This window comes from Raphanus sativus, chromosome 3 (assembly GCF_000801105.2).
Source record: "Raphanus sativus cultivar WK10039 chromosome 3, ASM80110v3, whole genome shotgun sequence".
Classification (NCBI taxonomy): domain Eukaryota; kingdom Viridiplantae; phylum Streptophyta; class Magnoliopsida; order Brassicales; family Brassicaceae; genus Raphanus; species Raphanus sativus.
The window spans coordinates 13100656-13167158 of record NC_079513.1 but is presented as its reverse complement, the minus strand read 5'-3'; the positions used below and the strand labels follow the sequence as shown (position 1 = coordinate 13167158).

The window sequence follows — 66503 nt, the reverse complement described above, 5'->3', positions numbered from 1 at the left end:
ATATTTGTTTTATGTGCATGTGATAAAGTACATACAATTGCTTGATTGCTTTACGATTGAATATTTGCATCCGATGTCATCGTAAAAGTACAGGTAAAATTCACATTTATGTGTAATAATTTTTAGGTTCGAGATGTGGAATCTTGTGATTGTGTGCATTGGCTGTAAGAATGCACGCAAAAATGGAAAAGGCCAACCATTCATGTATAGAATAAGAAATGGTACAGGCCGGATCCAGTGCTTAATATATTAATTGGTAGTTTCCAGCTGTTTTAAATGCATATCAAAATGACATCTACTCATGTCGTAATGCCTTTTGTCTTTTTTTCTCTCTCTCTCTCCTCTTCTTATATACAATTAAGAGATTACAGATTATGATTAATCAGTGTTCTCAAGACAATTTTAGATTGACTGTATAACTTTTTCCAGACAGAAGACTAAAATATGTTAACTAATTTATTAACAAATTACAAGTAGGACCCAACATGAACATATATAGCAGACTGAAACATTTCTTTAGATTTGTTTAAAAACACTAATAGATTTGGTTTGGTTTCTAAATTTTAAAAATTAAATACACAAAATTACGATCTGCAGTTATAAAGAATATCAATGAAAAATTATATTAAAATATTAATAATTCTAAAATTTCATGACCGGCTTGAGTACACGAACTATTATTTGCTATTCATATACATATCACTAGATGAGACCCGCGCCTTGCGCGGTGTGAGAGTTTTGATTTAATTTTATTATATACTTAATATTTTGTATATATTCTACATCAGTTTTATTGATATAAACATGTTTAATATGTTGCATTATATATTTAAACACGATAAATCAAAGTAGTAAATCGTAGTTTTGCATGGTGTCTTTTTTCTTGTATATTTGTAATATAGTTTGAGTTATAATTAAATTGAAAAAATATATAATAAACAGAATTGAAAAAAATGCATAGAGACAGCAATATCAAATGCTTACAAATAAACTTTAAATAGTTATTGGGAAACCCTTTGAATATATATTTTAGTGGATTATATTTTAAATGTCATATCTTAGTGGATGTACATGTTAAACAAAAAACCAAAGATAAGTTAACCCCATTATTTCATATGTTTTAAAACCGAAACATACATTTTTCTTTTTCGGAACATCATTAAGTTTGTGTGAAAGGGGATTAGAGTTAGAAAATTATAATTTGTTCAATTCTATCAAAAATATTGGTGATTATGGTGTGATTGTAGTGGTTGTGGGTGCTCTCCACAGTCTTATTTATTTTTAAATCACCAAAATCAGAGCAATCAAATTTTAATTTATTTTTTAAAACCACAGCTCTTGAAATAACCTACAGCTGTAGAAGTGCTCTGCAGAGCCAAATATCCAAATCGATTTTATTGCTTTCCATAAAATTCTACAGCATTAAAAACAAAGCTATAGTAAAATGTCTACAGATTTTTCTACAGCAATAATTTTGAAGCTACAACCATTACCAATCGGAACCTATGTCCCAATCGTTTGTCAGATACATTTTCCCTCATCTTAAATTTTGTTTCTTTTGTTTATCTCATTAAATTTTTATCTGTTTGAATGTTTTTAAGAACTCAGCTCAATTCTACAATGTTGCAATATATGACTAACAACTACTTTGTATATATCTTTAAACGATTTGCTATACATACAACAACTATCAATCATAATCAATACATGTACGTTTAACTTAGTTTCAAAATAAAAATTTCCAACCTCTAAGTTAATAAAAACAAAGCATCTTCTAAATTGGGCAGACAATTAATTAATTGAATACCCAAAAGTCATTTACATGAAAAAGCCCATTAAATATTAATAATAAAAGTCCATTACAAACTAATTGTTTCCGGTCACAAAATAATGTAAACCATAAAAAAAAATAAAGGCTTTTTGTATTTTATTTCTTTCCCGGTGTGTCTTAGTTAAGTCTTCTTCCTTGATGTTCATCAGACCGAAATTTGTTTGGAAGATCCATATTTGAAAACCAGACCAAAAGAAGATTTTATGTTTATCAAAACAGTTCACTCTATTTTAGGGGCCAATCAACCTACTCAAATAAAGGTTTGGTTTTCAAAATTTGGGTTTAGAAATTTTTCATATTTAACGATTAGGGATTCGTTCGTTGATAAAATCATTTATTTATTTCTCATGATGATATATTTTCCTTCTCTAATTGTATATCTTCAGACACAGAATATTTCAATGGCTTCTTGGGAAAACTTAGTCTTTGTATTTGAGATTGGTAAACTATCAATCTGAACCTTTCAATTTTATGTTTATAAATATTATTCTCACAATACAGCAAGACAGAAGAATGATTGTATATTTTTAAACGTTGCATGCCTTTTCAAGTATGTGTGTCGTATCAACCTGCTCCGATACTTCTCCCAAAAAGGTTGAAAATCCCTTCAAATTCGGTCTGGTCGGCTGCTTCTTCAGGTGTCTCTGCAGAAGTCAACTGGTGTCTCTGCAGAAGTGTAAATAGCTTGCATGAGAGATGTCACGGACAAAAAAAACAGTCTTGATCCTAAACAGATTAATCTCATGGTTAGTGAATTTCAAGCAATTTACTGTCTTTTTTTATATTACTAACATAATTGGGGATCTGTTTTATTTTATGTATGTTAACTGATGATCTCTCTGTAATGGATCATCTTCAATACTCATGGATTCACCACTAAGGGAAAAAGCAAGAAATATATTTCTACCATCAAATGCAGTGAACAGAGGCTAGTATTCAACTCAGTCTAAATATAGAAGTCTGTCTAGCTAACTCGTAGTGAATGTGTCGTTCATGTTGCTTGCGTCTCTAGGATTAAACTGCTGGTTTATTATCATGCCAAAAAACCATTAAAATTAGACAATTTAGATTATTAATTGCAGGGCGGTGATTTGAAAACTTTTAAAGGCTGTATAAATGATTTCAACCTAAGCAAATAAACATAAGAACGAAAACTGAGTAAGCATAAGAAATAGAAATTCATAAAAAACAGAGGCTTGAAATTACCATGATTCAAACAAATTGGACAACAATTGTTTTTTAAAAAATGGTTAAAGAAACCACCAACAGAACTAAAATCGCAAACATTGAAAACCAAAACAGAAAACTCATAGCACTAATGAAAAAAAAGCCTCTGCTCAGAGGTGTCCTATAACGCCCAGTCTCAATGTAGCCACTTTTTAGAACTTGTCCTTCTCAACCTTTATAGTTAGCTCTGGCCTTGTAACATATTTCTGATAAAAATCCTCCTCCAAACCAGTGATTGGTGTCCTTGCTGGTGTCAGATCATTAGATTCAGAATGCTGAGATGAACCACACTATAACATCAGAGACCCCTATATTAAAAATGCAAAACAATCAGCTACAAAGCTTATACATAATCCATCAATATATGTATTATTATAATAGAAAATTATCAGACAACCTTAGGAGCATCAGACTGAGTTGAAAATATCCCTCCAAACGTGTTATCACTTCCCTACATATAGCAATAATATCACGTTAGAATTTCGGTATCAACAACACGAAAATATACATGACATGCTGTTCCATTAGTTTTACCGTAGCAGATTGAGTCGCATGGATGTTTGGTTGAGCGATAAGAACCACCTGAATGAGTAACCATGAAGTTGATGAGGATTTTTGTTTATCCGTGCTGCAACCCATGGAATAATTTTTCCATTTCATCCTTCGTCACAAATCCATGAATCTTGTCACCCTATTAAATATGAACACGAAATAGTAAGAAACCTTACATACTATGTATAGCAAGCATAACATATGAAATAAAACAACTCCAACGGCTCTTTAAACTTTAGTATGCAGAAAGACCATCTTAATAACTTTACCACCCGCAGCTGGATGATTTTGATCTTAACTTGTAAGGCTTCGGGTCTCCGATATGGTTCATCGCAGTCATGTTGATTTTTTTTTGGGTATGGATCAATGATTTTACTTTGGTTTGCAATGGGACGAAATGACTCACATCCCCTTGGCTTATATAGGAGGAAAAAAGAGTCATAAAGAGAAGATATTCGTATCATAATGCCTTTAAGACGTTCAATTTAGCTTGTCAATCACTCATATATCAACGCATAGAACAACAATGTTTACCATATATATGTCATTGATATATATTCTATATAAATGGAGTATTAATCAGTGGAATCACCTTAAATGTTTACCATATTAAAGAAATATAATGCATTTTGAGTTTATAAAATAGTCAAAACTATATATATACTAACCTAAAATAATTATGGCCACATCTGTCGTATTTAAATGACATATACCACCAGTAATTAGGCTATATACATTCTTATCTTATAGAGAATATACCATCATAAAATATTTTTAGCAAATTCAAAACGGTTCTCGTAAATTCAACCATTTCCTATAAAGATCTTTCAAGCATCGTTCCCTACATTAATATAAAAAATTTCGATATCAATATAAAAAATCGAATTACGATATTTGTGTTCACTTGTTATGATATTTGTTATGCTCCTCATTATTTTTTTAAAACTTACAATATCAATATAAAAAAATCGAATTACAATATTTGTGTTCACTTTTAATAAAATGGCTTCTGATACATCTTGCATTGAAAGAAAAAACAAATATTAGATTTTACAATGTTATACTACATAATTGCGTAATACATTATATGACAATGATCTATGGTAACCTTATATATGGCAATATATTTTGATAGAAAAAGGAAATCATGGAATGAGTTAATGGGAAATAGTATTAAAAGAAATAGTAATGATCTTTGACTTTCCTTAAACATGAAATGATGAAATGCACTGATCTTTGATTTTCCTTTTTACACGAAATCGTCCAATTATTCATTTTGAACTATAATGTATATGAGGAAATTCGAGTGATACCACAATGACATTTCTTTGTAATTTCTCTAGTGAATCAAGGGTAACTAGGTGATTTTCCGTGCTCATGCACGGATATAAATATTTATATAGTAAATACATTATAATATTTATTTACACTATGATAGTTTATTAATATTTTAATTTTTAATTATTCTGTTATTTATATTGTAATCAATATGCATTGTTTGTTTTAAATAACTTTGCGTTATTTTAATTAGATTATAATTTTAGATATATAATATCTCGACTGTTTGGTTATTATTTGAATATATTATATAACATTTACTTTTTACGATTCAACTAAGATATTTTGTTATACAGATTAAATTTTTGATTAATTTTGTTATTTTTATATAGTTGATTCTTGCCTTAAATTTATATATAATATATATATATATATATATATATATATATATATTTGGTCGGATTATGTATAATTAATATATGTTGTTTTGAAAATTAAATAGTAAAAGTAAACTAAAGTGTTGATCGGTTCAAAATTACATCTTAATTGTAATAGTTGGTTAATATATTGTAGTATAATTTGAGAATTTCATATTTATTTAGTAAAATGTTGAGAATAAATGATAATATATTACTTTTATTTATTGTTTGACTTTGTATAAAATAATTTGGATTGGTCTAGTTATTCATTTGTGGGTATATTGTGTTATATATTTTCGTTAAATTCAAGTATAACTATTTCTAATCTTATTCAACCAAATCATATTCATTGTATTCATTGCATTAGTTTGGTTTTCATATTAGATGTGTATATATATTTATGAATTGACTATTTGTAAATAGCCTATACCTATGTTAATTTTATAGTACTTGGTAATTTGGAATATGATAATTATCACAAATAAAATTATAAAAAATAATGATGATAGGTATGAAATTGCATGAAAATATAATTGATACATTCGAAAAAGGAATATTAGTTCTTTATATTAATATCAAGATTATTTTTCTAAAATTCCTATTTATGAAATCAAATTATATATAAAAATTATTTTCGGTTTAAGTTTATAAATATTTTCTTTATCATACATGTTATTTGAAAAATACAAAAGGGAACATAAAAATATTAAATTAAATTTTATACATTAAAGATATCTTAGTTTATGCTATTTAAATTATTTTGTAATAATATGAGAAATATATTAATTTAAATAAAATGCTTAATACTTTTAAAATATATATTATATTGTGAAGATTATTTTTAAAAGGGAAAGATTATATTTTTTTACTTTAAAATTAAGATTATTTTGTGAAATTTCCTTATTATGAATTACACTATATATAAAAGATATTTTCGTTTTTAAATTACTGTATTTTCTTTATATATAGGTTATTTGAAGAAAAAAAGGAAACCTAAATAGAAAAGAAAAAAAAAAATGTTTAATAATGATAATTAGATATATTTGATTCGTTAATGGTATCATCGTAATCAACCACCGTGAGAGTTAACGTGCGCGAGACACGTAGGAAACTGACTTTCAAATAATATTATAGAGATCAACTTATATATAATTAATAAAAACTGATATAAAACTGATAATTTTGAAATTATAGCTAAACAATATTTATAAAATTTTGTAAATATATAAGAAATTAATTATTTTACGTTTACTTTTTTATAAATTTTTAAAATTGTATAAAATTTCGAAAATTTAAAGTAATAAAATTTGTATAGTTATAAAAAATATAATTAAATAATATTTCGAAATTGGCAATGTTCATATTTGAATATTTTTATTTTAATGAGGATCTTTGAGTTATTACCATATTCTAAATTTTTTTACCAAAAATATAAATCAACATAAATGTAATATATGAGTTATTACTACATAATTAATAAAAATGATATAATAATGATAATTTTGAAAAAGTATAGCTAAACAATATTTATAAAATTTGTAAATATATAAGAAATTAATGATTTTAGGTTTATTTTTTTTATAAATTTTTAAAAATTCTATAAAATTTCGAAAATTTAAAGTAATAAAATTGTATAGTTATAAAAATATAATTAAATAAGATTTCGAAATTAGTAGTGTTCATATTTGAATATTTTATTTTAATGAGGATCTATGAATTATTACCATATTCTAAAAGTTTACCAAAAATATAAATCAATATAAATGTAATATATAAGTTATTATTATATTCTAAAAATTTACCAAAAATATAAATTTACATTAAATATAGTTGTCCATGTCATATTTTTCATATGCCATGTCATCAAATTTAGTAGACATGTCACATTTGTTTTTGCGAAACTGATTCTGAAGAGGACATGTGGCAAAATCACTTCGCAAATATAGTCTAGGGGATTCTATATATGGGCTGAGAGTGAATATGGTGTCGACACGTCAGCATGGCACTCATGTAAATAACTTACACATTTAAAGTTACTCTTTAAAAATGCTTCTTGATTAATAAGAAGGGGATGTTAACAAGGTTTTTATTAGGAATTTTTTAGTTGAAATATCTCATGAATAAAAGAATTAAAATAAAAAATGATGAGAAGTGCGAAAAAAGAGATAAGAAAAGTAGAAACTTTCCTCTAAATTTGAGAAATCCGTTTGACAAAATGCTACTTAATTACTGTTGCAAAACAATAAAAAAGAAATTCTGAGAGACTCTCTTTGCATTTCCAATAATAGTATTCTATTTTTCTCTAAACATCACATATTGAGTAAAGGTCATTTTGCGAGATCTTATAATTATATACATTGTTATGTTTAGATAACATACTCTAATATTTTAGTAAATTGTATACATAGTAGTATTTATCATATTATTTTAGTAAATTTTATCAATATATAATATTTTTGATGCTATTATATTAATTTTTATGATTTTATTATTAAATTAAGATTTCAAAATATCATATTACTTTTGATTTTTACAGCATAATTTGTTTTTGTGTTATATTTAAAAATTATATTTTACCATCTATGATTTTATCTTTATAAAATTTGGAATATGTTATAAATATTCATTGTGTGGATGGATCATAACCAAGTACTAGACAAGTCCAACATATACAAGAGGAAGTCCAAGGAGGTTTACATCCAGCCCATCTACATTCAAGCCCTTCGCATCAGTCTCCGGCCCATCTACATTGTCCAGATTCATCCAAGACCAATGTTCAACCGGAGCATTAAGAGCTTTGACCAAGACTGTATATTTGTAATGAATGTAGTCAAATGTATAATCAATGTGTAGATTTTCTCCTTGTGTAAACCCTTGTATCAAACCACTATATAAAGTGGTGTTGGCTAATGAGAAATAACACAACTTCCTCACAAATCACTCTCCACATTCTCTTTAGTTCATAATACGTTATCAGCACAATTGTGCTCTTCTCCTGAAAAGTCTCTCTCTACCTGAGCTCTCTTTTCCGGCCATATTTTCCAGCCAGAAAATCCTATATTCAGGTGCAACTTTAAACTTCCATATCTCTCAAACCCTGTGGAGCCAGACGACGATCCACCTATCAATCTGAAAGCCAAGACGAGAAGAATCCGTTGCTGAAGACGGCTTGTCATTCCGATCTCAGACGCGTCCACAATCGCTGATACAATACACGCCGCCAGACCACCTCTCTCTCCACCGGAAAACCAAGTTCGTTCTAAATTCCGGCCAGCTTCTCAGTTTGCCAACCCAAGTAGATTAGAAGTAAGCATAGCCAGTTACACAACAATTCCGTGTATTCTAGATGCTTCTTCTAGGTCGTCCAGTGCAGTTGTACAGTTTTTATATTGTCATCTAATTAGTATCTTACATTATAATATACAAACATTTTCAGTAATATAATTCTCAATAAAAGATGGAAAAGAACTTAAAAAGATTAGTTACAACAAATAGGGGAACATGCAAAGTCCTGCAAGATACATATCATAGCTGTAGATTATTGAGATTCCACGCTTGAAGAATCTTCAAAGTTAATTCGAATCTCGAAAGGAGAATCTAATCGGACGGTCGAAATTCTCCATATAATATAATCACCATTTAAATACATGAAAAAATATAAAAGAATATTACAATGTAAGAGGAGAGGAAGTAGGTCATTCGTGACATCAGTAGAACAATAAAATATAATTAGGCAAGGAGCATCATCAACGCAGACGCTTAAAGGAGTGCTTAATGATTTTTTGATTTAAAAAAAAGTAAAAATGATTAATTAGAAAGAATAATGCGGTGCTTATTGGACACGTGTTGTCCATTCGGCTTCCCTTTCTCTCTCTCCCTCGACGAAATCGATCTCTCCTCGCCTCCTTGACGGCTCTGTTATCAATCGACAATGATGTCCTCGTCTCTCTTGCTCTCCTCTCGGCCTCCTCCTCGTAATCAATCGACGATGATCTTTCCTCGTCTCTCCCGCTCTCCTCTCGGCCTCCTCATCGATTTTGATCCAACCTCGTCTCTCTCGTTCTCCTCTCGACCTCCTCGTCGATGATCAACGACTCGTCTCTCTCGCTCTCCTGGACGATGAATCTCTCGGCGTCTCGCGGTGTCGATCTCCTCGAGGATGAAAATCCTCCATCTCTCCTCTACGAAATCAAAAGAAAGGTAGAGCTATGAATCGTTCATTGATATTTTTATTAGTTTGTTGTGTTCGAAGAAACTCAATCTCGAATGGAATAGATAGTATTTTTTGGATCTGTCATTGTGTTTTATTTGTTGGTCGTTTATCAATTGAGTGTATCGTTGTGTTTTATTCACATAGATTAGTCTCTGCCTCTTGTGTTTGTTTTTTGATATTGACTGAATTATTCTTAAAAAGCTTTGTGTTTTATGGTTGGTTGTTTTTGAATTGAGTGTATGGTTGTGTGATTATTGTGTTAAATTTGAATCTTTGCTCTGTAACACATTTTCGATTTCCTTCTGTGGAGGAGTAGTGCATTCGATGGAGCAAAACAGGAAGGATCGTTTGCAAGCAGAGGAGTGCTTTCCATGTACGGATAAAAGCGTTATGGATACGTTAGGTAGGTAATGTGTTTGGTCTGTTTGCATTGATGGTCTGTTTGCAAAAAATAAGTTATGATCAACTGAGAAATTGCCAATAACGACAGATAAAAGAAACATAGGTCATTCGTTCGTTACTCGTCTCCCTGGCTACGCAACCTAGCAAGCTTGTTGGTAACGACGATGTCAAGCTGGGAAGCTCTCTCCACAATGGCTTTCCTCTTCTTTGTTGATACATTGTGAGCAATCTCCGCACAGTAAGTCCTGTTGTGCATCATGAGTAACTCAAGATCAGCAGAGTTGTGAACAACAAACTTCTTGAATCCGTTGGGGAGATAGTGACTTGCTTTTGTTTGAATTGTTGATAATAAATTACTTGTTCTTGTGTCATGGAGTTTATGTAAGTGTAATTTGTTCCATAAGTTTCTGTTTTATTTTTAAAAACTCCTAAATAAGATACTTGCATTGGAGGCCATTAATTAAAGGTTGCTTAAAAAATTGCTTATCACCTATTTATTATTAAAAAAATGATTAAACACCCCATTAGAGGTGCTACGGTTAATGATGCTCTCGTAACGTGCAATGATGGTTTAAGGCTAAACAAATTAATAGTGTAAAAGAGGGTCTCATGCACCTTTTGTTGATCTCCTAAACCGAAAATAAGATTAAGAAACCGATGTGAGTAGCATTTGACGATAATTGTATAATTGGACCCTAATCTGTACTTTCGGTCAATACAATGAAGAGAATTATTACATGTTTGCATATGTAAAACATAAAACCATTTCTTTGCAACACGCACAAATAATTTTAACATTAAAATAATATACAAGAAAAAATTGACAAATAACTTCCTAAAGAGAAATTCTACTGGATAACATTTTTTAGTTATTTTTACAAAAATATTTATTAAAAAAAAATATGACTAAAATATGTTTTATTAAAGGATAAAATATGTATTTTTACTTTTTGAGGTTAACTAATTTAAATTCAGGGTTTAAAGTTAATGGGTTGGTTTTGTGATATACTTTCAAATTTCAAAAAATAAAAAATAAATTTTAAAAGTTTCAAATTAGAAAAAACTATTTTAGTCTTTTTATTTTTTTGAGTGATATTTTTATGACAAAAATTTAAAAGGGATTATTCGAGAAAATTGGCCTAAAAAGTAGCAATTGTCGGTTTTGTAAAACATAGACACACACTCACATGTGAAGAAGATACCGTGTCCAAGGATTCCCAAATAAAATATTTATCTAATTCTGGATAAATAAATATATCAGTCCCAAGTTCCTTTCACGTCGTCACACGTGGATGACTCTTATCAAAACGCATTGTTCTGTTGCTTACGCAAGCACATAAGCTCTTACCAGATTCGATTCAACAAAGTCTCTTCCTTTGGTTGCAAAAGCTTACGAGTATTCCATTAAATGTAAGCGGCCGTATATCACTCACTGCTGATGTAGTAGTGTACCTTCCTCGACTGCTTAAAGTGTAAGTCTTTTCCCCACCCGCAATATCTGTTAATCGAAACAAAACAGAACCTTCTACTTTTGACCTTAAAGCTCTGTTTTTTAGTTCTTGCTTCGCTCTGTTTTCTCTCCAAGGAAGACCACTCGTTCTCCCTTTTGAGTTTCGATTCTCTAGGTCTAAAACTAATGTTCTGTTAATTGCGTTTTGGAATTTTGCAATTCGGTGAGAAGGAGCGTCTTGTTGTTTACTGTGAAATATGTTTTGCTGAGTTCCCATTTGCTTCGGTGACTTTTGTCTTCTTTGAAGTTTTCCCCTTTTTTATTGAAGTTTGAGTGTTTTTTTTCTGCACTTGTTGATTTCGTGACGTCTTCTCTGTTGTACTGTGCTGGTGGAACTTTGATTCGTCAAAGTTGAGTACGTGGGGGGGGCTTTTCAAGAATCTCTTTTGTTTTTAAGATTCCAAATTAAAGATCTTACCTTTGATTCGTCTCAAGCAGTTTGAGTCAAAAACAGTAATTGTTGTTGTTGTTGTAGAGTGTGTTGGTCAGCTAATCATCAACGAAATGGAACACCCTTTTGCTTCAAGAGACGAGGGGTTTGGATGTTATCAAGATATGTCAACAGAAGAGATGGATGGTTTAAGCTTTGGTTCTGGCGTTAGGAATTTGATGTCAGATCATATGCTTAACTCTTCCAACTCGAACTCGGAGCTTATGAACTTCGACTCTTTCTCCACGTGGTGCAACAGCCCTTCTTATGCTACTGATGTCTTGTTCGCTCAATATGGTCTATCGACCTCTCAGTCTATGCCCTTTGGAGCTATCACCTCATCTCCTACTTTATCAGGTCTTACTCGTTCGTTCCATGATTTGGAAAGCTCTTTCCATGGTGAAGAAACATCGTTAGTACCGGAAATGAGCTCTGGTAAACGACGCAGGATGACTAATCAGAAGAATGGTTTGCCTAACTTGATGAACTCTACTATTCCTAGGTCTTTGAGCCACTCATTAGATGAGAAGATGCTCAAGGCATTAAGCTTGTTCATAGAGTCCACAGGTTCAGGGGAGGGCATGTTAGCACAGGTCTGGACCCCTATTAAGATAGGAGACCAGCACATGCTCAGTACATGTGATCAGGCCTATTTGCTAGACCCGAGGCTTTCTCAGTACCGTGAAGTCTCAAGGAAATTCACTTTTGCTTCTGAAGCGAATCAGTGCTCTTTCCCTGGTCTTCCTGGCCGTGTCTTCATCTCCGGAGTACCTGAGTGGACATCAAACGTTTTGTATTACAAGACGGAGGAGTATCTGCGTATGCAGCATGCAGTAGATAACCAAGTCCGTGGTTCCATTGCAATACCTGTCCTTGAAGCTTCTGGGAAGACTTGTTGTGCTGTCATGGAGCTCGTCACTTCCAAGGAAAAAACCAATTTTGATAAGGAGATGGACTCTGTTTGCCGTGCCCTCCAGGTTCATTCACTTTCTCTCTCTATTTCTTTCTCTTTGCTTTCTTTATATGTATGTTACAATATGCAGTTACTGATTCCTTGTAGTGACAGAGAGATTCATGTTTTTCTCTTTTTACTTTTTAGGCTGTAAACTTACGGACATCAATGTGCCCTCGCCCTCAGGTAACATCTGAACCAAACAAAAAACTTAACTTATCTCATCATTTTATGCCTCAATCAAAATGGTATTTTCTGCTTTTTTCAGTACCTTTCAAGTAATCAAAAAGCTGCCTTAGCGGAAATACAAGATGTTCTCAGAGCAGTATGTCATGCACACAGGTTGCCTTTAGCTCTAGCCTGGATTCCTTGTAGTTACGGCAAGAAAAAGGGAAAGGATCAACCTGTAAACTCAGGTGAAAGTTGTGTTCTTTGCGTCGAGGAAACAGCTTGTTATGTGAATGATATAAAGATGGAAGGCTTTGTTCACGTTTGTTTGGAGCATTGTCTAAGAGCAAAAGAAGGAATCGTTGGCAAAGCTTTCGTATCAAACCAGCCCTTCTTTTCTTCTGATGTGAAGGCTTATGACATCAGCGAGTACCCTCTTGTTCAGCATGCTCGAAAGTACGGTCTAAACGCTGCTGTTGCTATAAAACTGAGAAGCACTTACACTGGTGAAGATGATTACATACTTGAACTATTCTTGCCTCTGAGTATGAAAGGAAGCTTGGAGCAGCAGCTTCTATTAGACAGCCTTTCGGGTACTATGCAGAGAATTTGTCGAACTCTTACTACTGTTTCAGATGTAGGGGAAGCTGGATTGTCTAAGTTCTCGCAGACCAAATGCTCAGGAAAATATCAGACGATGGCATCAGATTCTGAACTGAACTCTACTAGAAATATATTTTCGGATATATCCTCTGATAAAGATAACAGTAGTACTAATGAGCAGGTATGTGAGGAAACCTGGTTATTCTATAGATATTGTGAACCTAAACTTACTAGATTGAGCATTGAGTTTTTTTACGCTTTTTTCTTTCTTTCTCTCTTTGTAGGATATGAGGACACAAGAGAAGAAGAAAAGCACAACGGAGAAGAATGTGAGCTTAAGTGTTCTACAACAACATTTTTCTGGGAGTCTAAAGGATGCTGCAAAAAGTCTTGGTGGTGAGTTTTCAACATTTTCTTATGCACTGATGGTTTTTATTGTCGGACAAACTGACTTGTATCTAACTCTCTGTTTGCAGTTTGTCCCACTACACTAAAACGGATATGCAGACAACATGGGATCATGAGGTGGCCATCTCGTAAGATTAATAAAGTGAACAGGTCGTTAAGGAAAATACAGACGGTTCTTGACTCTGTCCAGGGTGTGGAAGGAGGACTCAAGTTTGACTCAGCGACAGGCGAGTTCGTTGCAGTTTGCCCTATTAGTAAAGAACTTGATACCCAGAAGGATCAGGAAGATGTGGCTCAAGATACTACGTTTGAGCTCTTGGAAGCTAAATCAGTCGACAATGCAATTAAGTTAGAGGAGGACATCATCACAAACGGTAAGAGAATCTCTATACCATAAGCCTTAGATGGAGAGTCTACAATCTGAAGCCACTTTCTGGTTGCGCAGGATCATTCTTGGAGGTTGATGACAGTGTTAAGCAATGGGCTTGGATGGCTAAACAATCTAGCTTCCATGGAAGTGAAGGAATAAAGAACAATGGCAACTTGAGCTCTCAGGCAATCAGATGCAGTGGCAATATCAACGAACCTGACCAGTCCATGTCATGCAGCATGTCAGGTTCATCAAATGGCTCAGGTGCAGCTATGCTCAGAAGCTCATCTACTTCAATGGACGATTGTAACCAAATGAGATCCCACAAAAGCAATAGCAGCGAGAGTGGACCAACAACGCTCACTGTAAAGGCTACTTATCTAGAAGATACAATACGTTTCAAGTTCGGACCGTCGCTTGGGTGTTCTCAGCTCTACAAAGAAATTGGGAAACGGTTTAAACTGCAAGAGGAGTCATTTCAACTCAAGTACTTAGACGACGAAGAAGAGTGGGTGATGCTGGTTACAGATTCTGATCTCCAAGAGTGTTTGGAGATATTATACGGTATGGGAAAACACACGGTGAAGTTTCTAGTTCGTGAGTTGTCTGCGCCTATAGGTAGTTCTGCTGGCAGCAACGGTTACCTAGGAACATGTTTATAACATCTACTGTTCAGTGATGTTTTTCCCTGTGAAAGAATGTTGTTTATTTCTCCATAAATTAGTTTGCTTATAAGAGAGGCATGATAGATAAAGACAGTTTTAGAATAGTGGAGTTAGGATACTGTATATGTTTATCCTTTTCTATAAAATCGGAGAATAAAAAGTTGAATGTCTAGCTATCTATTCTATTAAAACTGAAATACAAGATAATATTTGCCTAATTTAAATAGATACTTATAGATTTTAATTTTATTTTTCGACTAATTCTAACCAGTTCATTTATTGTTTTCATTTAAATGTTTTATTATTACATGTTTTATATTTTTTAATTCTTTCAAACTACTTCATTAATTATATTTTTACCATAATGATTTGGTGATGTTTATTTTACATATTAACCATAATAATTTCACTGTGTTTAAATGAAATTGCTCTTAGTGACAAAAACTCAGACCGATTAAACAAAATTATTTTATTTGTTTGCATAATCAGTTAGACATATGCATTCAAGTATATGTTACATATCGATTTTACGAGTATCAGGTTTTTGGATTTTAAAAGTTAAACTATGTTCGGATATTAAAAATTTTGGGACAGTATTTGCTTTGAATTTTTCCGGGTTTAGCTCCAACATCAGAATTGCTACTTTGTTTTATTTACATTTTATTTGTTTGATTATTTTAATTTATTTTAATTTAATAAATTAATTTTTCTTTTATATTTTTCCGAAATATTTTCAAAAACAAAATTTTTAAATATGATTAAAGGTAATAACATTTTAGTTTAAATATGAACAAGATATTCAAAACTAAAAATGGCAGATAATTGATTGTATAATTACTTTTCAATTTACATAAATAAATGAAAATTCAAATGCTAACAACCAATCAAGTTAAGATAATTAAATCTAAACTTCATCTATGAATGACGGATGATGAATTCTATAGGATGATTTAATTAAATAAATTCAAATTCTAACAACCAATCAAATTAAGAGAATTAAAACTAAATTTCACCTATGTGTGATACATAAGCAAAATTCACTATAGGAAAACCGAGCATTGATGACACAATTTCCTAAAATATTATTTGTTAAAACAAATTTTATTAAATATGATTTGTTTGGCTAATGATATAAGATTATTCTTGATTTAGTTTATTTTAGAACTGAATTAAATAAATAAAAAATAAAAAACATTCGACCAATCAAATTAAAACGATTAATTAGAGAGCTCTCCTATGAGTGACACATAAGCAAAATCACTAAAGTGTCCTCTCAATTAATATATAGGAGGATGAAGATGAGGATTTTAATATCCTTTAAATTAAACTATATGCCATATATATTGAAATTAATCATTTTTGTCATTTTAGTTTCATCCAATCATAAAAAGATATTTTTCATATAGTTGCTATTATTAAAAAAAATTCTAAAATCACATATTTATTTTATAATATTTTATAAAATCTCCCTATGTGCAAGGCGTACATTATTAAAGAATGTTAATATTTTAAAAATGGCATGACACCACACAAGGCACGGATCTTTACCTAATATATATATATATTAATATATATATTTGTATTACACTATAAATATGTTACTTATTGTTTTATAATCATATATTAAACATATGAATAAAATATATTTTTATACAAATTATATTTCAATATTTCAACATTTATTCTAAATTTAGTTATAATATGTATTATTGTTTGGAATGTTTTTTGATATAATCTTCTTATAACTTACCAAATTCTACAATGCTAATTAAATATAACTGAAAATATTAAATGTAGAAAAATCGAGCATTGATGACACAATTTCAAAATATTATTTGTTAAAGCCATTTTTAAGTATGATTTGTTTGGTTAATGATATAAGATTATTCTTGATTTAGTTTTTTTTAGAATTGAATTAAACAAATAAAAAATAAAAAAAATTGACCAATCAAATTAAATGATTAATTAGAGAACTTTCGTATGAGTGACACATAAGCAAAATCACTAAAATGTATTTTCAATTAATATAAAGGAGGATATAATATTTTAAAATTATTTTACCTAGAATCAATTTAGGTCCAACTTTGTGATTCTATTTTAATAGTATTGACTAGATTTTGACCCGCGCTTTTAAAGCGCGGGTTTATTTTCCTTTATCTTTTTCTAAATTGACAAATATTTAATAAATGTCATATTTTCATATATTTGTTTTTTATATAAAAGATTTAAGCTTTTTATCTTTCTTTATCGTGTTTCATTTTAAATGAGTATAGGCCTGATCACAATATCCGGACCCGAAGAACCAACCCAAAACCGACCCAAAAATCAGGGTCCCGAACCCGATCAGACCCGGGGTAAATATCCGCATGAATTCTAAATTGCTATATCCGAAGAACCAATCCGAACCCGATCCGAACCGAGAACAAAATGAGTACCCGAAGATACCCGAAATGTGAATATATATCTAAAAATATATGTTATAATTATATTTATAATTATTTTAATATTTTAAATTAATATCATAAGTTAACTATAGTAGTCATTTTTAGTATTTTTGAGTATTTTGGATAAAATATGATAGTTTGGATAAAAGTTTACCCAAAAAAATTGTATAGAATAGATATTTTTGGTTACTTTTGGTTACTTTTGAGTAATTTGGATACAAAAATTTGAACCGAATCGGATACTTTGGTTACTCTGAGTATAAATAACCGAACCCGTTTTAGATATTTTGGTTATTTGGTTATTTTTCAGGTTCTTATGCATGAGAACCGAACCCACCCGGACCCGGAAAGATATGATTCGAACCCAATCCGAAAAAAATAAAAATTGAATCTGATTTGTTGATCGGCCCAAATGGCCCAAAAGAGATGATGTGGGCAATGGGCTGGATTTAAAAAAAGTGACCCAATATAGATGTGTTATTAATATTACTTGATTGCGCTTAATGAAATATGCAATGTTATTAAAGAAAGGGATATTTTTAGTAAAAAATCCAATAGGATCCTGCTTTAATAGTATAGATTATATATCTTTCACAAAATATTAAGTTTGCTAAGATTTTAATTTTAAAAATACAGGTTCTGGCTCTATTATATCATTTAGAAAACCTACAATATTGTTAGGGTGATGATTTGGGTATTCCTAGATTTAGGATAATAGTTACTATTTAAAATAATATAGAAATATTTAATATCAACCATATTCATATATGCTGTTGTAAAAATATACCAAAAAAATTGTAACGGAGAGATATTATATATATAGCTAATATTTTATTGTTTCCAAACCGTAATATCATATCCCTCCCAAACCATAAAATTGAGTTTTCTTTAAAAATCGCAAAATTGTGTGTTTATCTGCCAAAATTGTAATATTATGTTTTCCTGTCAAAACAATAATATTATGTTTTCACGCCAAAACAATAATATTATGTCTTCACGCCAAAACTGTAATATCATATTTTTTCCATCAAAATTGTAAAATCGTATTTCCTATAAAAATTATAAAATTGTATTTTTCGCTAAAACCAAAGTCTTATTTTCCCGCCAAACTGTCAAAAAACAGTTTCTTCACTAAAATCAGAAAATTATTTTCCCTGCCAAATAAAAAATAAACAGGATAAAAAATGTCTTCACTTAACAATATTTTATTTTCAGCACCAGTTAGTAATATTTTTTCTTTTTGTAAACTAATTAGTAATATTTTTTACTTGTTAACCATTTAACTATAAATTTGTTATACATTTTTTTTTTGGTAAAATGTTAAATTATTATACCAATTTTAGAATTTTTGACAGAAGTTACACAATGAACAAGTAGCGGAATGGGAAAATGAAACTAAACAACAGATCCTAAACGGAATGAAAAAACCCGAAGATAGCGGGACAAAGTCTAGAGACCCCGATGAGATACGAGTCAAGCTCGAACCTTACAAACTGAAACCAGTCTAAAACCGAGAGCCGGGCACCGCGAGCTACTGAGAGAAAGGCGCCCTCAACCCTTGATGCTACGGCTCCTACAGCTTCCGACCACTCTGCCAAAACCAGACCCGGCTGAAGAATCCGAACACGAACAAACTCAATACACCCAACAGCTAAACCTTCGACGGCACGAGAGAGAGCCACCAAGCACGATGTCGTCGTTCGTCGAACCGTCCTGGAGATTGCCGCCTCCACTCCAATTCGCCGTGACCATTTACACCCATTAAACCGAAATCCCGTATAGAAATAGCGGACCGAAAGATGGCTAACTCTCCGAAAGCATAACCGCAGTAGAATAAGCCGTCCGATTGACCAACAACTACACAAGAGCAAGACAAAGGTCTAACCCACAAACGTGTTCATCCAAGAGCCGCAATACCTTATTCATACGGAGATGAATGCGTGGAGAACTCAGGTCACGGAACAGACCAAACCAGAACCGCCGGCAAGCTGCCCAAAGGGGCAGGAAAACAAAGACTCCAACTGAAAAAACGCGGAGGCTGCCACCACCACGCGCCACCGTGACCACCGCGCACGTTACCACACGAACTCACCGGAGCCAGGGATACCGACACCAAGAGAGCCCACGCACGCCTACCGGAGACCACCGGTAGAAGAAGAGAGAGCAAAACTCCAGATCTGCGCCATCTGAAACCTAACTGAACCCAAGCCGTAGAACACCACCACGCCACTGGCAGAACCTCGCCTAGCACGAGCCAGCCTCTCTGCAACTACCAGGCAACACCACCCAAACTCAACGCGCAACGAAGGCCAAACCTCCAACCGGACAGAGTCGAAAACTGAACAAAGCAATGGAAGAACAAGCACCGTCCTCTAGTGCTTTCACCCCCAAATTTGTTATACATGCGTTAACTATTAAAGCTATTAATTTATTAACTTAAATGCGTTATGAATTGATTCAATTCATTTAACAGATGGATTGGATTAATCCATGACAATATGAACTTAAAATCATTTGGATATGGTTTGGTTCTGGTTAGTTTATCTATTTTAACATCCATGCTGAAACACTGTGGCCGCAATGTCTGAATATTAGTTTGTTTTGTTCTTCCACGAGTTTTAGTCATGGTTTGTGTAATAATGCATGTGAAGTGGTGCCAAGTATATCGATAATAATAGTGTAATATGAAACACGTAATAATGAAACTACGACTTTGACTACGAGAAAAGAAAACCAGCTGCTATTATTTTTTGTGTTAAGATCATTCATGTGTCCTTGCCCTTCGTGTCAATGCCAGGTCGACTCAGCCTCCGAGTCACGCTTCTATTTGATTTTCACGATGACAGCTAAATAGCATAGCACCACGACAAGAGCAGGAATCCATTTATACTTGCGTTTTAACGCCAACATGAAACAAAGAGTGTAAAGAGAGAGAGAGAGAGAGATGGCCATGGCCACGAATTCAGTTTCTTCCTTCGCCATCTTTTTCATCCTCTTTCTAGTTATCATTGGTACTATATATTATCCAACCCCGTATTTCTCATTAATTGGTTGCAAAAGTTGATTCATAGGATTTAGCATGCAAGTTCCATTACATATGTATACTGTAACTAATATTTACTTAAAAGTTTATTGAATATGAACTGAGCAGAAGTGCCGGAGACAAAAGCGCAGGATAAAAAATGTCTTCAAGAATATGGCGGCAACGTGGGTTTCCGCTTCTGTGCGCCTCTGATATATCCGTCTTTCTGTTATCAGAGATGCCGTTCGAACAAGGGCGCGAAAGGTGGAAGATGCCGTTCAGGAGAGGCCGGACCTGGTAGTATGAAATGCTTATGCGATTTCTGCAGCGACAAGCCTTAGTCCTAGCAGACGCAGACACCTTGTTTTTGTTTGAATCTTGAATGTCACGGTTTGTGTAATAATATAAAAGCAAATGGTTCAAGTAGTAATGTAGTATAATTAATAAATAAGTGAACTAAAGAGATGTACGAACAATTTTGTTTTCTGGCTCTTGTTGGAAAATATGTATAACTGTGAGATCGCAGAAAACAGGATAAAATACAAAATGAAATAAATATTACAGAATAAAAAACTGCAGAATAGAATTATGAAAAAATTATGTCATTGGATAAACTTTACAGAATAAAATATAAAAAAATCTTTAAAATGCATTTCCATATTATTAAATAACTGTTATAGCAAAAAATTATAATTATCAATATTTGTAAATATATTAACAATTATGCCATATAAGATCTTGAAGTAGCCGAGGCTAGCATGGTTTGATCTATGGTTGGCATCGTCGTATAGGGGCCACGAAAGTAATTTTTAGCTTTCATACTTCAAAACTTTTCATAAGCCAAAAGAATCATCCGAGGCTCCGAGCCGAAGAAAATATCTACTTGTTTTAAGGTCTTTCATTTAACATCCACCTGTAGATATGCGACTGTGTCCGACTGCCGATTGATTTACAATTAAATCCAACGTGGTCAAAACGTACATGCATTGATTGTGACGTGTAAACAAGCGATCATATAGATTTTGTTCCGTCACTGGATCTATAAGCGAGTTTGACTCGGCTTGTGACTCGGCATAGGAGGTGTCTATCCCTCCCTCCTACACACCATGCTTTCACAAGCGGAGTCTAACTGGGTGGACCAGCTCTCCGTGTCACGCTTTGTTTTTCATGATGACAGCTAATGTGACTCGTGTTTTCTCATGCCATTTTTTTCATTACAACCAGGGCTCGTTACTACCTCACAACAATGATAAATAACATATCATCACCACAAGTGCATGAGTCCATTTATACATACGTTAAGTCCAAACTGAAACAAAGAGTGTAAAGAAAGAGAGAGAGAGAGAGATGAGCATGACAACGAAGTCAGTTTCTTACTTCGCCATAATTTTCATCCTCTTTCTGGTTGTGTTTGGTAAATTAACTAAATCTCTATTTCTTATTTTGGATTTTTTATTCGTAGGATTCAGAATGCCTCTTGGTGATTGCATGCAAGTTTCGTTATATATAACATATTTTTTAAAATCTTTATATGAATTGTGCAGAAGTGCCGAAGACAGAAGCGCAAGATAGAAGATGCCTTAAAGAATACGGCGGCGACGTGGGTTTCAGCTTCTGCGCGCCGCGGATATATCCATCGTTCTGTTATCGGAGATGCCGTCAGAACAAGGGCGCCAAAGGTGGAAAATGCCGTTCAGAGGCCGGCACTGGTAGTATGAAATGCTTATGCGATTTCTGCAGCGACACGCCTTAAATCAAATTATAAGCGATCGTTACATACTTTCCGTAGACGCGGGCGACGCCTTGTGTTTGAATCTTGTATGTATCCTGGTTTGTTTGTGTAATAATAAAGGCAAATGATCTAAGTAGTAACGGAACTAGTGAATCAAGTGAAAAAGGAAATAAAGAGATGTACGATTCTGTTTTCTGTAATTATACTTTGACATCAATTAACAGTAAAAGATCAAGAGTTGTTTGAATTAAGGTGGGTTGAAATGAAACCAATGATAATCGATCAATTACTTTGGTAATTTTGAAAACTTTTTTTTTTTGATAATCCAGGGATCTCCGCTTCGTGGGTCAATCCTTGGGCCCGATCAGGCAGCGGTCCACTTCACCCGGGAGAGCTTTACCTGGGCTAGATCGAACTCAGTACCGCTTTGGTGTCCAGAGCGAAGCAGGGTAGTTTCTGCATGGGGGGGGATCGAACCCAGATGGTGTTTGCCACCCAGATGGTGTTTGCCACCAAATTTTGAAAACTTGGAAACAATGATATTCAAAGTTTAGTACATTATGGGCCCTATCGTTGGATAATTTTTTTGAATAACTGAAATGATTTTAAGACGATGGTACGTATTGTATCTACTCTAGACCATTCGATATGATATTTCTTATTGGATTCATTTATTTGGGTTGTTGAAAAGAAATAAATGAGAAGCCAAGTGGGCTTAAAGGTCTTTAAAAGATGAATAGCACGGAATAACATGATATATACCTACTTGGATTAGCTGTGGACCTGTGGTTTTTATCCCATAGACTATATTTGAGAAGTGATTTTACCACATGTCTTTTTTACAATTAGTTTCACAAAATAAATATGGCATGGCTACTAAAATTGATGACATGGCTTCCGAAAAAATATGACATGGATTATTTCATTTAATGGTTATTTATATTTTTGGTAAAATTTTTAGAATATGGTAATAACTCATACATTACATTTAATATTGATATTTATTTTTGGTAAACCTTTTTAAATATGGTAATATCTCATACATTATCTATAAAATAAATACATTCATTTATAACATTACAAATTTCGAAATATTATTTTATTTTATTTTCTATAATTAAGCAATTTGTATTACTAAATCTTTCAAAAATTGCTACAATTTTCTTAAAAAACTAGATTTTTAATCGTAAAATCATTAGTTTCTTATATATTTACAATTTCTATAAATATTGTTTAGTTTAAAATTTTGATAATTATACAATTTTATATCATTTTATTAGTTTTATACAAATTGATTAATATATTTAAACAATATAAATAGATAGAAAATACTATCTAAGATTATAATTTAAATGTATAAATATATATTCTTCAATATAATTTTAAATTAACAAAATCATTTTATCTTACTTTAATATTTAACTAAATTAAATCTATATTTAAATATTGGTAAAAAAATCTATAATATTTAATATACCTTATTTTTAAATATAAATTAAATTTTGAAAAATTTCTTACTGCAAATAATGCAGGAAAACACCTAGTTGAATAAAAATTTCAATCCATTTTTCACTAAAATATCCAAAGTGGCACCCGAACCCGACCCGAAATAACTCTTCTTGGTTATCTCCAGTAAGTTCAATCCATTTTTCACTAAGATATTTATATTTATATACATTAGCTGTGGACCTGTGGTTTTTATTGAATAAAAAGTTCCTTCTGTTAATGGAAATTAGTTAAGTCCACTTCTGAATTTAGCAAGTATAGTCTTGATTGTTTGTTTGCGTTTAATTTTGAAACTAGATTTTGACCCGCCCAACTGGGCGGGTGTTTCCTTTAACTTGTAAAAGTATTATCAACATATACCAAATTGGACATTATTGGATTTTATAAAGTATGGTCCACGTTCTTTGCTATCAAATGATTGTTATTGTATTTAATGTATTTGTAACACGAAAAAATACTAATGTTAGTATATATGTTTTTTTGCATTGTTTATTTGATATTGTAACCATATAATTTTTAAATTAATAATGACATATCTTTCGTATTAATAAACAACAAATCTTGTTTGAAAAAAATATATTTTTACCTTTGTATTATAAAAAACTATAAATATCAATAATTATAATAAACAACCAAAAATTACAATGAATTAATAAATAATTTAGTTATCAAAATGGATCATAATAGCAAACTAAATCAAATGGCCCAATTCTATAGAAACAATTTAAGAAAAAATAATATAAGCCCAACCCAAGATAGATGTTATCTTTGTGTCCAAACAACATTTTAATTTTTTTAACTCTGCAATTCATGTTGCCAAACAAAATTAAAAGGTACTTCTACTTTAATAAGATAGATTTAATGAACCTATCGTCTTATATATTAAGCAAAATTCATTTGTTAATTTAAACGGAAACACACACAAAAGATCGTTATTTGTAGGTTAAATAGTTTATGAGAATTTCTTTTTTTAAAACGTAAATTCCTTTGTCGTTCCTTTGTCTCTTGTATGTAAAATTACATATGGAACAATCTAATTGATACGTAATATGGTATATGAGCAGGAGCAGCGGCGGAGATAGAAGTGGGGGTGACTGGGTGTCATGTAGACTCCAGCGGTGACATAATGAAACTATGTGTACAAGAACATCTGCTATGTAATTGTTATTGTCGTGTGGTCTTGGGTGCCCTTGCCGGAGGCTGTAGTGGACATATCTCCGAGAATCTTAAGTGCATATGTTACATGTGCTACGACAGGACGAACTCAAGCAATCCCTACACGCTTTAGCTGCAGTTCGATGTTTCTTCAGTTTTCTGAATGTGTTTGGATATATGAGTCTGTTGTCGTCGACATGTTCATGTGTGATATTATCATGGGTTCGCTTCAGTTTGCAACTCATTTATATGAATTAAATCATATGCATTACGTAAGCTCAATCTGATTCTGGTATTATTTTGATGTGTTTCAGTGTGTGTCTATATGTCGTCGACATGTTCATGTGTGATATTTACCTGAGTTCGCTTAAGTTTGAGACTCATTAATATGAATAAAAGCTTTTTTGTCTTTGTTTAATATGAACAAAAGCTTTTTTCGCATTAATAAAAAAGCTTATACTGTTATACATGAACATTAACATGCTCATTATATGAATCCGATTCTAGTAGACTTACAATAAAAATTTACAAAATAATCAATATATCATTAGTGAATGTCTAGTTTCCGGTTTTAAATATGTGATTTCATGCAAAACAATTTAGATTGGTTCCATTTTTCTTTTTTCGGTATATTAGATTATATATATATATTTCTATTAAATCATAATTTATTTTGTTTTTTAAATATAGTAAATCAGATCATTTCAATTATATTTGGTTCGATTCATCCTATTAATTTGTAAATATATAACAATATTTTTAATTTAATATATATGTTGTCTTAATAAGAAGTAAAAAATAAAAACTAAGTGTTAAATTAATTAGAGTTTCAGTACCCAATATGTTTTGTTTTCACTAGTTTATAAAATTTAAGAAGTTTATAATTTATATATATGAAAATTAAATAGATTTTTTATTATATTGTTAAATTAGTTTGACATATAATTTTATCCTTCTAGGTATAAAAATTCAGACCAAATTGATTATTCACATTAAAACATATTTAATTGCAAAAATTCAACTAAATTGAACTAACTATTTTTCTTGGTTCTAGTTACGCTAAAATATGATTAATTTGGTATTTCATTTAGTATTTTTATTTACATTACATTTGTAAATACTTGATAAAGTTCTATGTAATTTGAGATATGTTGTCTAAACTAACATCAGAAGAAGAAAATAAAGAAACTAAAAATATAGATTCTCCCAATTTATAATTGAATAACTAGTAATTTTAATTTTCGAAAGAAAATAGTAAATATTTAAAATCCATAAAAATGGTCCAGACTAGTCACGTGTTGCTACACGTCGGTTTTCTATCCCTAACGATGCCAAAATGTTAATTTCTCAGTTGTTGGTTTGAATTTGAGATCCATATTGTACTACTTTTATAATCATATTGTACTACTTTTATAATCATATATATTTAATTTTTCAATAATAGTATAGTTTATATTTTAAATAAAATATTTAAATTTATTACTCAAAAATTTTACAATTTTATTTACCAGTTTGATTTTAATAAGACTTAAACTATGATTTTAATAAAACTTAAACTAACAGTCAAAGTTTCAACAACCAAATTCTCTATAGCCATATTTTTAAAGCCAAAGTATAGAGCGACAGTCCTTACGAATGTGAACCCTATTCACTTAGAATCATGACACTAATTAATAACCAATCAATCGACATTTTAAAATATTCATCCGCTCTTTACTACAGGCGAGGAAGCACCTTTTCATTGAAAAAGTACTCATTTGGTATCTAGTGTTTATATTAGGGTTTTTAGTGATTTAAACCTGGAACTATTTATGTTTCGTAAGAAAAACCTCGAACTATAATTTTAGGTTTTTAAACCTCCAACTGTTGATTTCTTAATGTCGTTAACCCTCCGTCAACAGAATTATATTTTCTCAACAGAACCCCGTTAAATCAAAACGGGGCGTTTCATTAAATCTCGAAAACGACATGAGTTGTTTAAAATCTGTTTTACCAGTGAAGAGAAACACGATTCATCCCCAATTCTGAGGAAAAAATAGGTTTTCAAAATTAGGTGAGGTAAGTCGAAAATTAGGGTTCTTGTTGTTTATAAACCTAATTCTTATATCTCATTCGTTTATTTATCAAAAAAGTTTAATTTTGAAAGTTCAATAAACTGTTCCCAATTTGGGTTTGCAGTGGAAAGAAGTAAAATTTCATTGATACAGGTGTGAAGAGATAGATAATCACATTGAGGGAGGTGGAATTCCTAGGAAGTGTGAATGTGGAGCTCCCATAATCATATTGGAGTCAAAGACAGCTCAAAATCCAGGAAGAAGATTTTACAGATGTGGAGAAATATATGGTCCAAATCATGTGTTTAAGTGGCTTGATGAAGCACACAATGAAGAACTTGGAATATTGGGACGTCAACAAGCAATGATGACAAAAGATTTGGCTGAGATAAAAACAGAAATTGGTGAGCTGAAGAAAGATATTGGTGAGATCATTGAAGTGCTTGAGAGTCTGAGATCTACGTTTTAAATTTTAAGTTGCAGAACCCTTGTTGTTTCGTTGATCTAAGTTTTAGATTGTAAGTTGCAGAACCGTTATTGTTTGATCATGTTAGCATGTTATGTATGTTAAGTTGAAGAACCGTTTATGTATGAAACATCGTTGTTGTTTGGTCATGTTAGCATGTTATGTACTCACTGATATCAGAATGTTATGTTGCTTGATTTTCAAAATTAAAATAAAAGAAATAGCATTACAAAGAACCATCATCCTAATATAACAACAAAAGCCGAGTCAAAAGACAATAAGCCGAGTAAACAACATCATCAAAACAACACAAGCCGAGTAATCATCCTAATCAAAACACTGAAAGGAAAATGCAACATGAAAATACAAAAGTGAAACAACAAAAGACTTCAGACTGTGGTCAGGTTTGTACTCGGGTCTGTGCTCGGGTTTGTACTCGGGTCTGTGGTCGCCTGTTTTTTTGGTCTTCCTCGAGGCAATTTGGTTGGCCTGGAGACTGGATCAAGTTTGCATTTGCGGTTGTTATGTCCGGTTTGTTGGCAATTGCTACATGTCTGCAAAAATAAATAAAAAAGAGTCAGTTACACGGTTTTGAAACCACAACAGACAGTAAGAGTCTTACCATAACAGCATTTGCATGAAAAGAAGGAAACTCTTGAGGCTGTTTAGGTGGTTTTGGAACGATTTCTTTTGGACATGTGCGTATGTTGTGTCCCTTTTCTCCACAGTTACTACAAGTCTGCATTAAAAAGCTTTGGTCAGTGGTTGAAAATTGATAAAATATGTATAGTAAGAAGTTGATTACCGTTGATGTTTTCTGAGAATTTTGAGATGCTTCTTCACTTGGATCTTTGATCCTGTTATTGTTTTTTGGTCTTCCTGACATGATTCTGTCCGGAGGAGGCATAACAACAACATCACTGTGTGTTTCCCAAAGCTCCATCCCATTCACAGAAAATAAAAGAGATGAGTAGCAAAGTTTCCACTTCGCCACTGAATACCAATCTGACATCACCGTCTGCGGAAGCTTGGTCTCCTTATACTCAGCCCACATTGCAGACATGATATGACAACAAGGTATCCCACTAACTTCATACTCCCTGCAAGTACAAGATGTATTATCTCGAACATGAACCACAAACTTGTCCTTCCCATGATCGACCTCATATATTCCTCTTCCATTTTACAGCGGAGCACACCACTTTAAGCTCCTCTTACGTTTCTCCATAATCGCCAATGCCTTTGGTGTCACCAAGCTTGTGACACTTTCCATCTCCTTGATCTTAAGCAAGTTGCTAATCATAATATGGCGTCTTATTTCCTCCAGCAATGCAATAATAGGCATTTCCCGAGCATCTTTCAGCACTGCATTATATGACTCACTGATTTGTTCTCCACTGCACCCGACTTGGTGGTGCCACAAAAGAACGCCCTAGACCAGTGAGAATCAGTGGTCTTCTTCACATCCTCATACGCTTCCAGCTTTATGTTCTTCATCTTCTCAAGCTGTCTCCAAAAAACAGTTTCATTGTACGCCCTAGCACACTTCCAAAACGTCTTATGCAGTGGCCCCATCTGTTTATACTTCTATTGTAAATTAGCAAAGATGTGTCTAGCATACATTCTGTGCTCGGCATAAGGAAGGGTGTTTTTAATTGCATAGATTAATCCTTTCTGCTGATCTGAAGAGAGAGCGAGCCCATTACCATCCTCTAAACCCAAATCTTCTCGCAGTAACTTCATGAACCACTCCCAGTTAACCTTATTTTCGACAGGTACAATAGCCCATGCTATGATATACATTGACTCATTAGGATCCCTTCCCACAGCAGTTAACAATTGCCCTTTCATTCTTCCTTTGAGAAAGGTCCCATCTAGGTGTATTATCCGCCTACAAGCACTCTTCCAACCTTGCTTCTGAGACTGAAAGCAAGTGTAGAACTTGTCAAAAATTCGATCTTTTGTTCCTAAAATCACAGTAGAACCCGGATTAGTCCTCCTCAACTCCTCCACATAATCATACATTCTTGTGAACTTCTCGGCATACTCATCCTCAATGATATGTTTCATAATCTGTCTTGCACTCTGACACTTGGTTTTTGTAACCCGAAGACCTCTTATACCCAACACCATCCGCTTCAACATTGCCAAAGTCGGTTCCTGACAATCCAGCCTAATGCATCGTGTAATTCCACCATTGTATGAACCATCACTGTTCCAATATCCTCCAAGGTGTAGTCGGAAGAAAACAGTTCTATCAATAGAAACCAAAAAAAAAAATTAAACCTCAATCTCCAAAATCAATAAACAAAAAAAAAAAAAACTCAACAACAATAGAAACAAAAAATTACCTTGTCATCTTCAACCCTCAACAAATTTCAACTCTGTAAAATTATGAACATAAATGTCGTTCTTTTTCACTGGAAAGTCGAGTCCTTCTCCTTCAATTTATAATCGAGCCAAATACCCACCCAATTACGAAACCCACACGAAATCTCTCTGATTCAACTACCCACCAGAAATCTCAGAATCATCAGCCCTTCATCGCAATTAGGGTTAGTGATTTGGGATTTTTTTTTTTGAGTTCTACTCTTATGTCGTGAAAGAGATTTTAGAGTTCTGGAAAAGACTTCTTGCTGTTTTGAATAAACTCTGTGTCTTTTTTAAACAACTCATGCCGTTTTCGAGATTTAATAAAATGCCCCGTTTTGATTTAACAGGGTTCTGTTGAGAGAAGATAACTCTGTTGACGGAGGGTTAACGACATTAAAAAATCAATAGTTGGAGGTTTAAAAACCTAAAATTATAGTTCGAGGTTTTTCTTACGAAACATAAATAGTTCTAGGTTTAAATCACTAAAAACCCTTTATATTACTAATAAAATTTGTTTTTACTAATTGATAAAATTTTAGATTAAAAGTATCTAAACCAATTATAAACCGACAACAAAATGATAGTTTGACTATATTTTCTGTTTTCTTTTTCAATTATTTATTGTTAAAATGTCTATTAAAAACCTTCCGTTGTGGGTGCCGTAATATAGTTTTAACTATATTAATAGCTAAGACGAAGAATAATATAGTTTTTTCTTTTTGAGAAAAAGAATAATATAGTTTTAGTTATATTACGCCAAAAATCGACGCATTTAGTTATAATCCATCGCTTCATTACATTATTAATACAACATTAGCATCATATGATAACATTTCTCTTATGTTACCACTTTTATCATATTAGGAACATTGTTTCTTTAGTGAGACAAAGCTTAACAAGAGAGGTTATCTCCAGGTTCGACTCCAAGCTTACCACAATAGTCACGGAAATATCCAATCCTTTTCTCGACCGTTGCTGGATTTCTTCCGCTACACTCCATACCATTTATAGCTCTAATGGTCGCTCCAAAGCCCTGGTTAAATTTTCCCTTAACATTAGTGGTCCAGAACCAGAAAGCGGTTTTGAAAGCAAGAGCTGGGTCTTGAGCCACTTTCTCCGGGGAAGCCAATATGTTCTCGTTTAGATCTCTGCCACATTGACCGTAGTTGTAGTTCCAAGAGAGCTGGATCGGACCACGACCATAGTAGTCCTTTCCTGGTGCACATGGGAAGTCTGTGTTCTCTTTGTCGCAATAGTCCTCAGCCTTGGCTGGTCCATCGATTTCCTCAATATAGCACATGACTGCAACGAGGTATATCCAAATGGTTACATAAATGAATTCTATTAGTGGTCAATCTGAACCAAAAATTTTAAAACCAAAGCGAACAAAATTTATATATATAATGTTCGATTTTAGTATTTTAACCAATTAAATTTTTGAAATCTTATATAATTATATATCCTAATATATATCTAAAGGAGCTTTCTTAATTTTAAATAATTAAGTAATATTTTTATATAAAAATGGAAATTTAAATGAGTTTTTCTTTGCAGAACTAAAATAAAACACGGTTATAACTGACCGTTCATGATTTTTCAAAACAAAATTAATTAAAAATGAAATACCCGAGCTAAACCAAAATAGCTGAGTGTTTAAAACCCTAAGAGATTAGCTTACATTCTGTTTCATGAGTGACGTGAGCAAAGAACGCAGCGATCTCGCGTTTGGAGATGGAAGAACCGAAGCTCGGATAGGAGTTGGCTGCGGCAATGAAGGCGTTGTGAGAGTAAAACCCTTTACCTGCACAACCATCTCTTGCTTGGCTTATTATAGAGTTGAAAAACTCTGGTGTCACCGTTTCTTCAAGCGAAACGGCGTCTCCGCCTCCACCGCCATTGCTTCCATCATCGCCACCACCGCCTTGGCAAGGGCCTTCACGACAGCCTTCGCCGCAGTAGTCCTCTGTCTGACCACAGTAACCCCATTTGCTGCAGCAGAAGTCAGAGGCACAGCCGCAGTTCTGAGAGGTTACTGGTTTGGAAACGGTTAGGATCAAGACAAAGAGAGTTGGGACAAGGACTAATGAGTGTTTTCTTGTGGTGGATTTGGCGTTATGCGCCATTGTTTTTGATGTTTTTTTGTATATGTTTGGGACTTAGATAGGTATATTAGGTTGGTGCTTTATAGTGGACAATGGCACATCAAGCTGGTTGGGACAACGAGGGAGAGTAAAGACCATTGTTGGATCCGTGAAGTAGACGTTGTGGGAAAGTGGAAACAACTATTTCTTGCTTTCCAAGTCAAGGTCAACTCATGTAAGACTTTTTGGTTTAGCACATTCTTTACGCAAGGAAATTTCTACACAAACATCAAAACTTTCATTTCAAAGTAATAAAATTCAATAAATTTTTTTGGAACTGTTGATAAAAGTATTCTTCCTTTAATTTGCCTATAGATTTTTGTAAGATAAAATTTGTAAATAAAAAATGATGGGTAATAACATGGTAAGGAAGAAATTTAATAGATAAGAAGCATAATAGAAGTATTATTCGTCAGTTAGAAAAGCTGCTAAAATATGGTTTTCAGTTCTTATGTTTTCTTAAAATATGGCCTCACTATGGAATATGAATGAAAATATAGCTTTTTACTTCAGTTTACTGAGACAGAATAACACTATACTAGATCATGACCCGCTCGACCGAGCGGGAATCAATTTTTTTATTTTTGTTTGTACTAAATGTTATACATGATTCATGATTGTAATGTGTATTAATATAAAATTTTGATAAATAACAGTGTGTACTAATGTATTTAAATAAGCAATGTGTTTAATTACTAAATTTGATTTTTAAACTTTATAATAACGTAAAGTAGATTTTTAATATATTATTTAAAATATATAGTGCTATATATTTTGTATTTTCAACATTTATCATATAAAACTTACATTGGGATATTATTTATATGAAAATATTTGTAACATAATATATTTATATATTATATAAACATATCTACGATTTTCGCAAAGGCCATGCGCACCCGCACGGGTTTTATTTTTTAAATGTATTCTATATTGTTTAGTTTTATGTAGTATCGAGTTTGTATAATTCAATTTTGTGTTTAAAAAAACAATATCAAAACTGTCTTTCGTATGTAAAAATAACACTTTGCAAGCGCGAATTGTGTTTTTTTATTGTAACACAAAATTTGATATAAAACTTATGTTTTTTTACATTACGAAGTTTAGTTTTTAAAAATAATTATTACATAATTTCAAAGTGAATTTTATCTCTGAGGTCTAATATATTTTGTGTGTAATGGTTCAAAGCATTTTTGATATATATTATATTTCAGTTTGGTTTGTTTTTAGTATTATTGTATAAGTATAATACTATACAATATTATTATATTCTATATAATATATAAAGCTATGTGTTATTTGTTTTAAAAAGTAGATTAGACCTAACATAGTTAAAGAATAGTCATATGTTTATGTATGTGTCTATGACTTATCTACCTAATGTTATCCGTGCAAATAAAATCAATATGGCCAATGAAAGTATACTGATCAATTTAAAATGAAATTTATAGAGTAACTCTAGTACGATTAATTTTTTAGTATTCTTAGTATCTATCTTATTTAAATCGACATGTAATAAAAGTGAAAGCCATATATGGAATATGGACAAAAAGAGGAATTGTATTTAAGGAAATACATCAATGTAAAGTTAGACTATGGTATGTATTATATATAAAGAATGAGACATTTAATTTAAATATATGAGGTCTACCTTTTAGAATCCACCTAGAAGAAGTTGTAATGTTTCTGATTTAATAAGATAGATATGGAATATGAATGACAAAAAAAAGCAGACATGAACTTAAATATTAATCGAACAACTAGATTTTGACCCGCGCTTCCGAAGCGCGGGAATTATTTTTTACTTTTATGAAAAATATTTTTTGTTTGTAATTATTGAATGTATTTATCTTAGTAAAACTTTCTTTATAATAAATTCGACATATTAAAGTGTTTCTGGTAAACTATGTGTTTCTCTGACTTTGTTTTATTCTCTTTTCAATCAATATATTTATTTGGTTTGTTGTTAAAATAAATTATTTTAGAATATAACTGTACAATATTTTTACATTGATATTTTGTTTAAACTATGTAACATATTTCTATATTAATTAAATATTTACATTTTAATTTGTATACAATTCAACATATTTGTCTAGTTTGTTGTTAAAAGAAATGATTTTGAATTCAAATGTACAATACTTTTATATTGTTTTTTCTTCAGTTCATATAATTTTTTAAAATAAATATCTTTTAATATAAGCTATATCAAAAATTAGTCAACTAAAGAATCTATAAACAGTTATTTATATAGCAATATAACATATTTATATATTAGTTCAGTTTATATTTTGACGCGCACGCTGCACAAATTTGTACTTTTTTGTATATAAATTATTTATTACTGCCATATTTAAAATGAAAGTTTATTGATATATTTTTAGGTTGCTACAAACCAACCCGGACCGAAAATGATCCAACTCAAACCTCCTACGACATTTTTAATATTCGAATGATATTTATTTAATTTAAAAATCTAGGGGAAAAATATTGTGTATCACGAAAATATATATGATCAATTAGTGGTTTCTTAAAATGTAGGAAGTTTAAAATGGATTTACTGTTTTTATTTGGATAGAGATATTTTTTTAATTAAAATACAATCCAAGTTTCCAAACAATTAATTTAACTACAATCTAAGTTTCTAAACAAACTTATTTCTTATAAATGCTATCCAAGTAACCAAACACTCCCATTTTGTACTTGAGTTTTAATAATATAGATGTCGTGGTGTACAAAACATACCGCGCATGGTGTTTCACGTACGAACGGATCCCAGAAAGAAAAATATTTTTTTTTTTATTTTTTATCTGACCAATGGTTGGTATAGTATATTGGAAAATTTTGAGGGTTTGATGGGATCATGAGCAAAGAAATACAAGATGCTGCATTTCACTTTTACATAGATATGGATGTTCAGGTATCCATTCTACTTCGATTCGGATCTATTTAAATTTTGGGTTTAAAGATTTCAATCTAATTCGGATATTTATAATTCCAAGTAGGGTTCGGTCTGGATCTCAATAAAAATGTTAAAATACCTAAATTTAACATATTAATTGGTTTGGCTTGAATATTTGGATAGAGAAGTATTTCCGGTATTTTGAGTATTTTTAGATATTTTAGACATTTACTTTTGACTATTTGTATATATTTCAAAATATTTTATAAAACTTCAGTATATCTTATATATTTTGGATATTTTTAATATATTAAATCTAAAAATAATTAGTATATTTAGGTATATAAATCTATTTCAGACACATTTGAGTACCCGAAATGTTTTGGTTTGAGTCGGGTTCAGTTTCGATTACGTAGATACCAAAATTTTAAATCCGTTTGGATATTTAAATAATTTTGATTCAGATTCAATATTACTTTTTCGGATCAGATTCGGTTCGGTTTCTAGATTTGGATTTTTTACCTAACCCTACCTCTATATGCATAATTTGAAGAATTTATATGAGCCGTAAAATGTTTAAAGAATCTACGATAATTTCATGTCATTTTACAATGAATTGGTTTCAGTAGGTGAAAATAGTTTCAGAAACAGAAAAATAATCTGCTTTCACAATTTATCTTAAAGAGTTTGGACGGTACAAAAAGTTTCAGCATAGTGGAGTAAACACGTATCTACATTCAAAATATAAGGATGAATTGTTTAGTACACAGTGTTTTGAGCAGATTGTTCTACTTTATCTATATTAATATAGTCTTATTTGTGTTAACAAAAATTAATCGAATTTGGTTATTTTGATGATAAAGAATCGTTTTAATCTGAACAAGATTTGGGTTCACCCTCTATAGTAAATCTTCAAATTCACTATACCTTATAATACCAATCAATCTATTACATAGATAAATCAATTAAAAATATTATATTAATTAAAAAATAGTTAAAAATAGAAAAACACTAATTTTAACGACATTAACGCCGATATCTAAAGCCTAAATTTTAAATCAAAATTCTAAACTCTAAATTTTTGAGCTAAAATCCTATACTCTAAATCCAAATAATAGACCCAAAACCCAAACTATATATCCTAAACCCAAACTGTAAATTTTAAATCCAAATCCTATATCTTAAACCTAAACTTTATACCCTAACCCCAGTTCATATACCTTAAACCCAAACTCGTAAACCCTAAACAAAACTTTGGATTACAAACTCTATACTTTAAACCCAAATCATAAATTCTAAATCTAAAATTTTGTTTAGGGTTTGAATTTAGGGTTTACGGTTTAGGTTTACGGTATAAGATTTGAGTTTAAGGTATACGATTTGGGTTTATGGTGTAGGTTTTGGGTTTAGGGTATACAGTTATGGTTTACGGTATAGAATTTGGGTTTAGTGTATGAAATTTTGGTTTAGGGTATATGATTTGAGTTTAGGATTTAGAGTATAGAGTTTAAAATTTAAAATTTAAGGTATAGACTTTAGATAGCAGCATTAATATCGTTAAAATTAGCATTTTTCTATTTTTTACTTATTTTATATTTAACACAATATATTTTTTTAATTATTTACATGACATTTTGATTGGTCCTCGAAAGTGTGGTGAATTTGAAGGTTCACCCAAGTTTTGTTCAATTAATCTCCAAAGAGAGTACAAAGCAGATAATTGTTGTCATCTCACAGTTCAAAGACTTGTTTTTTTTTTTAAATTACTTCTAGAAGGTTATGTACTTATTTGTCCATCAATAATTATGAAGGAAATAAAAGCGTTGTGATTTGGGTTGTCTAGCTTAGACTTGGACACGGATCGGATATCCGGATTTTGAAAGGTATTTATGATTTGCTTCGTATGTTATAGATATTTAATTTTTCGATTTGCTTTATTTCGGAAAAATACAGATATTTGAAGAAATGGATATCCGGAAAATAAATAAATATTTGCAAATATTTACGATTACTTACGGATATCTTATCTGTTTTAATTAATACAAATAGTCTTAAAATTTTGATACAATTTTGTTTTGTAAAACATTTTTTGCATGATGTATAAGACAAAAATTAAATGAAGTAGTGAATCTATCTGTAATTTTTTTAAACTTAGTTAACAATTATAATACCACAAAATTTAAGAAAAAAATATAATTGTCATAAAATTTCTCTTCCTTTTATGTAATACTTTTATATAAATAATAATGTAAATATAATTTGACAAACCATATGTCTGAATAACAATTATATAATTTTATACATGTAAAACTTTAAATATAATGAAGATATACATGTATTTATATATTTCCGGATCGGATCAGAAATTTGTTTTCCAAAATTTAATATTTGTGATTTGTTTTTATTTTAGTGAATATTGATTTTTAGTATTTGTTTTACTTCGAAAGTTTAAGGACATCCGAAATTTTCAGTATTTAATCAAAATGAATAATAAATCAAATCAAATTTAACGGATAAAATACTCAGCTCTAGTCTGGCTGATGTATTAGTAAAGCTTGCATACAAAATGTGAAAGAGTTGAATAATGAAATTTGATAAACTATTTTTATTTGTTCTCTTCAACCAAAAATAGCAATAAACTACTATCAAGAGGTGTGTGAAAGCAATTGGAATTTTACTTTTTCAGAACGCTCCAATATGTCATCGTATAATTGTGATCATTCAACCGCTTTGACCGATAAAACAAATCTTTATTTTACTTCATTATTCGATTCATTTTCACAAGATTATTACATGTTAATAATTTTTTTTTTTTTTCACATAAAACAGTCACTTGTCACACATCGGCCCTCCCACATCACGTCGAAGACTTTTCAGCAAGTGACATTGGCACCAGCATCTACACCAAGCTGTCCACAATAGTCTCTATAGTACTTAATCCTTGCGTTTACTGCATTTAAATTACCACCGTTACACTCCAAACTGCTGATAACTCTTATGGTGGATCCGAATCCCTGGTTCAGGACAGGCCTCACACTCTTCATCCAAAACCACATAGCCGCCCTGAAGGCCACAATTGGGTTACTACTGACCAGCTCGGGCTGGCGTAAAAGGTCGAGACCGAGATTCTGGCCACACTGTCCGTAGTTATAGTTCCATGATAGTAGGAGCGGACCACGACCATGGTAGCTCTTACCCGGTGCACATGGATATTGCCTATTGCTCGGGTTGCAAAATGAACGTGATGCTCCGTTTAGCTCCTCTATATAGCAGAAGTCTATGCAATATATATAGATATGCAAACGAAACATAGTGGTTAATTGAGGACCAAACGGATCAACTGAGATCAAATCAAGTGCTCAATTTTTATAATATCCAAGATTTGGGGTATGCATGAATATCTTATATCTAGATAATGATTTTCATAAACGTTTGTATGATATTCTACTTTCTAGTTTTTTTTTTTCATTTCAAACACCATTGTAAATGCAAACGTAAAGAATATTAATTGTTGCCTTAGTCTTTGATCCGCGCTTCGAAAACGCGGATATTATTATTCACTTTTGTGAAATATATTATTTGTTTGTAGCTATTGAATGTATTTATTTTAGTGAAACTTTCTTTATAATAAATTCGACATACTCTAGAGTGTCTCTGGTCGACTATGCACTACAAGAAAACATATTATTTACCAGGGCGATATTCGTTGTAAATTCGTTGTAAAAGGGGGATTACGACGAATTTACCTCGAAAAACGATTCGTTGTTATTCGTCCGTCGTAAAACAAGATTCGTCGTAAACGCCACGTAACGGTTACGAGTTAATGAATTCGTCGTAAAGGCGAAGGAAAGCATTCGTCGTAATGTCCACGTAAAGCCTCATTGTAACTAACTCGTAAAGATTCGTCGTAAAGAAGTTGTAAAGAATTCGATGTAAATTCGATGTAAATATTCGATGTAAATTCGTTGTAAAATTTACGACGACTTTACATCTCCTTCGTTGTAAACTCGATGTAATTATTTACATCGTATTTACGAGTACTTCGATGTAAATTCGTTGTAAACTTTACGACAAATTTACATCGTTATTTTATTTATTATATTAATTATATTAATTTCATTTATTATTTTATTTTTATTTATAATAAATTTGAAAATTATAAAAATTAAAATTTCAAATAATAAAAAACAATTGTTTAGAAAATAAATATTCCATAAATAAAATTTAAGTTTTAATATTTTACAAAACAAAATTATAAAAACAAAAATCTACGGGAGCGATACATCATCAAAGTAGCCGGTCCCGCTCGGTCCCTCTCCGCTCGTTCCCGCTCCCACTGGATCGGTAGATTCGGGATCCCGTTGTTGCATCCCGAGAGCTTCTCGTCTGGCCGCCAACGCTCTCTGCATGTTGGGGTTCCCCATCGCCATAATATCCAACAGGTTCTCGAGAGAGTCTAAACGCTCCTGCTGGGTATCCAATCGAGCCTGAATCTGAGAAGTCTCTTGGGCCCGTCTAGAAGAGTAAGACGAAGTCGCCCTTGCGACTTCGTTTACAGAACCGATTCCCACCGTCCGACCCTTCTTTCTTGGAGCGACCTACAAAAAATAATATTAAATAGTTAATATTGTTGAAATAGTAAAATTAATTTAAACAAAAGCTTTTAAATTTTACCTCCTCGAAGATCCTGTCGACCTCTTCCGTCGTCAATTTGACGGGTAATCCATCCGGAGACTGCTGGGTAAGTTGCGTCTCCCGCTCATCAACCCGAGCAGCCACAGTGTTGAAGAGCTTCTCGGATGCAGGATCAACAAAAGTCCCGTCCGGTTTGGCGTGAGTTATCTTGAAGAGGTCGGACAAAGATGGCATGACTCCGGTCTTCTCAAACTACAAAACCAATAATAAAATATTAAATATTGAAATTCAAATTTATTAATAAAATAAATATTTCAACTAAAACTTACAGCGTCGAGACGGATCCCGGCATGAGGTTTTTGCCCGGTGGTATGAAGCATAGGCAAATTCCCGTCTTTATCCTTGGTCCTACGGGAAGCGGAGCAGGAGTTGGCCTTCTTGATTGAGCTGGGTAGCTTCCAAAAAGCGATGAGGCCATCCCATACATCCTTGGTGACCCCCGTGGGCTTCCCGTCATAGCCGTAGATCTCCCACTTATCCTTCCAATCCGAGACCGTGTTGGTAAAGCGAGTCTTCGCCTTTGCCTCGAATTCCTTCTTCACCATTTCGGTGATTCCTAAGGACCAATTCCACATTTGCTGAAACAAACAAAAATATGAAACCATTAATAATTAATTATTAATAATTAATAAAAATAATAAAATTAAATATAAAAAAGAAAATTGAAAAATTACCGCAAACTGTTTAAACCAAGTGGTCTTGACGTGATCTGGAGTCAAGCTCCAGTTTGGATAAGCTCCGTCGAGGTATCCCTTCATCGTCTTTGAAACGCTCCGGAAAACACGGTTGTTGGCCCAAACCTGCAAATTGAACCAACTTGTTAATAAAATATATAAAAATGATTTGAAATTTTTAAATTATAAATTTACTTACCAATAAGTACCTGGCGGTCTATCGGGGTCCAAAACGTCCATACCCTCCCGTCCAGGCGCGGAAAGCAAATCCTCCACTGTATATCTTGCGAATGGTGCATGAGGAGGCACCCGCAAGTCTGGATGAACATCTACCCCTGGAATGGGCTCCTGCGGAGCTGCTGGTGGAGGAGGTGGAGCCATCTGAGCTGCTGGTGGCGGAGGTGGAGCCATGTGAGGTGCGGGAGGAGGACTTCAAACTCTCTGAGATGTCTGAGAGTCCGGAACGGCATCAGAAGATGCTCGGCCGCCGGAAGAAGAAGACGTCCCGGCACCGTCGCCAAACATCTCATCATAAGTCGGTGGTGGTTTTTTCCTAGGAGCCATGATCTACATTATTTAAAAAAAAAATAATTAAAAATCACAACACTATTAATTAATTATTTTTTAAAAAAATTCTCTATACTAACCACCTAAACTAATTCCCTAAACTAATTCTCTAAACTAATTCCCTATACTAACCACCTAAACTAATTATAAAAAAAAAAACTAACTAGAGAGAGAGAGGAGTTACCTTAGAGAGAGAGAGAGATTTGTGAGGAATGAACGAGGAAGCCTCGTTCAGAGGCGTTGCATATATAAAGAAAACACGTTCCTCGTAAATTCGTCGTAAATTTACGAGGAATATACCAGGCCCGCGTTTTTGGGTTTACGACGAAAGTACCAGGCCCGCGTTTTTGGGTTTACGAGGAATATACCAGGCCCGTGTTTCAGTTTACGACGAATTTACGAGGACACGTGCTTTCTGGGTTTTTGGGTTTACGACTAAAGTACCAGGCCCGCGTTTTTGGGTTTACGAGGAATATACCAGTCCCGTGTTTCAGTTTACGACGAATTTACGAGGACACGTGCTTTCAGGAATTACGACGAATGTACCAGGCCCGCTTTTTTTGTTTACGACGTGTTTACAACGAATCTTTGAAACCACAAATCAAATCCCTAAACCCCGATTCATGGTTTACAACGAAGTTACGACGAACCTAAACTTTACGAGGAAATTACCAGGCCCGCGTTTTTTTTTACAACGAAATTACAACGAAATATGTGAAACCCCGAAAATCAAAATCCCTAAACCCCAAACTTACATATCTATACTATCATATCTTCTACACATTCAACCTCTTTTTCCAACTGAAACCATAAACTCCAAATTTTTTTTTAAATGCATATTATATAAATTAGAATTTGATACACATATGAAGAATTCTAATAAAAATCAACATTTGTTACATATTTTACATCATGAAGAATCGTTTGAGTTCTCATCAACATCACTACAATGATCATCATCGCTTCTATCGAACTCATCTTCACGTGCTTCATCCGTCACATCTTCGGGAAGATCTTCATATTGACGGTTATCCGGGTCGATCAAAAGAATTTCATCAGTTTGTTGATCAGGTACCTCAACTTCATTGATTGCATCTTCTTCTTGCAAAGGTGGTTCTTCTCCAGCAACAATCCGTCCACGAGGTGTTATTTTGATAGCAGTTAACCAATTTATCCCAGAACTTCGAAGGCGAGGGTATGGAAGGAAGCTAACTTGTTCGGCTTGGGAAGCTAAGATGAAAGGCTCGAATTTGTTATATCTTCCCCCAGAATGGATATCCACAACACCAAATTTGTTAAACCGAACACCACGGTTCTCCACCGGGTCGAACCACTCGCATTTGAAGAGGACACATTTTAGCTTCAACAACCCTGGAAATTTCACTTCAATAATCTCTTGCAAGATCCCGTAAAAGTCTGTTTCACCTTTCACACATATCCCGTAGTTGCTTGTTGCCCGACGTCTCTCATACTCATATGTATGAAAAGTGAAACCTCGTGTGAAGTACATAGATGATGTGGTGACCTTTGCTACTGGACCTTGGATCAAATCATGAAACCATACAGGATAATATGGATCGTCATAATCAACCTACAAATTAATACATCACTGTTAGAATTTTACATTAATAATAATAGTACCAAAGATTAATTAATATGTTAATATTACCTGTCCTTTTAACCACTTGACAAAGTGCTTATCTTTCCTTGCATCCACCTCGGTTCCGGATATTCCTGGTATTGCTTCTTCAACTTGAGATACAAACAAGCTGCAAATTAAACAAATGCATCATATCATATAATTAATTAACATCATATCATATAATACACACGAATATTATTTACCTCATCACAGCATCCTCGCAGTTGAGCAGAATATAAGTGTGGGCACTATGCTTATCCTCATCACTGGACCACCATACTTCTCTCAGTTTACCACCAAACCGTCCAATTTGGCAGAAAATGTCAGGAACACCGTCTACTGCATAAGATTGCGGTACTCCACCATCATCATATCTTCTAGGAACTCTTTTCCTCGTACGAACCGTTGAAGCAAAGTAGTATGATGTGAAGTTAGATGTTTCTGCTGTCAAACTTCCAGCCACAATCGAACCTTCCACCTTTGCAAGATTTCTTGCTTTCCCCTTCAAATGTTTCATAGAGCGCTCATATGGATACATCCATCCATTGTGAACAGGTCCGCGAAGTAATGCTTCGTACGGGAGGTGGACAACTAGATGTTCCATGACGTCAAAAATGATGGAGGAAATATCTTCTCTAGGTTGCACACTATGATCGGGATGTTCTCATGAAGTTGTTCGATGACTTCTTCCTTGAACGTACGTGTGCTAAGGTCTCTGAAGAAAGCTCCGATCGCTGCATATTGCAAATATAACCCAAATTAGTAACATTTCATAGTATATATATATATATATATATATATATATATATATATATATATATGTATATTATTAATTAATATTTACCTGCAAGTGCTTCATGTACATTTGTTGGAAGGAGCTCAGCAAAAGCGAATGGAAGTAGTCGTTGCATAAACACATGACAATCATGACTCTTCATTCCTGAGAACTTTTGACCTCGTTCAACACATCTTGACAGATTTGAAACGTAACCATCAGGAAACTTCACTTCTGATGCAACCCAGTCAAACAAAGTTGACTTCGCTTCTGATGACAATCGAAAGATGGGAACAGGAACATTTCCATTGCTCTTGATATGTAACTCACTTCTTGAGCAAATATCGGGTAAGTCCATCCTTGACTTTTTGTTATCTTTTGTCTTCCCTGGGACGTTCAGTATTGTATTCATGATGTTGTCAAAAAAGTTCTTCTCTATATGCATCACATCCAGGTTGTGGCGTAAAAGAAGATCTTTCCAGTAAGGTAGCTCCCAAAATATACTTTTCTTATGCCAATTGTGAGAAACCCATACCCATCAGGCATATTACCAGGAACATGCCAGTTTCCTCCTTGCTTCACAGTTTTCTGAGCTCCGTAATAATCAATGTCCTCCTCGATCTGCTGGCCTGTGAGATATGGAGGAGGACTGTCTCTGACAACTTTGTTTTTCCTAAACAATGTCTTATTTCTTCTGTAAGGATGGGCAACAGGAAGAAATCGACGATGACAATCAAACCAACAACTCTTTCTACCATTCTTCAGTTGAAAAGCATCCGTAGATCCATGACAATATGGACAAGATAACCTTCCATGAGTTGTCCAGCCAGACAACATTCCATAAGCAGGAAAGTCACTTATCGTCCACAGCAGAACTGCTCGCATCGTAAAATTGGTTTTCGTGGAACAATCATAAGTTCTTACCCCTTCTGACCACAACTCTTTAGCTCCTGTATCAGTGGTTGAAGAAATACATCCAACGACCGTTTTGGATGCTTCGGCCCAGGGATTAATATGGTCAAGAATAGAAATTCTTGTTCCATGCACATATCCGGCGGCAGGTTGTACGGCGTAAGAATAACTGGCCACAAAGAATACTGTCTCCCAGACATACCAAATGGACTAAATCCATCGGTGCATAACCCAAGATAGACATTCCGAATATTTTCAGCGAAATCTGGGTATACCTTGTTGAAATGTTTCCACGCCCTTGCATCTGATGGGTGAGCGACCTCGCCATCCTTCTGGACATGTTCAGCATGCCACCTCATCCATGCAGCAGTCCTCTCCGATTGGTATAATCTTTTTAACCTGTCTTTAATGGGTAGGTACCACATCCTTTGGTACGGTACCCTATTCCTCCCACGTCCTTGCGGCTTGAATCGTGGTTTCTTGCAGAATCGACACTCTTCTAACTTCTCATCATCCTTCCAGTAGATCATGCAGTTGTCGATGCAAACATCTATCATCTCCGAAGGCAACCCAAGACTATAAACCAATTTCTGAATCTCATAATAAGATTCAGCTGACACGTTGTCTTCTGGCAAATACTCTTTGAACAACTCCGCCCAAGCATCCATGCAATTCTCAGGTAAATTATGATCCGTTTTAATGTTCATCATCCTAGCTGCTAGAGACAATTTAGAGAGACCTTCTCTACAACCAGTGTAGATTGGTTGATTTGCAGCATCTAACATTTCATAAAACCTTTTTGCATCCAAATTAGGTTCTTCTACATTTCCAGTTTCATGAGCTATTGTTGTAGTTGTTTCTAAAAATGCATCAGTAATCATGTCTTGAACCCTATCATGATCTACCATCTGCTCCTCCTGATGATAACTAGATTCATTATGCAAATGATTCGGTTCTTCACTATTACCAGCAGCTTCAAAATTATTACTACTACTAGCTTCATTTCCACCATAACCCTCCCCATGTTGATACCAAATATAATATTGTGGTGTAAATCCTCTGTTTAGTAAGTGCTTCCATACAGTTTCACTACGAGCAAATTTTGAATTCTTGCATTTCCGACAAGGGCAGAACATCTTACCGCTTTCCTGCGTGATCGGCGTACAGCCCGCCTGGTGCATGAATGTCTCTAGCCCGCTTAGAAATGCATCCGTCACTCTACCGGAATCATCTTTATGCGAATACATCCAACTTCGTAACTCGTAAATATTGAAGCCATCAGCCATTTGTTTTTCTTTTTTCTGGTTTTTTTTCTTTGATTTCGTTTGTGTGTTATTTGAATTGAGAAATGATCATATATATAGACGATTTTCGTAAGTGGTAGGTGAAAGTATAACATGGATTTTACAACGAAAAGTTTTACTTTGCTTTTACATCGTTTTTACATATTATTTACAACGAATTTACAACGAAGTTAGCTTATTTTGAACCCCACTATATGCACGTTTTCACCAAAAGTAACTGTTACATGATTCCTCGTAAATGGCTTGTATATTTACAATGAGTTTACGACGAATTCGGCTTTCCACGTAAATCACTCGTAAATTTACAATGATTTTACAACGAAGTTAGTTACTTTAAACCACACTATATGCACGTTTTCACCAAAAGTAACGGTTACATGATTCGTCGTAAATGACTTGTATATTTACAATGAGTTTACGACGAATTGGGCTTTCCACGTAAAAGCCTTGTAAAATTACATTGGGTTTACGACGAATCGTTTTCGTCGTAACTTTACAACGAATTTACGACGAATATTTATTTACTCGTAACATCGTCGTAAACACTATGTAAGTTTACGAGGAAATAATTTCCTCGTAATGAGTCGTCGTTATAGACGCGTTTTCTTGTAGTGATGGTTCTAACTGGTGACCACTAAAAGAATAATGGGAATGACCAGGAATGAAACACAGAGGAAAAAATAATAGGAATATATATTCTCTATTGTTCCTCCTCGGATTTAATAAGGAATATATTTGTTCTATGATTCCTTAAATTAAAGGGAATGCAAAGGAATATTGAAAAAAAAATATTCCTTATAAATGGTGTCCAATTTAAGGAACAAATATGAACTAATTATTCATATTTCTTATGAATGGTGTCAAGTTTAAGGAATAAATAGGAATTAGCTATTCTCCTTTGTTCATTTGGTCACCAGTTAGAGCCTATCTATTTCTCTGACTTTGTTTTATTTCCTCTCCAATCAACATATTTATTTGACTTGTTGTTAAAATAAATAATTTTTAGAACGCAACTGTACAATACTTTTATATTAATATTTTGTTTAAATAATGTGACATATTTCTATATTAATTAAAAATTTACATTGTAATTTAAAATAAATTTTGACCTCCATGTCCGTGCGGATGTATATTTAAAAAATATATTGCTATTCATTTTTCATGTCAATATAAATAATCATATAAGTAATAGTATTTTATATGTACCATCTTATAAATAATCATATATATTATATTCTTAAAGTTTAATGTGAAATATAAAAACCTAAATTTAAGTTGGTATATAAAATTAATCTTTTTGTTGTATTTTTCTTATATATATTGAAAATATTTTTAATAACGGTTACTGGAAAATATTTTAGTAAAAATAAATATTTGAATATATGCATATTTTAATATTTATATAAAATTTAAAATTTATTTTATGATTATTTTAGACAAAACAATGTTTTTAGGTAATTAGATTAGTCCATTTTGTATATTTTAAAAATGATATAATGGATTTCCAATTTTTATTAATAACATAAGCCATTATTTTTTTCTTCTTGACATACTTTTATCCATGTTTCAAAGTTTTAATATTTTGCATTAGTTTTCTATGAATTATTATTAATTTTATGATATTTTTTTAAAAAAATTGAACTCTTGAAATTTTTATATTTGACTAAACTAATTAAGGTAATAATACTGTTTTAATTTTTTTTTATATAATATACTATTTATATTTCAGTTTGTGTTTTTATTTTTACCATAAAAAATTGTAAATATAGTGACAGAATTGTAAATAAAAAGAAATATAGAAAGAAGGTTGTTTAATTTATTATAAAAACAATGGCTAAATGTTTAAATAAAAGAAGTATTAAATATGTTATTCATGTTTTAAGCAATTCTCATTTGTTATTAATTTATTAAAAATACAATGGCTAAATGTGTAAATAAAAGAAAGTACACATCTCTACTATCCATGTTACCAAACATATCTCATTTATCCTATTATCCTTGTTTCTAAATATCTCTAGTTTGTACTTCAACTTTAATAATATAGACTAGATTTTGACCCGCACAACCGTGCGGATATTTATTTTCATGTTTATATATATATTTGGTTTATTTAATTAGTATATATTTTAAGATTATTCATATATTTAAATGTTTAAATAACTATTTCAACTACAATAGTTTTATAGTTTTCATGCTGTTAATTAACTAACTATTTCAAATGATCACAAATATATATATGTATTTATATGTTGCTTCTTATTATGTATAGTATTTATATTTAATTTTTTATGATCCCGATCCGTAATTCAAAGTGCTAGATTTCCTTGAAAAAATGTGTTTTGTTTATTCAGTTAATATAATAAATTATTGTATATAAAAAGTTTAAGAAAAGTTAACTTTTATACATGTATTATATAGTTTATTAATGTTAAACCATTCTACCAACATATTATATTTTTAGAATAAAGGTTTAATTTATATTTATGAAAATAAAATATACTAACTTATAAATTTAAAATAATTTTTTTGAACTGATATTTAAAATAATTTTATCATATTTAGTTCAATATAGTAGTTTTAATTAAAATGTCAGATTTGTTAGAAATGGCATACTTCAAAATGATTTTGTATTTAATTTATTATAATCCCGACCCGCAATTCAAAGTGCTAGATTTCTTTTAGTAGTTTGTTTTGTTTATTCAGTTTATATAATAGATTATTGTATATATAAAATTTTAAGATAAGTTAATTTTTATACATGTTATATATTTAAACAGAAATAGATATTGCTTTCCAACAAAATCTTTTTAAAATCTTTGTAAAATGTATTTTTGGAAAGTAATCATTTTAAGTGGCTATTATCATCATTACAATATTTTATATAATTTATTTTTTGTTTATAAATCAAAACTAATTAAATTTCTGATTATATTATATTTTTTTTTCTGATTATATTTTATGACAACTAAACTTGAAATTAATCAATTTTCGAAAATAAATATTGAAAAGATTCTGAAAATATTCTTTAAAGATTTCATTAGAATTTTCTTAAATTAGTATTTATTTTTATTTTAAATAAAAATGAAGATACTAAATGATATTATAGTTAAGTTATGTGTATTTTATAAATCTTCTAAATAATAGTACAACTTAAAATATCACACATAAAATAAAATTGTGACTTCTATTTTAATATAATAGATTGCATCTTATTTTGTATTTATTTTATATTTAATTTATTATGATCTCGACCTGTAATTCAAAGTGCTAGATTCCTTGAAAATTTTGTTTTGTTTATTCAGTTTATATAATAAATTATTGTATATATAAAAGTTTAAGAGAAGTTAACTTTTTATACATGTATTATATAGTTTTTTAATGTCAAACCATTCTACCAACATATTATATTTTTAGAATAAATGTAGATTTCTTTGAGAAATTTGTTTTGTTTATTCAGTTTATATAATAAATTATTGTATATATAAAAGTTTAAGAAAAGTTAACTTTTTATACATGTATTACATAGTTTATTAATATTGAACCATTCTACCAACATATTATATTTTTAGAAAAAATGTTTTATATTTATGAAAATAAAATATACTATTTAAAATAATTTTATCATATTTAGTTCAATATAGTAATTTTAATTAAAATGTTAGATTTGTTAGAAATAGCATACTTCAGAATTATTTTATATTTAATTTACTATAATCCGGACCAGTAATTCAAAGTGTTTGATTTTTTTTAGTAATTTGTTTTGTTTATTCAGTTTATATAATAGATCATTGTATATATAAAATTTTAAGATAAGTTAATTTTTTATACATGTTATATAATTAAAAAGAAATGGATATTGCTTTCCAACAAAATCTTTTTAAAATCTTTGTAAAATTTATTTTTGAAAAGTAATCATTTTAAGTGACTATTATTATCATTACAATATTTTATATAATTTTATTTTTTGTTTATAAATCAAAACTAAATTAAATTTAAATTTTTGATTATATTTTATGACAACTAAAATTTAAATAATCAATTTTCAAAAATAAATTTTAAAAGGATTCTGAAAAGATTCTTCAAAGATTTTGTTAGAATTTTTTAATTAATATTTATTTTTATCTTAAATAAAAATTAAGATATTAAATGATATTATTTAATATGAAGATTAATAATATAATAGAATGCAGTGTGACCAAGTCTAGTAAATAGTCCATTTTTAAAAAAAAAATCACACATAAATTAGAATAGATTATATCATGCCACTTTGGTCATCCTAACCGGTCATGCGGTAACATTAGCCTATAACTCTCAGATTTTAAAAGATAGTTTACATAAATAAAAGTTCTCAAAATTTTAATATTTTATTTTCTGTAGTAAATTACCTATAGTCCCCCAAAATCAGGACGTTCCCATGTTGGTCATCAACAGGGCCGTTCCTGCATAAGGCTGGTGAAGTTAGAGTTTTAGGCCACAAAAATTATTACAAAATTTGAGGCCACATTTTCCAAAAGATTATTATAGTTAAGTAGTTAAAACCATTATTTTCACTACTTAACTATTGGGACGACACTGGTCATCAAAATAGAAGTATAGATTTAACCCGAGAAAATTCTTGATATATCAAAAAAAAAAGAGGAATAGAACCAGAAAAAGATTCTTACGTCCAGTCTCGTAAGTGAAATGAGCAAACATGGTTGCAATTTCACGCTTAGTAACAGAATTAACAAAGCTAGGGAAAGTAGTGGTGGCGTTAATGAAAGAGTCACGTGTATAGAATCTCTTTCCGGCGCAACCATTACCGGCTTGGTTGATGATGCCGTCAAAGAATCCTTGTGTCACAATGCTACCAACAGCATCAGCACCTGATGGGGTTCCACTGCCTCTACAAGGACCTGATCGGCACGTAGGACTACAATGAGCGTCTGTGGTACCGCAATAACCGAACTGACTGCAACAGACGTTTGGGGGGCAGTTACAGTTTTGGGACTTGACGATTTCAGAGTAGAAACTTAAGAGGGAGAGGAGAAGGATTAAGGTAATTCTTCTGAATGCCATTTTTGAGGTAGTTTTTTGCTGTGAGAGAGTTCTATTTCTATATATGAAGAGATATTGGGTAGATTGGTCACTTCACGAGGAGTAATACATAGTGATTTTTTCATTTATTTAATTTATTTAACAGTTGGGTCCGTACTTTGATGTATTTCTACTTTTAACTCCACAAGAAGTGGCTCTTCATGGGCCATAACGATTATTTTGACTCTCTTGATTAGTAGTTACCTTCTTCAACCCTAATAGCAATCTCATTTTCATCGTTTAAAGGCTGCAATGAACCAATGTTACTACAGTGATGCATCGCTCTCCGAAAATGAAATTTGCTTGGCTTGTGGATTTAAGGTTGATTGGTTGAAACTAAGAATTTAAAGCTTCAACTTAATTACTCTTGTTCATTTAAAAGACAGAAACAAAATGTCCTGATAGCAAAAAGGACCCCCGAAAGTTTTTAGTGAAACAAAAGATTATGGAGACAAAAGTCCATGTATGTTTAAGAAAAAAATTGACTATTCAATTTAATTGGGTCAAATCACGTTATCTCATATCTAGATAGAGAATGAAAGTGTAACGCCTCTGACCCGCCTACGGCTAATGGGCCACCTACGCCCGCTTTTTCGGCCCGTGGGCCCTATCCTATCTGACGATCGGGCGTTAATTTTCCAAGACTCGAAATCATTATTTACTGACCCTACAATCACCACTCGACCTTTCCACGTGCTTTGGTCTCACTTGCACGCTATCGCGATCACTTCCCGATAGGTCACCATCCTTCTATTACTGCAGTTCAAGCATGCTTAACTCTGGAGTTCTTTCAGGATGTGTTCCGGAAAAAGTAAGTCAATTTTGGTGACATAGATAGTCAAATCAATTTTTTTAAGCTTTTTCACATATCAAAACTCGGGATGTTACAGAAAGAAAGAGATATATAACAAAACACGAACATCATCTTGGAACAAAGATCCAAAGATCACCCCTAAGAACAAGAAAAGGTAGCCCGAAATAGCAGCCTCAAAACCATCCTAACTAAAGGAAAGGTTATAACGTTTACACGCATTTCTTTTCTTTATGTTTGTTCATACAGATGGCATCCATGGTAGAGAGAGATAAACTTATAGAATGCCAAGGCATGTATGTACATAACAAGACGTCAGAGTATACAGCTCCTAGTACCATATTATATAAATGAATATTTTATGTTGCAGTTTTTTAATCTTTCTATAAAAATTCGTATTTCAATCACGAAGACTAGTCAATTGTAATTTTACGGATGAGTCAAACTTGAACCAACAAGGATGGCATCTACACATGATTGCAAGTAACAAGTATTCTTTAGTAAGTAACGATGCAAATATCAAAAAGTAAAATGATATTTGATATTTGGTTTGTTCTTCTAATAGTGAAGTTTGTACTTGGTTTTTTTATTTATAAAAAGTCAAAAATTCAAAATTTGATTAGATTGAACTTTCAACCGAGAATTTCCAATAAATCCCTTTTGGTAGCCATTGGGATATCACGGTTGTCGATGACATCGTGAGATATTTCACCGAACAAATTAGTTGTATCAGTTTTATTGGGTAGAATGACCTCTGTTGTGGGTTACCAATCCACCTTTACTACGGAAATAGATTTTTTACAATTTATTAATAAGATCATGATTACGCGATGAACTCTTCTGAAAACTCTGCCGCACGTGTAAACAAGGTTCTCGACCTAATAACTGAGCTATAGTCATTATGTTTATGATACACATTTTTAGATAATTTCTTGTCAAAATTATTATTATAATGATAAAACATTATATCAATACTATTAAAAGAAAAACAGTCTTAAAAAGTCGATTTATACAAGTTGTTTGGACTCTTTCATTGTCTTAACTATTTTTTGGTCTAACCTTATAGTTATATGTTTGTAACAAAATCAATAATATTACACCATATATTACCGACTTTTACTTCTTTCTTTTTGTGAGTTGACCATATAATTTATCAAATATTTCTCTAATCTTACTTTAGTCAATTTGTTAACTAAACAAAATAGTTTTGTTGACTAACCCACGAACAAGAGAATATCATTCTTGCGCCATCTACCATTACACATGTTCTAATTTAAAATAAAAATATAATATATAAGTAAATTCAAAACATAGATTTTAGTCACTATTAGCTTTCTACAATATATCTACCGAATTAATTTTTTCATAAGCAGAATATCTTTTAAAAATCAGTTTTATCTCTCCCTAACAACTTAAATATATATTTTAGAAAGATATTTTAACCATATAATATTATCACTCGAATATCTATCAACCATATTAGTTTTTTTGTTGTTTTATATTATAATTTGTTGATATTTGCAATTGACTAAATCTGAACCAGGTTATATATAAGCCATCGAATTTACCGGTTTGACTACATGTCTGAATCAAGTACGGAAATACTTTTTATTAGTTGAACTCGATATAATAAGATTTTATAACTTAATAATATACATAAAGAAATTTTAAATCGTCTGTGCCGAATCGTGATTTTGTACAAAGGTTAGTGTTCATACACATTATCTTATAAAAGTTCATTAACTTTTCTTTTTTATTTTCGAAAACAAATCCGCGCTTTTTAAGCGCGGATCAAAATCTAGTTTCTATTATCTTATTGTTTATTGGTATTGCTTACGTGTCAAATCACGGATTAAGGCAAGTATCAAGTAAAGTAATGATACCTAGCTTTACTTCTAGCTGTGAAGAACAACCATACAAGTTATGCATATATAAGTCTTACAATCGCATTGAATCCAGAAATTAAACAATAAAGTAGCTAGTGATGAATTAGTGGAAACTACTAGATTATTATGTAATTGTTCACTTCATGAATAATTAATCATTTAATATGTCATGAATACTTAATCATCTGAAATGCCAATGAAATCATAAATTCAAAAATATGATTTTTTATTAACATGGTAGTGATAGGAGTGCGCACCATTTTGTTTTCATAAGTAACCAATTACCATCTATACTATTAAAGTACAAGCATGTTTTGGATTTTACTCTTTTTACTCCTACCGAAGAACATTTCCTTTGTATTCTTCTGGACATTCTGCGCCAATTTCTTCTTAATTATTTTTTGGTTTGTCATTAATCACCGGTTTCCTAATTTAATTTCGGCCTGCGATTATTTCTTTGTTTGATACTGCATCGATTATTTCCATGTTTGATACTGTTATTAACCACCGGTTTTTTAATTCTAAAATTATTAATTTTGACAACAATCATTATCATTTAGAACGATTTTGAAAACTATAAATATATTTTAAACAAATTTCCAACTTATGATCACCGAATTTGTCTTATCATTAGAAAAATCACAATATTAAAAATACCGGGTTACAAACCGGTAATTCGTTCAACCGCAGGTCCGAGTCGGGTTTCAAAACACCGATCAAAACTATAAACTGTTATATTGATTTATATTTAAAATATCTAATTCAAAATTAAAAACCTAAAAATACATGTACAATATAGTTTTAACCGAACATAAACCCGGATATAAAACACATATATGAGACGGGTTATATAAATGCATATACAAGACGGATTATATAAATGTGATTATATAAAATTTTCACCAAACATAAATCCGCGCTTTGAAAGCGCGGGTTAAAATCTAGTTTCTCCAATTAAAGCAATGGCATGAAAATAGTTGGGACAACGGTAGGCAGCATCCCTTACACGTACGGGAGAAGTCTCTGTCAATTGCCTAACAATGCATGACTTTTCTTGTGGGCAAATCACAATGTGAGAACCAGTTGTTGTTCGAATACGAGTCTTTCTCAGAAGCAGAATTGATACTCAAGGCAATAAAGGCTGGTATTGAATGGCAGTCTGCGATAATCAGGGGCAAATGCAGAAAGATATTTTAGTATGTGTGCATATTTAATAGAAAATAAAATAAATGACATGAGTGGGTCAAACCTATGACACTAGCGGGTGCACATTAGCACGAAAATCATTTACTCTAGCTGATTTACTATACATTTACATACTAAAATTCTTAATGTTGTAAATATTGTGGGTGCACGTGCACCTTTAGTCACTGCCCTGGCTTCGCCACTGGCGATAATACCTCCAAAACGAAAAACAAATTGTTTCATCTAAAGACCGTCCACCGATGAACACACTACCTCATGTACCAGACAACGTTTGAGCTTTGTACTCGGATGCAGTTTGGAACAGTGTATCGCTGGGTGGAATGGGCTGGATAGGTACAAACTCGGATGGTTATGTTCTCTTTGATGGAACCGCTGCTCGACGTATTGTAGCTTCAGCACTAGTTGCAGAAGCAATGGCGTTAAAATCAGCTTTCTCTGAAGCTGTCTCTTTTGGTCTAACAGACGTGAATTCTCAGATTCTAAGTGTCTAATTGACTTCCTCACAGGAAGAAAAATTGCGATTACAAACCCGAGGGATAAACTGTGATTGCTCTCTGTCTCAGATTCTAAGTGTCTAATTGCAGAAGCAATGGCGTTAAAATCGGCGTGTTGAGTGATTCCTTTTTCTCTATCTCGTTTAAATTTATCCCTCTGGTCTGTAATGAAGCCGCTGATTGCCTTGCGAAAAACGCTCTGTTCCTAGCTTGTAACAATCCCAATGGTTAATTTGAAAACTTTGCTGTAGACTCTGTCTTTTAAGTTTGAATGAAAAAAAGGTTTGACCAAGAAAATTAAAAATATTTTTGGTATATTATTATTATTTCTATAAATTCCTAGTTAAAATTACCAAAACGGAACAAAAATTTAACATGGTTGTCTTTTTGTATAATATATTTTTGTCAATTTCTTTTTTTTATCCTTTTTATTTCTGAAACTTAATTAAATAAATAGTTTATGAATCAAAAATTTATTAAAAATATAAACAATTAATAAAACACTTACATAAATAAACTGGTATTTTTTTGGTTGAAAAACTTGATAGATAAAATTTTAAATTACGTTCTATTAAAAGTAGATTTTGTCTTCTACTGAAAATTGGGTAATATAAAAGGAATTCTAGACTAAACAAATTCATCTTTTTTTTTAAATGAACAATATACTTTTAATTAAAATTTTAGATATGGAGAATGTGAATTCTACTAGTTGTAAATATAGCTACTTTTCTATCAAATGCATTTTCTACTTTTATGAAGTATTCTAAATTTTCTGAAATACGAAATCTAGACACTACTCAAACGTCTACGTGAGGTAGAAATTGCATTCGAGATTTTTTTCATGGTTCTACACAGTGTAGAAGGTGCCTTTTACGGATAAAAATTCGTTTTTGTGAAAATTAAGGAAATTTCAGTTAAGAAAATATTTTAAAAATATAATAACTTCCTAAAACGTGTTTTGACCGATTTGCCTTGTCAAAATATTAAAAAAGAAAAACAATTTTGCCTTTTCTTCTTCATCAATCTAGGATTTCAGAATAGAAAGATTCGAGTAGGTCTACACGACGAGCTGCTGCGATAATCTTGCAGCCAGCTTTGGCTAGGTCAAGACAGATCTCTCTTCCTATACCAGATAAAGTCCATGTCACAAGAACTTTGTCTGTACGTTCGCACCATGGTACTTCCAGTTGCGTCAACACCTGCTCTTCTCCATAAAATAATAACAATAATCAAGTAATTTCTGATCAAAATGAGAAATATATATGACTGAAAATTACGAATACAGAAGAAAACAATAATTTTGAATACATTAAAAATAAAATAAAAATATCTCACAGTTTGAAGATTACTCATTTTCTTGCTTTCTACGTATATTGATGTTTGTCTGTTTGGTGGAGAAAGAGAAGAGCATAATACGGCTTATATACTGACAAATAAAATATAATCTTAAACTATTAAAACTAGAGTACAAATAAATCTTAACCCCGAGTTTTCCTCAATAATTACAATTATATGCCATTGGTCTCAAATTGTTTTCCAGTCTCACATATAGTACAAATAGATAACGTATCTTCTTATTATAATCTCTATTATTGCTTCCCAAGATCTTCTTTGAAAAGGGTTATTTAATTAATTATGTATTTCGTAATTAGTTTCCATATCTTGCGCAAGGAATTTGAACAATTTCTAGGATTGATTATAGAGATTTTCAGAAGATACAATTTACTTTTAAAAATGACATATAGTAGAAGTAAACGTAATGTTTGTTCCTTTTTTCCTGGATTAATCTGTTTAGTATCAAATGTGGGCTTAGACTTTTTATCTTATCTTGAGACTTGGCCCATTTGTTTGACTTATATTGTATTTACCCCCTTTGATTAGCACAAATATGTACTAAGAACTAAAAATGTAAAATACGAATGGTATAAATAATGAATTAATATCACGTTGTTATGAAAAGAAATTTTGTTTGCAAATATGTTTCTTAATAAATATTTTATATAATTTCTATTCAAATGAAATCTAACAATACAAATATTTATTTAAACTACTAGAACCATAATCTGTGGAAGAGAATATATAAAATTACTATAGATAAAATGTTATAAAATCATGTTGTTTTTAAAAACATACTAAACAAAAATTTAAACTGGTAAATGTCCAAAAGTATTTTTTTCAAATTTAAATCACTAATAAATGAAATGCGATGATTTAATATATAAGATAACGGATAAAAGATATCTTTAAAGACAAAAGCCCAAAGAACATGTAGCTAATATTCACGACGGAACAATTTCCGGACATAACCTTAACAAGAAACAATAAATTCTATTATAAATAAAAAAAACTAAAATAGTTACACAAAAACATACGATAAACCAGTGCAAAAACCTTCATAAGTATATGAAGTATATGCATTTAATAATATAGAAAAGTTTAAAATATGAAAATGAAAGAAAACATCCGCACGGGCGTGCGGGTCAAAATCTAGTCTCTATATTAAAGGACAACCTAGCCTGCCATTCTAAATCCGCCACAGATTAGTATAATCCACCATGTGATCTGGTCGGGTAATTTTACTATGTTGTGTTCCAAAAATAAGTTGTTGTTTCCTAATCACTCAGAAAAAATAATTAGGGTTCCTTTTTATTAAACATTTTAATTTTGATTCAACTATTAAATTCTATTTAATATGTTTAATTTGATTAATGAATGTTAGTTTTGGGATTATGAAAATATTTATATTAAAAGGACAATTTAATAATAGCTTCATATCATATGGACAATCATGCTGAATTTTTGTTCCGTTTTGGATTTTTTATTTATTTTGAAATTCCCCAAATAAAAACACTATCCAAAGTTCTAAGAAAATTTTCTTTAGAAAAATAAGTAATCTTCAAAGTTAATAGGCGAATGTCATCGACATTTTGCACTTACAACTGAAAACTAATATCTATAATTTTATATAAATATATAGAAGATATTTTATTGTTTGTTTTTTATTCACATGAACTCTGTACATATTTATGGAAACATAAAAAACAAAAAAAATTACAAACCAACATTATATCCGTAGTTCAAAATCTAAAACAGACAAATATAATTACAAAGAAACAGTATAAGACATATGATTACAATGAACCGAATGTATGCTGGATCAACTTTTAAATTGTTATTATTTAATAAAATATATTTTAATTAAGATCTATATACAAATATGATTATAAAAAATATGATTACTGAGAAAACCATAAATATGAAAATTAATTTTTTAAAAAATATATTAAAATAAAAAGTATATCCGCCTTTGATGTTATTTTATCATTTTACACATAAATCTGTCTACATTTAAAATACACATTTTAAACACAAAATAATCAAATAAAAAAAATTAAATTTACATTGTAAATTAAATCAATATACACACCTTAAAAATAACTTTTCTTCTCATTTTGACATAAAATCATAACTGTATGTATATATCTAAAAATGGTAAATTTCCTATAGGCTAATAATTCTATAGGTTAATAAAATATCACAGTCTCACCATTATTAATTTATAGAATATTTACTGTATTTTCCTAATGTTTTACTGTTATTACTTATTTTACAGCATCACCACTAAAATTATACTAATCATTCTAAACTGAAATCAATACGTGAGAATATCCGAAAAAGAAGACACGGTAATTGTCTTTCTTAGGCATTTATTAATGTTGCATTCACTTCATAGTACATTTATAAGAAAATCATTTTCACAAGATTATTACAACTACTTATTGCTTGTGACGCAGGAAACACTAAGACCCAACCCAAGAGCATACATGAGATCTAACTTTATTATCTCATTTATTATTTCATAACTTCAACTTCCTCCATCACTACCCACGGCAAGTGTGCGTGCTTGTTTCGAATAGCTTTTTAGCAGCTAAGGTTAGGACCAGGGTCCACACCAAGCTGTCCACAATAGTCTCTATAGTACCCAATCCTTGCATTGACCGCACCTGAGTTCCCACCGTTACATTCCATTCCGTTGATGGCTCTAATGGTGGCTCCAAACCCTTGGTTTAGTACCGGTCTTACGCTATTCATCCAAAACCACAGACCCGTCCTGAAAGCGACAGTTGGGTTGCTACTCACTAGCTCGGGCTGGCCTAAGAGGTTGAGGTTAAGACTCTGGCCACAAGCTCCGTAGTTGTAGTTCCATGATAGTTGAATTGGACCACGACCGAAGTAGCCTTTGCCCGGTGCACATGGGTACTGCCTGTTGTTTTCGTCGCAGTAGTCACGTGAAGCTCCGTTTATTTCTTCTATGTAGCAGAAATCTATAGAGATAAAGATACACATGAAACAAATTGCTTAAGGATTTTAGCAAAAAAAAAAAAAATTGCTTAAGGATCATTCCAACTAATTGAGATCACGTCATGTCATATTTAATTTTATTATATCAAAGGTTTATTATTCTTTCTTTTTTTTCAATAATCGAGGGCTTATTCTTATATGTCTTATACTATGGTTTTACGATGTTATATATCGGCATTTTTTTACAGAACGTTTAAAGATATCCATGCCTAAGATTTTGAGAATATATACTCAATTTGTATTTTCTAGATTAAGTTAGAATCGGCGATGAACAGACTAGATATATATACACAAATTTTATTTTTGTCTATAAGATATTATTATTGTTGTCCATTGGTCATAAACTTAAACTAAATTTAAGTTTTGATCGGTAAAAATATATTATTCTGAAGAACAATTATATCCAACCATATCAAGTTATTGGCTCTATGACATATTAAAGGAAGCGAAGAGAGAAAGTGATTCTTACGTCCAGTCTCGTGGGTGAAATGAGCAAACATGGTTGCAATTTCACGTCTTGTAACGGAATTGGCAAAGTTTGGGAAAGTATTTGCGGCGTTAACGAAAGAATCACGGGTGTAGAAATTCTTTCCGGCGCAACCACCACCGGCTTGGTTGATAATACCGTTAAAGAAAGCTTGTGTCACAATGCTACCAACTGATCCACCACCAGGGGGAGAAGGGGTTCCACCACCACCAGGGCTTCTGCAAGGGCCTGATCGGCACCCAGTACCACAATAAGCGTCGGTGGAACCGCAGTAACCGAACTGACTGCAACACAGGTTTGGGGCGCAACCGCAGTTTTGAGACTTGACGGTTTCAGAGTATAAACCTAAGAGGCAGAGGAAAAGGACTAAGGATAATTTTGTGAGAGCCATTTTGTGTAGTTGTGCTGTAGATGGGAAGGAAGAGGGTGTGAGATATATATATAGGGATAGATGTTGGGTAGTTTTGAAATGTTGTTTTATCTAGGCCTCGGCGTTCGGGTACCCGTTGGCGTTCGGGTCGGGTTTTTTGGATTTTCGGATTTTCGGGTTTACGTTCCTAGGTCCTATAGTAAAATTTCATTAGTACGGGTCGGGTTCGGATAATAACACTTCGGGTTCGGTTAAAAATTATATTGCGTCCTAAAACCCATAAAGTAACCATATATCATTCGGGTTCGGGTTATATCGGTTCGGTTCGGATATAACCAAAGTAAAAAAAAAACTTAAAGAAAAACATAAAGAAAAACAACTAAATTAATAAAAAATAATTTATCACACATAAAATTGCTAAAATAACAATAAAATGTTAAATCAAGTATGAAAACAAACATTATTTGTAAACAATATACATTATATTATAGAGAGTAGATTTGTTATTCCAATGAACAAATTATAAATTACTTATTTATAACTAATTGTGTACTTAAAACATTTTTAATATTGTTAATATTTATTATTATATATCATATTACCACGAATATTAAATTTAATAACTAAAATACTTATATATATATATTTCAAAATATTTATATTAAATATTAGTTTCGGGTTTTTCGGGTTACCCATTCGGGTTTGGTTAATAACACTTCGGGTTCGGATATTTTTTATACCACCCTACAAGACCCGTTCGGGTATTTTTATATTTCGGATCGGATAACGGATCAGGTTTTTTGGTTCGGGTTCGGTTCGGATTTCGGATTCCGGATTTTATGCCCAGGCCTAGTTTTATCTATAACAATATTTTAAATATATATTTATGTTTTTCCAAAACGAGTTTGACTTTTAGTCTCGCTTCTGCCCAAGATAAATAATTTGGATTTGGACTATGAATGAGAACTCAATTTTCTTTTACAAACAAGATATGTATTACAGTAATACTGTTTCTCACTTTTGTTTTTTTTTCCACATGATAGAACAATTAAGTTGCTTTAAAAATGATGGAACAATATAAGTTGATGTTTTATTAATCTATTTAATTCATAATTTTTTTTTGGCAACTAATTCATAAAAATTTTAAAAATCTATTTCATTCATCTAAGTACGTTGAACAAAAAAAAATTAATCTAAGTACGAACTCTATAGAGCAAATAGCCGACATAAATCTGAACTGGTTGTCGACACTCTGTGGGTAAGTGGCAGAGCACCTACCTCTTCTTGGAAAATTTTGTGCACTAGGATCTGTTGTTACCGAAAAAAAAGGAGTTGATGTTATTTTCCTTTTATGCGGAAATGGAGCCATTAGTTAGGTGAAAACACAACAAACTGAAATTTTAGTCTTATAAAAAAAATTGATGATAGAAGCAAGTCAGCAATGTATCTATTGATCAAAGGTTTAAAGGTTTCTATACTAAAATTAGGGTTTGTTTCCTAGAGAAAAAAAAAACAATTTCTTATATATTATAGGATGTAAGTCTTTTAAGAGGTTCCAAAATAATGTAGATAGAGATCTGTTTAAAAACTTATCTATCAAAAATGTCGTATATATATCGAAATGTAAGCCGATCTAAGTTTTAGAGAGAGAACTACATCGTAAAATTGCTGTTTGTGAACATGTTCATCATATTTTCATATGCTGCAAATAGTTGATTACATATGATATATGTTATAAGATAATGTAATTGATAATTTGACCAATATAAAAAAGAATCATTGTTTATTTTCATTTCTTCCACAAACCTTTCAATCTTTTTCTTTGTTTTTGAAAACTCTTATATTATATGTACAAGTTATTTTTTTTCAATTTAAAGGTTTTCATATATAGTTTTCAGCCGAATGAACGAAAGGTTTAGGTATTGCCATTAACCACTCTAAACATATGCATTTTGGAATTGTATTTATTTTTATTTTTTTGAAAGAATGTTAAATTTATTCAAATAAAAAAAAGGCTTTTGTACAACTAGTGCATCTTTAGTTTAAACAAGAGTGATACCTTTTAACCCAAAAACAGTGGTTAAGCTTGCCTAATCTCTAGTCGAAAACCAAACCGCCATTGTGTTGTTGAAAACTGTTCCTCCTCTTCCATGCAGTGAACTGATTCGGTTTCCTAGCTGCTTGTCGATGAACTTGGTAATAATGCTCGGGGAACGTTTGACCGTGCCATGTCTTCTACCATTCCTCTCAAGCCAAATAGTGTGCACAGAAACTTGAAATACATATCTGAGGAGGAACTTAGTGTCTCCTTAGAAGGCATTCGTTGATATTAGATCCAGAATTTGATCCCACATGTGTGAGTATCTCTGTCCGAGAAGCTTTCTAGTGAGGTTACTCCATATGGCCTCGGTGAAGGGGCAGCTGAAGAATAGGTGATCTCTGGATTCAGTAGCTGCGTTGCAGAGGATGCACTGAGCATTAGCTTGAGCATTCCACTGCAATAGTCTATCTCCTGTTGCCAAGCGGTTATGTATTTGTATTTATATTTTAAGCTTATGTTAACTTCGATTAAAGAAAACTATGTGTGTTTTATAATGAAAATTTACAATAAATTCTGACTACATCTTTTGAGACAAATATTTTTAGATAGTTTGTTGGGAAATTACCAAAAATAATACATTTTTGGAAAATTGCCAAAAATAATTCATGTTTATCTTAATAGCTTCTACCTTCTTTTTAAACAGAAAAACACTTATAATCATAAGTTCAATTAATCTAGATTTAGTGTTTAGAGTTGAGGGGTAGATGGGATAGGGATTTTTGGAATGTGAAATTTATGATTCTAATAAATATATAAATAAATACTTAATTTTTTAAAAAAAAAAATCTTAACAATAGTTTCAAAAAGAATTTTCGAATTTCAAAAGAAAAAATTGAAAAAGAAATTTCGAAAAATTCAAAAAGAAAATTTAGAAAAAACTCCGAATTTGAAAAGTATAATTAAAAAAAAATTATTATTTTTTATTTTTTAGATAATCATTTATTTTACATATATAAAAGAAGAATATAAGAGTTTTCCTTAATAACAAAAATATTTTTGAAAATGTCTTTTTACTAAAAATAAATATGAATAATGATATCAACAATATGGTAAACATGAAAATTCTCCTAGTTTGTTATTGGAGTGGAGAGAAAATAATTTCCCGAAGAAATTTTTTTAAATTGATATAGGCAATATAAAAAAGTAAGTAGATAGACAAAAGAAAAATTTAGAGTGGAAAATGATTGTCATTAGAAGAACTAGTAAAACAAAAATAATTAGAACAGAGATAAATGACAAAAGGATTATGAATAATAATTTTATGTTATTCATTGTTCTAACAAATAGCAGAAGAAAAAAATAGAACGAGCTAGCTTTTTTGGTCATAAAAAGAAATGTTTAAAACTTCAAGAGATTAGGGCTGCTAGAATATAACGTGAGAAAATTATTGAGAAAGTGACCATTCATTACTAAACGTCGCAAACTTATTTATTAAAAGATTACAAATGACAAAAATAAAAAATGAGCCTACATTGCGTTTCCGACCAACTTCTGTTAAGAGCCGACTCTACGAAAAATATAGTATATATGAGCTCTGATATAATTACTTACTGATAAGAGTTTAGAGAGCTTCATCTTAAAATCAACATAACTAAGGAAATTTGTTCATAATTTTATATATCTGATTTTTAAAAAAAATATTGTTAAACTGATAGCTACATATATCTATAGAATTATATTTTATAAAATGTAAAATATAAAAGGAAATAGACGATATGAAAAATAACTCAAAAGACGATGTAGAAATTTTAAATGGAAATTGTTGTCACTAGAAAAAAAAGATTATGAATAATAATTTTATGTTATTCATTCTTCAAAAGATATCAGAAGAACAAAAAAATGAGTTAGATTTTGTTAAAATTTAGTTTTTTCCAGGAAAATGGTATAAATATTTCCACTTTTTCAGTTAAATGGTAAACTACCAGAAGAATATCAAAATTCTATAAATTTTATTCATTTACTTATAAAACCTTTTGTTTCATGTTTTGATATTTTAAATTAGTACTTTTATTAAACATTTAAAAGTAGTTGATGTTAAACAATTTTTATTGAACTTAACGGACTACAAAAAATGACAAATTTCTCATGGCTAAATTTGTTGAAATCCGTCAGAAATAGACTGTTTTAATGAATTTCTGACGGATACAACAGTCAGATTTAAGTGCTGGAAATTTTTATCTGATAAAAAACGGTTATAAATTTTTAACAAATAACTGATAAATTTTGTTGTCGGAAATTCTTCGATGGCAGTGTGTGTCAGAAATATCCATCAAAACTCTCTGATGAGTATGTATGACGAGTAGTGTGGCCGAAAATTCTGACGAATATAACTGTCAGAAATTTCTAACAGATACATTTATCGAAAATTTTTGACAGATATTTCTGACCGCTAACTTTGTTTGTAAATATTCTGCAAAATTAAATTACAAACGAGTAGAATAATTAAAATACAGTTTTATATTGTCATTAATAAAACATAATACAATACAAGAGAAAACATTTGGAAAAAATAACTGTCAAATGTCTGTCAGAATATATATTTTCTTCTTGTAGTGACATAACATTGATAAAATTAGTTTATCTTAGAGCAACTTTTATGATAACTAAATTTTGATCCGTGCAACCGTGCGGGTGTTCGTTTTCACTTTTATCAACATAAATATTTGTTTTAGAACCACTTAACGTTAATCATATATTTAAATGTTTATATAACCATTTCAAATACAATAATTTATAATTTACGTGTTATAATTAATCAATTGTGTAAAACCGTATGTATTTGTCACTTCTTATTATATATTTATTTTTATTGTATTTGGATTTAGCTATTAAGCATATGTTCATGATAAAACATATTTGAAAATTATCTTGTATCTAATTTAAGGTAAATTTTGACTCGTCTTTGAAAGTCGGACACTTTTATGTTTATTCAATTTAGATAATATATTATTGTATATACAAAAGTCTAAGATATTTTAATTTTTCGACATGAACTATATAGTTTGCTAATTTTAACCCATTATGACATCATATTTAAAATAAAAAGATATCATGATTAAAGTAGTTAGAAAGATTTTATATTATTAGCTTTAATGAAATACATATTAATTTTATATATGTGTTATATATTTTGCTAATGTTAACCCGTCTTACCAACATATTATATTTTATTTTTGAACATAAATATTTTATACTTACGAAAATAAAATATATAAATTTATCAATTTGATACTATTTATTATATTTAGCTCAATATAATATTTTTCTTTCAATATGATTGATTATGATTATATAATAGATAAGATATGGTATAGTTTTTTATTTTTCATTTTATAAACGATAATTGAATATATTAATGTATAATAATATTTCAAACTAATTTCGAAATTAGTGAAATTATTTAAATATAATTTTGAAAATGAAGATCTTCTAAAAATATTCTAAACAGTTGATTAATTATAACATGTAAACTATAAAATTATTGTATTTGAAATAATTATATAAATATTTAAATATATGATTAACTTTAAAAGTGTATATTACCAATGATCTAAAATGAATATTTCTGTATATAAAATGAAAACAAACATCCGCGTGGTTACGTGGATCAAGATCTAGTTTATATTTAAAATGAAATATATCAAAAGATATTATAATTAAAATATTTTTAAGATTCTATATATTATTATTAGTCTTAATAAAATATATTTAATAAAAAATTTAAGTGATAGTACAATTAAAAAATCACATGTGAAAGAACTCATGACTTCTATTTTAATTGATAAGATTTCTAATAAAGTTTCTAAGTATTAAATAAATAATAAAAATGAAAGGTGGGGAGAGTGAGTGAGAAAATTGTGGAAAGAATAGTATAATTGTCGATACCCAACAAAAGAATTTAGATACTTTACTAGTATGTATCAGTTAGTGATTAATGCATCACTTTTCATCGGATTAAAATTTATTTAAGATTAAAATTATACTAAATTAAAAAAAAAAAGAAATTATACTAAATTATTACTTGATCAGTTGCTACCTCGTCTAGCATTTCCTCAAGGCGGCCCTAAGAAGCGAAGTCGCATATGTCACATTAATCTTGGTACCATGTGAGCCAAGGCGGCCCTAAGAAGTAGTCGCATATGTCATTATAAATCTTGGTACCATGTGAGCCATTGGTTGGGTCCAGCAAATGGCTATTCAAATTCAATTTATATACTCTCAGTTTAAGTTTAAGACTTTTTCAGCCATTTTCATATTTTTCCTCAGATATATTACATTTTTGAGTTAATTTGCTCAAAATACATAAAAAAATAAGAAA

At 31.3% G+C, this 66503-nt stretch overlaps 7 protein-coding genes and 1 long non-coding RNA gene across 9 annotated transcripts; 4 read left to right on the top strand and 4 right to left on the bottom strand.

Annotated features, from left to right (window-relative positions):
- Nucleotides 1-9218: 9218 nt before the first annotated feature.
- LOC130509005 (uncharacterized) lies at nt 9219-10170 on the top strand. Its single transcript, XR_008943157.1, has 2 exons — nt 9219-9507; nt 9837-10170. It is a non-coding gene; the product is annotated as an uncharacterized LOC130509005 (long non-coding RNA).
- Nucleotides 10171-11221: 1051 nt separating this feature from the next.
- On the top strand, nt 11222-15204 carry LOC108847997 (protein NLP8). The gene is made up of 7 exons (XM_057004530.1): nt 11222-11394; nt 11908-12839; nt 12962-13000; nt 13083-13766; nt 13870-13981; nt 14062-14367; nt 14439-15204. The coding sequence occupies exons 2-7, from the start codon at nt 11937-11939 to the stop codon at nt 15023-15025; spliced, it is 2631 nt and encodes an 876-aa protein (XP_056860510.1). The 5' UTR covers nt 11222-11394; nt 11908-11936; the 3' UTR covers nt 15026-15204.
- Nucleotides 15205-20326: 5122 nt separating this feature from the next.
- On the top strand, nt 20327-20985 carry LOC130509267 (defensin-like protein 193). The gene is made up of 2 exons (XM_057005048.1): nt 20327-20483; nt 20624-20985. Exons 1-2 carry the CDS (start codon nt 20417-20419, stop codon nt 20833-20835), a joined length of 279 nt encoding a protein of 92 aa, XP_056861028.1. The 5' UTR covers nt 20327-20416; the 3' UTR covers nt 20836-20985.
- Nucleotides 20986-21762: 777 nt separating this feature from the next.
- On the top strand, nt 21763-22461 carry LOC130509340 (defensin-like protein 193). The gene is made up of 2 exons (XM_057005187.1): nt 21763-21908; nt 22039-22461. The coding sequence occupies exons 1-2, from the start codon at nt 21842-21844 to the stop codon at nt 22245-22247; spliced, it is 276 nt and encodes a 91-aa protein (XP_056861167.1). The 5' UTR covers nt 21763-21841; the 3' UTR covers nt 22248-22461.
- Nucleotides 22462-30512: 8051 nt separating this feature from the next.
- Nucleotides 30513-31964, bottom strand: LOC108844179 (endochitinase CHI). The gene is made up of 2 exons (XM_018617397.2): nt 31459-31964; nt 30513-31082 (listed from the first exon to the last, which is right to left on the bottom strand). Exons 1-2 carry the CDS (start codon nt 31901-31903, stop codon nt 30673-30675), a joined length of 855 nt encoding a protein of 284 aa, XP_018472899.1. The 5' UTR covers nt 31904-31964; the 3' UTR covers nt 30513-30672.
- A 5517-nt stretch (nt 31965-37481) lies between these two features.
- Nucleotides 37482-50460, bottom strand: LOC130494366 (endochitinase At2g43580-like). Of its 2 annotated transcripts, none has more exons than XM_057005823.1 (2): nt 50195-50460; nt 37482-38100 (listed from the first exon to the last, which is right to left on the bottom strand). In XM_057005823.1, exons 1-2 carry the CDS (start codon nt 50448-50450, stop codon nt 37697-37699), a joined length of 660 nt encoding a protein of 219 aa, XP_056861803.1. In that variant the 5' UTR covers nt 50451-50460; the 3' UTR covers nt 37482-37696. The 2 variants fall into 2 exon arrangements, with proteins under 2 accessions (XP_056861803.1, XP_056861802.1); XM_057005822.1 differs by having other exon boundaries at nt 37486-38100; nt 50057-50460.
- Nucleotides 42612-43701, bottom strand: LOC130509660 (uncharacterized). The gene is made up of 2 exons (XM_057005824.1): nt 43246-43701; nt 42612-43135 (listed from the first exon to the last, which is right to left on the bottom strand). Exons 1-2 carry the CDS (start codon nt 43619-43621, stop codon nt 42993-42995), a joined length of 519 nt encoding a protein of 172 aa, XP_056861804.1. The 5' UTR covers nt 43622-43701; the 3' UTR covers nt 42612-42992.
- Nucleotides 50461-58531: 8071 nt separating the features above from the next.
- Nucleotides 58532-60141, bottom strand: LOC108844158 (basic endochitinase CHB4). Its single transcript, XM_018617374.2, has 2 exons — nt 59697-60141; nt 58532-59190 (listed from the first exon to the last, which is right to left on the bottom strand). The coding sequence occupies exons 1-2, from the start codon at nt 60103-60105 to the stop codon at nt 58787-58789; spliced, it is 813 nt and encodes a 270-aa protein (XP_018472876.1). The 5' UTR covers nt 60106-60141; the 3' UTR covers nt 58532-58786.
- Nucleotides 60142-66503: the final 6362 nt, after the last annotated feature.

Coding starts and splice junctions, on each gene's coding strand:
- LOC130509660 (XM_057005824.1), bottom strand. CDS start 43,621: ATGCATATAGAGAAGAACTTTTTTGACAACATCATGAATACAATACTG. Junction 43,136..43,245: donor TGTACATGAAGCACTTGCAG/GTAAATATTAAT, acceptor TGCAATATGCAG/CGATCGGAGCTTTCTTCAGA.
- LOC108847997 (XM_057004530.1), top strand. CDS start 11,937: ATGGAACACCCTTTTGCTTCAAGAGACGAGGGGTTTGGATGTTATCAA. Junction 12,840..12,961: donor CTGTTTGCCGTGCCCTCCAG/GTTCATTCACTT, acceptor TTTACTTTTTAG/GCTGTAAACTTACGGACATC. Junction 13,767..13,869: donor ACAGTAGTACTAATGAGCAG/GTATGTGAGGAA, acceptor CTCTCTTTGTAG/GATATGAGGACACAAGAGAA.
- LOC130509340 (XM_057005187.1), top strand. CDS start 21,842: ATGAGCATGACAACGAAGTCAGTTTCTTACTTCGCCATAATTTTCATC. Junction 21,909..22,038: donor CCTCTTTCTGGTTGTGTTTG/GTAAATTAACTA, acceptor TGAATTGTGCAG/AAGTGCCGAAGACAGAAGCG.
- LOC130494366 (XM_057005822.1), bottom strand. CDS start 50,450: ATGGCATTCAGAAGAATTACCTTAATCCTTCTCCTCTCCCTCTTAAGT. Junction 38,101..50,056: donor TTTCACTTACGAGACTGGAC/GTAAGAATCTTT, acceptor TATATTGCATAG/ACTTCTGCTATATAGAGGAG.
- LOC130509267 (XM_057005048.1), top strand. CDS start 20,417: ATGGCCATGGCCACGAATTCAGTTTCTTCCTTCGCCATCTTTTTCATC. Junction 20,484..20,623: donor CCTCTTTCTAGTTATCATTG/GTACTATATATT, acceptor TGAACTGAGCAG/AAGTGCCGGAGACAAAAGCG.
- LOC108844158 (XM_018617374.2), bottom strand. CDS start 60,105: ATGGCTCTCACAAAATTATCCTTAGTCCTTTTCCTCTGCCTCTTAGGT. Junction 59,191..59,696: donor TTTCACCCACGAGACTGGAC/GTAAGAATCACT, acceptor TTATCTCTATAG/ATTTCTGCTACATAGAAGAA.
- LOC108844179 (XM_018617397.2), bottom strand. CDS start 31,903: ATGGCGCATAACGCCAAATCCACCACAAGAAAACACTCATTAGTCCTT. Junction 31,083..31,458: donor CGTCACTCATGAAACAGAAT/GTAAGCTAATCT, acceptor ACCTCGTTGCAG/TCATGTGCTATATTGAGGAA.